Source organism: Heterodontus francisci, chromosome 5, assembly GCF_036365525.1.
Source record: "Heterodontus francisci isolate sHetFra1 chromosome 5, sHetFra1.hap1, whole genome shotgun sequence".
Classification (NCBI taxonomy): domain Eukaryota; kingdom Metazoa; phylum Chordata; class Chondrichthyes; order Heterodontiformes; family Heterodontidae; genus Heterodontus; species Heterodontus francisci.
The window spans coordinates 208,253,117-208,325,205 of NC_090375.1; positions in this window are offsets into that span (position 1 = coordinate 208,253,117).

The following is a 72,089-nucleotide window of genomic DNA, read 5'->3' on the forward strand; positions in this document are numbered from 1 at the left end:
TGAGACTGATCATCCACACCAACATCAGGACTATTGTTCCTTATATTCTTCATCCACATCAACACCAGGACTATTGGCCCTGATAGTCTTCATCCACACCAACACCAGGGCTATTGTTCCTGAGACTGTTCATCCACATCAACACCAGGGCTATTGTTCCTGAGAAAGTTCATCCTCATCAACACCAGGACTATTGTTCCTGAGAATGTTCATCCACATCAACACCAGTACTGTTGTTCCTGGGAGTGTTCATCCATGCCAACATCAGGACTATTGTTCCTGATATTCTTCATCCACATCAACACCAGGACTATTGCCCCTGAGAGTCTTCATCCAAACCAACACCAGGGCTATTGTTCCTGAGACTGTTCATCCACATCAACACGAGGGCTATTGTTCCGGAGAGTGTTCATCGACACCAGCATCAGGACAATTGTTCCTGAGACTGTTCATCCACTCCAACTCCAGGGCTGTTGTCCCTCAGAGTGTTCATCCACACCAACACCAGGTCCATTGTTCCTGAGATTGTTCATCCACACCAACACCAGGTCCATTGTTCCTGAGATTGTTCATCCACACCAACACCTGGGCTATTGTTCCTGAGAATTTTCAACCACACCAACACCAGGAGTATGTTCCTGGGAGTGTTCATCCACATCAACACCAGGACTATTGTTCCTGAGAGTGTTCATCCGCATCAACACCAGGACTATTGTTCCTGAGACTGTTCATCGACACCAAAACCAGGGCTATTGTTCCTGAGACTGTTCATCCAAATCAACACCAGGGCTATTGTTCCTGTGACTGTTCATCCACATCAACACCAGGACTGTTGTTCCTGAGAGCGTTCATCCACACCAACACCAATACTATTGTTCCTGAGAGTGTTCATCCACATGAACGTCAGGGCTATCGTTCCTGAGAATGTTCATCCACACGAACTCCAGGGCTATTGTTCCGGAGACTGTTCATCCACACCAACACCAGGACTATTGTTCCTGAGACTGATCATCCACTCCAACTCCAGGGCTGTTGTCCCTCAGAGTGTTCATCCACACCAACACCAGGTCCATTGTTCCTGAGATTGTTCATCCACCCCAAAACCTGCGCTATTGTTCCTGAGCCTTTCCATCCACACCAACAGCAGGAGTATTGTTCCTGAGAGTGTTCATCCACATCAACACCTGGGCTATTGTTCCTGAGACTGTTCATCCACACCAACACAAGGGCTATTGTTCCTAATACTGTTCATCCACACCAACACCTGGGCTTTTGATCCTGAGTCTTTTCAACCACAACAACACCAGGAGTATTGTTCCTGAGAGTGTTCAACCACACCAACACCTGGGATATTATTCCTGAGAGTGTTCATCCACATGAACGCCAGGGCTATTGTTCCTGTGAATGTTCATCCACACCTGCACCAGGGCTTTTGTTCCTGAGACTGTTCATCCACATCAACACCAGGGCTATTGTTCTTTAGACTGTTCAACCTCATGAACACAAGAGCTATTTTTCCTGAGACTCTTCATGCACATCAACACCAGGACTATTGTCCCTGAGATGCTTCATCCACATCAACACCAGGACTATTGTCCCTGAGATGCTTGATCCACACCAACACCAGGACTATTGTTCCTGAGACTGATCATCCGCATCAACACCAGGACTATTGTTCCTGAGACTGTTCATCGACACCAAAACCAGGGCTATTGTTCCTGAGACTGTTCATCCACATCAACACCAGGACTATTGTTCCTGTGAGTGTTCATCCACATCAACACCAGGACTATTGTTCCTGAGAGTGTTCATCCAAATCAACACCAGGGCTATTGTTCCTGTGACTGTTCATCCACATCAACACCAGGACTATTGTTCCTGAGATTGTTCATCCTCATCAACATCTGGGCAATTGTTCCTGAGATTGTTCATCCACAACAACACCAGGACATTTGTTCCTGAGATTGTTCATCCACACCAACACGTGGGCTATTGTTCCTGAGACTTTTCATTCACATCAACACCAGGAGTATTTTTCCTGAGAGTGTTCATCCACATCAACACCTGGGCTATTGTTCCTGAGACTGTTCATCCACATCAACACCAGGACTATAGTTCCTGAGAGTGTTCTTCCACATCAACACCAGGGCTATTTTTCTTGAGAGTGTTCATCAACATGAACGCCAGGGCTATTGTTCCTGAGACTGTTCATCCACATCAACACCAGGGCTATTGTCCCTGAGACTGTTCATCCACATCTACACCTGGGCTATTGTTCCTGAGACTGTTCATACACATCAATACCAGGGCTATTATTCCTGAGAGTTTTCATCCAAATCAACACCAGGGACATTTTTCCTGAGATTGTTCATTCACACCAACACGTGGGCTATTGTTCCTGAGACTTTTCATTCACACCAACACCTGGGCTATTGTTCCTGAGACTGTTCATCCACATCAACACCAGGACTATTGTTCCTGAAACTTTTCATCCACATCAACACAAGGGCCTTTGTTCCTGAGATTGTTCATCCATATGAACGCCAGGGCTATTGTTCCTGAGACTGTTCATCCACACCAACAACAGGGCTATTGTTCCTGAGAATGTTCATCCACATCAACACCTGGGCTATTGTTCCTGAGACTGTTCATCCACATCAAAACCAGGGCTATTATTCCTGGGAGTGTTCATCCACACCATCACCACGACTATTGTTCCTGAGACTGTTCATCCACATCAACACTAGGGCTATTGTTCCTGAGACTGTTCATCCACACCAACACCAGGGCTCTTGTTGCTGAGAGTGTACATCCACATCAACACCTGGGCTATTGTTCCTGAGACTGTTCATCCACATCAACACCAGGGTTATTATTCCTGGGAGTATTCATCCACACCAACACCACGACTATTGTTCCTGAGACTGTTCATCCACATCAACACCAGGGCTTTTGTTCCTGAGACTGTTCATCCACACCAACACCAGGGCTCTTGTTCCTGCGTGTGTTCATCCACACCAAAACCAGGGCTATTGTTCCTGATATCCTTCATCCACATCAACACCAGGACTATTGCCCCTGATAGTCTTCATCCACACCAACACCAGGGCTATTGTTCCTGAGACTGTTCATCCACATCAACACCAGGGCTATTGTTCCTGAGAAAGTTCATCCTCATCAACACCAGGACTATTGTTCCTGAGAATGTTCATCCACATCAACACCAGTACTGTTGTTCCTGGGAGTGTTCATCCATGCCAACATCAGGACTATTGTTCCTGATATTCTTCATCCACATCAACACCAGGACTATTGCCCCTGAGAGTCTTCATCCAAACCAACACCAGGGCTATTGTTCCTGAGACTGTTCATCCACATCAACACGAGGGCTATTGTTCCGGAGAGTGTTCATCGACACCAGCATCAGGACAATTGTTCCTGAGACTGTTCATCCACTCCAACTCCAGGGCTGTTGTCCCTCAGAGTGTTCATCCACACCAACACCAGGTCCATTGTTCCTGAGATTGTTCATCCACACCAACACCAGGTCCATTGTTCCTGAGATTGTTCATCCACACCAACACCTGGGCTATTGTTCCTGAGAATTTTCAACCACACCAACACCAGGAGTATTGTTCCTGGGAGTGTTCATCCACATCAACACCAGGACTATTGTTCCTGAGAGTGTTCATCCGCATCAACACCAGGACTATTGTTCCTGAGACTGTTCATCGACACCAAAACCAGGGCTATTGTTCCTGAGACTGTTCATCCAAATCAACACCAGGGCTATTGTTCCTGTGACTGTTCATCCACATCAACACCAGGACTATTGTTCCTGAGATTGTTCATCCTCATCAACACCTGGGCAATTGTTCCTGAGATTTTTCATCCACAACAACACCAGGACATTTGTTCCTGAGATTGTTCATCCACACCAACACGTGGGCTATTGTTCCTGCGACTTTTCATTCACATCAACACCAGGAGTATTTTTCCTGAGAGTGTTCATCCACATCAACACCTGGGCTATTATTCCTGAGACTGTTCATCCACATCAACACCAGGACTATTGTTCCTGTGACTTTTCATCCACATCAACACAAGGGCTTTTGTTCCTGAGATTGTTCATCCACACCAACACCAGGACTATTGCCCCTGATAGTCTTCATCCACTCCAACTCCAGGGCTGTTGTCACTGAGAGTTTTCATCCACATCAACACCAGGGCCATTTTTCCTGAGATTGTTCATCCACACCAACACGTGGGCTATTGTTCCTGCGACTTTTCATTCACATCAACACCAGGAGTATTGTTCCTGAGAGTGTTCATCCACATCAACACCTGGGCTTTGTTCCTGAGACTGTTCGTCCACATCAACACCAGGACTATAGTTCCTGAGAATTTTCTTCCACATCAACACCAGGGCTATTTTTCTTGAGAGTGTTCATCAACATGAACGCCAGGGCTATTGTTCCTGAGACTGTTCATCCACACCAACACCAGGGCTATTGTCCCTGAGACTGTTCATCCACATCTACACCTGGGCTATTGTTCCTGAGACTGTTCATACACATCAATACCAGGGCTATTATTCCTGGGTGTGTTCATTCACACCAACACCACGACTATTGTTCCTGAGTCTGTTCATCCACATCAACACCAGGGCTCTTGTTCCTGAGTATGTTCATCCACATCAACACGAGGGCTATTGTTCCTGAGAATGTTCATCCACATCAACACCAGGACTGTTGTTCCTGGGATTGTTTATCCACACCAAAGCCAGGGCGATTGTTCCTGATATTCTTCATCCACATCAACACCAGGACTATTGCCCCTGAGAGTCTTCATCGACACCAACACCAGGGCTATTGTTCCTGAGACTGTTCATCCACATCAACACAAGGGCTATTGTTCCTGAGAATGTTCATCCACATCAACACCAGGGCTATTGTTCCTGAGACTGATCATCCACATCAACACCAGGACTGTTGTTCCTGGGAGTCTTCTTCCACACCAACACCAGGGCTATAGTTCCTGATAGTGTTCATCCACATCAACACCAGGGCTATTGTTCCTGAGACTGATCATCCACTGCAACTCCAGGGCTGTTGTCCCTCAGAGTGTTCATCCACACCAACACCAGGTCCATTGTTCCTGAGATTGTTCATCCACACCAACACCTGCGCTATTGTTCCTGAGCCTTTCCATCCACACCAACAGCAGGAGTATTGTTCCTGAGAATGTTCATCCACATCAACACCTGGGCTATTGTTCCTGAGACTGTTCATCCACACCAACACCAGGGCTATTGTTCCTGATACTGTTCATCCACACCAACACCTGGACTATTGTTCCTGAGTCTTTTCAACCACACCAACACCAGGAGTATTGTTCCTGAGAGTGTTCAACCACATCAACACCTGGGATATTATTCCTGAGAGTGTTCATCCACATGAACGCCAGGGCTATTGTTCCTGTGAATGTTCATCCACACCTACACCAGGGCTTTTGTTCCTGAGACTTTTCATCCACATCAACACCAGGGCTATTGTTCCTGAGACTGTTCAACCTCATGAACACAAGGGCTATTTTTCCTGAGACTCTTCATCCACATCAACACCAGGACTATTGTGCCTGAGATGCTTCATCCACATCAACACCAGGACTATTGTTCCTGAGACTGTTCATCCACATGAACACTAGGGCTATTTTTCCTGAGAGCGTTCATCCACACCAACACCAATACTATTGTTCCTGAGAGTGTTCATCCACATGAACGTCAGGGCTATCGTTCCTGAGAATGTTCATCCACACGAACTCCAGGGCTATTGTTCCGGAGACTGTTCATCCACACCAACACCAGGACTATTGTTCCTGAGAGTGTTCTTCCACATCAACACAAGGGCTATTGTTCCTGAGAATGTTCATCCACATCAACACCAGGGCTATTGTTCCTGAGACTGTTCATCCACATCAACACCAGGACTGTTGTTCCTGGGAGTCTTCATCCACACCAACACCAGGGCTATAGTTCCTGATAGTGTTCATCCACATCAACACCAGGGCTATTGTTCCTGAGACTGATCATCCACTCCAACTCCAGGGCTGTTGTCCCTCAGAGTGTTCATCCACACCAACACCAGGTCCATTGTTCCTGAGATTGTTCATCCACCCCAAAACCTGCGCTATTGTTCCTGAGCCTTTCCATCCACACCAACAGCAGGAGTATTGTTCCTGAGAGTGTTCATCCACATCAACACCTGGGCTATTGTTCCTGAGACTGTTCATCCACACCAACACAAGGGCTATTGTTCCTAATACTGTTCATCCACACCAACACCTGGGCTTTTGATCCTGAGTCTTTTCAACCACAACAACACCAGGAGTATTGTTCCTGAGAGTGTTCAACCACACCAACACCTGGGATATTATTCCTGAGAGTGTTCATCCACATGAACGCCAGGGCTATTGTTCCTGTGAATGTTCATCCACACCTGCACCAGGGCTTTTGTTCCTGAGACTGTTCATCCACATCAACACCAGGGCTATTGTTCTTTAGACTGTTCAACCTCATGAACACAAGAGCTATTTTTCCTGAGACTCTTCATGCACATCAACACCAGGACTATTGTCCCTGAGATGCTTCATCCACATCAACACCAGGACTATTGTCCCTGAGATGCTTGATCCACACCAACACCAATACTATTGTTCCTGAGAGTGTTCATCCACATGAACGTCAGGGCTATCGTTCCTGAGAATGTTCATCCACACGAACTCCAGGGCTATTGTTCCGGAGACTGTTCATCCACACCAACACCAGGACTATTGTTCCTGAGAGTGTTCTTCCACATCAACACCAGGACTATTGTTCCTGAGAGTGTTCATCCACACCAACACCAGGGCTATTGTTCCTGAGATTCTTCATCCACATCAACACCGGGACTATTGTCCCTGAGAGTGTTCATCCACATCAACACCAGGTCTATTGTTCCTGAGACTGTTCACCCACATCAACACCTGGACTATTGCTCCTGAAACAGTTCATCCACATCAACACCAGGACTATTGTTCCTGCGACTTTCCATCCACCTCAACACAAGGGCTATTTTTGCTGAGACTGTCCATCCACACAAACACCAGGACTATTGTTCTTGAGAGTGTTCATCCACATGAACGCCAGGGCTTTTGTTCCTGAGACTGTTCATCAACACCAACATCAGGGCTATTGCTCCTGAGTCTGTTCATCCACATCAACACCTGGGCTATTGTTCCTGAGAGTGTTCATCCACACCAACACCAAGGCAATTGTTCCTGAGTTTCTTCATCCACATCAACACCAGGACTATTATTCCTGAGATTGTTCATCCTCATCAACACCAGAACAATTGTTCCTGAGACTGTTCATCCACACCAAATCCAGGGAAGTTGTCCCTGAGAGTTTTCATCCAAATCAACACCAGGGACATTTTTCATGAGATTGTTCATCCACACCAACACGTGGGCTATTGTTCCTGAGACTTTTCATTCACACCAACACCTGGGCTATTGTTCCTGAGACTGTTCATCCACATCAACACCAGGACTATTGTTCCTGAGACTTTTCATCCACATCAACACAAGGGCCTTTGTTCCTGAGATTGTTCATCCATATGAACGCCAGGGCTATTGTTCCTGAGACTGATCATCCACACCAACAACAGGGCTATTGTTCCTGAGAATGTTCATCCACATCAACACCAGGACTATTGTTCCTGAGACTTTTCATCCACATCAACACAAGGGCCTTTGTTCCTGAGATTGTTCATCCATATGAACGCCAGGGCTATTGTTCCTGAGACTGATCATCCACACCAACATCAGGACTATTGTTCCTTATATTCTTCATCCACATCAACACCAGGACTATTGCCCCTGATAGTCTTCATCCACACCAACACCAGGGCTATTGTTCCTGTGACTGTTCATCCACATCAACACCAGGGCTATTGTTCCTGAGAATGTTCATCTACATCAACACCAGGGCTATTGTTCCTGAGAATGTTCATCCACATCAACACCAGTACTGTTGTTCCTGGGAGTGTTCATCCATGCCAACATCAGGACTATTGTTCCTGATATTCTTCATCCACATCAACACCAGGACTATTGCCCCTGAGAGTCTTCATCCAAACCAACACCAGGGCTATTGTTCCTGAAACTGTTCATCCACATCAAAACGAGGGCTATTGTTCCGGAGAGTGTTCATCCACACCAGCATCAGGACAATTGTTCCTGTGACTGTTCATCCACTCCAACTCCAGGGCTGTTGTCCCTCAGAGTGTTCATCCACACCAACACCAGTTCCATTGTTCCTGAGATTGTTCATCCAGACCAACACCAGGTCCATTGTTCCTGAGATTGTTCATCCACACCAACACCTGGGCTATTGTTCCTGAGACTTTTCAACCACACCAACACCAGGAGTATATTTCCTGGGAGTGTTCATCCGCATCAACACCAGGACTATTGTTCCTGAGACTGTTCATCCGCATCAACACCAGGACTATTGTTCCTGAGACTGTTCATCGACACCAAAACCAGGGCTATTGTTCCTGAGACTGTTCATCCACATCAACACCAGGACTATTGTTCCTGTGACTGTTCATCCACATCAACACCAGGACTATTGTTCCTGAGAGTGTTCATCCAAATCAACACCAGGGCTATTGTTCCTGTGACTGTTCATCCACATCAACACCAGGACATTTGTTCCTGAGATTGTTCATCCACACCAACACGTGGGCTATTGTTCCTGAGACTTTTCATTCACATCAACACCAGGAGTATTTTTCCTGAGAGTGTTCATCCACATCAACACCTGGGCTATTGTTCCTGAGAATTTTCTTCCACATCAACACCAGGGCTATTTTTCTTGAGAGTGTTCATCAACATGAACGCCAGGGCTATTGTTCCTGAGACTGTTCATCCACATCAACACCAGGGCTATTGTCCCTGAGACTGTTCATCCACATCTACACCTGGGCTATTGTTCCTGAGACTGTTCATACACATCAATACCAGGGCTATTATTCCTGAGAGTTTTCATCCAAATCAACACCAGGGACATTTTTCCTGAGATTGTTCATTCACACCAACACGTGGGCTATTGTTCCTGAGACTTTTCATTCACACCAACACCTGGGCTATTGTTCCTGAGACTGTTCATCCACATCAACACCAGGACTATTGTTCCTGAGACTTTTCATCCACATCAACACAAGGGCCTTTGTTCCTGAGATTGTTCATCCATATGAACGCCAGGGCTATTGTTCCTGAAACTGTTCATCCACACCAACAACAGGGCTATTGTTCCTGAGAATGTTCATCCACATCAACACCTGGGCTATTGTTCCTGAGACTGTTCATCCACATCAAAACCAGGGCTATTATTCCTGGGAGTGTTCATCCACACCATCACCACGACTATTGTTCCTGAGACTGTTCATCCACATCAACACTAGGGCTATTGTTCCTGAGACTGTTCATCCACACCAACACCAGGGCTCTTGTTGCTGAGAGTGTACATCCACATCAACACCTGGGCTATTGTTCCTGAGACTGTTCATCCACATCAACACCAGGGTTATTATTCCTGGGAGTGTTCATCCACACCAACACCACGACTATTGTTCCTGAGACTGTTCATCCACATCAACACCAGGGCTTTTGTTCCTGAGACTGTTCATCCACACCAACACCAGGGCTCTTGTTCCTGCGTGTGTTCATCCACACCAAAACCAGGGCTATTGTTCCTGATATTCTTCATCCACATCAACACCAGGACTATTGCCCCTGATAGTCTTCATCCACACCAACACCAGGGCTATTGTTCCTGAGACTGTTCATCCACATCAACACCAGGGCTATTGTTACTGAGAAAGTTCATCCTCATCAACACCAGGGCTATTGTTCCTGAGAATGTTCATCCACATCAACACCAGTACTGTTGTTCCTGGGAGTGTTCATCCATGCCAACATCAGGACTATTGTTCCTGAGACTGTTCATCCACTCCAACTCCAGGGCTGTTGTCCCTCAGAGTGTTCATCCACACCAACACCAGGTCCATTGTTCCTGAGATTGTTCATCCACACCAACACCAGGTCCATTGTTCCTGAGATTGTTCATCCACACCAACACCTGGGCTATTGTTCCTGAGAATTTTCAACCACATTTACGAATGAGAAGGGGTGTATTACTGAAGAGGACGGTGGGAAGCAGACTGGTAAGCTCGAGGAAGTGCTCGTTAGGAGGGAAGATGTGTTGGGGTTTTTGAATAACTTGAAGATAGACAAGTCTCCCGGGCCTGACGGGGTATATCCAAGGATGTTATGGGAAGCAAGGGATGAAATTGCAGAGCCGCTGGCAATGATCTTTTCATCTTCTCTGCTGACGGGGGTGGTACCAGGTGATTGGAGGGTGGCAAATGTTGTGCCCCTGTTCAAGAAAGGGAATAGGAACAACCCTGGGAATTACAGGCCAGTTAGTCTTACTTCGGTGGTAGGCAAGTTGATGGAAAAGGTGCTGAGGGATAGGATTTCTGAGCATCTGGAAAGACACTGCTTGATTCGGGACAGTCAGCACGGTTTTGTGAGGGGTAGGTCTTGCCTCACAAGCCTGATTGAATTCTTTGAGCAGGTGACCAAGCAAGTGGATGAGGGTAAACCAGTGGATGTGGTGTACATGGATTTTAGTAAGGCATTTGATAAGGTCCCCCATGGTAGACTTATGGAGAAAGTCAGGAGGCATGGGATAGTGGGGAATGTGGCCAGTTGGATTAAGAATTGGCTAACTGATAGAAGGCAGAGAGTGGTCTTAGATGGTAAATACTCAGCCTGGAGCCCAGTTACCAGTGGCGTGCCGCAGGGATCAGTTCTGGGTCCTCTCCTGTTTGTGATTTTTATTAACGACTTGGATGAGGAAGTCGAAGGGTGGGTCAGTAAATTTGCAGATGATACAAAGGTTGGTGGAGTTGTGGATACCGAGGAGGGCTATTGTCGTCTGCAAAGGGACTTGGATAGGTTGCAGTGCTGGGCTGAAAAGTGGCAGATGGAGTTTAACCCTGAAAAGTGTGAGGTCGTCCATTTTGGAAGGACAAACATGAATGCAAAATACTGGGTTAACGGTAGGGTTCTTGGGCATGTGGAGGAGCAGAGAGACCTTGGGGTCTATGTGCATAGATCATTGAAAGTTGCAACTCAAGTGGATAGGGCTGTGAAGAAGGCATATGGGGTGTTAGCGTTCATTAGCAGAGGGATTGAATTTAAGAGCCGTGAGGTGATGATGCAGCTGTACAGGACCTTGGTAAGGCCTCATTTGGAGTACTGTGTGCAGTTCTGGTCGCCTCATTTTAGGAAGGATGTGGAAGCCTTGGAGAGGGTGCAGAGGAGATTTACCAGGATGTTGCCTGGAATGGAGAATAAGTCTTACGAGGAAAGGCTGAACATTCTAGGCCTCTTCTCATTAGAAAGGAGAAGGATGAGGGGTGACATGATAGAGGTTTATAAGATGATCAGGGGAATAGATAGGGTAGACAGTCAGAAACTTTTTCCCCGGGTGGAGCAAAGCGTTACAAGGGGTCATAAATTTAAGGTGAAGGGTGGGAGATATAAGGGGGATGTCAGGGGAAGGTTCTTTACCCAGAGAGTGGTCGAGGCATGGAATGCCTTGCCCGGGGAAGTTGTTGAGTCAGAAACTTTAGGGACTTTCAAAAGGCTTTTGGATAGGTATATGGATAAAGGAGAATGATGGGGTATAGATTAAATTGTCCTTGACAGAGGACAAAGGATCGGCACAACATTGTGGGCCGAAGGGCCTGTTCTGTGCTGTATGTTCTATGATCTATGATCTATGATCTATGATCTATGATCTATGATCTATGATCAACACCAGGACTATTGTTCCTGAGAGTGTTCATCCGCATCAACACCAGGACTATTGTTCCTGAGACTGTTCATCGACACCAAAACCAGGGCTATTGTTCCTGAGACTGTTCATCCAAATCAACACCAGGGCTATTGTTCCTGTGACTGTTCATCCACATCAACACCAGGACTATTGTTCCTGAGATTGTTCATCCTCATCAACACCTGGGCAATTGTTCCTGAGATTGTTCATCCACAACAACACCAGGACATTTGTTCCTGAGATTGTTCATCCACACCAACACGTGGGCTATTGTTCCTGCGACTTTTCATTCACATCAACACCAGGAGTATTTTTCCTGAGAGTGTTCATCCACATCAACACCTGGGCTATTATTCCTGAGACTGTTCATCCACATCAACACCAGGACTATTGTTCCTGTGACTTTTCATCCACATCAACACAAGGGCTTTTGTTCCTGAGATTGTTCATCCACACCAACACCAGGACTATTGCCCCTGATAGTCTTCATCCACTCCAACTCCAGGGCTGTTGTCACTGAGAGTTTTCATCCACATCAACACCAGGGCCATTTTTCCTGAGATTGTTCATCCACACCAACACGTGGGCTATTGTTCCTGCGACTTTTCATTCACATCAACACCAGGAGTATTGTTCCTGAGAGTGTTCATCCACATCAACACCTGGGCTATTGTTCCTGAGACTGTTCGTCCACATCAACACCAGGACTATAGTTCCTGAGAATTTTCTTCCACATCAACAACAGGGCTATTTTTCTTGAGAGTGTTCATCAACATGAACGCCAGGGCTATTGTTCCTGAGACTGTTCATCCACACCAACACCAGGGCTATTGTCCCTGAGACTGTTCATCCACATCTACACCTGGGCTATTGTTCCTGAGACTGTTCATACACATCAATACCAGGGCTATTATTCCTGGGAGTGTTCATTCACACCAACACCACGACTATTGTTCCTGAGTCTGTTCATCCACATCAACACCAGGGCTCTTGTTCCTGAGTATGTTCATCCACATCAACACGAGGGCTATTGTTCCTGAGAATGTTCATCCACATCAACACCAGGACTGTTGTTCCTGGGATTGTTTATCCACACCAAAGCCAGGGCGATTGTTCCTGATATTCTTCATCCACATCAACACCAGGACTATTGCCCCTGTGAGTCTTCATCGACACCAACACCAGGGCTATTGTTCCTGAGACTGTTCATCCACATCAACACAAGGGCTATTGTTCCTGAGAATGTTCATCCACATCAACACCAGGGCTATTGTTCCTGAGACTGATCATCCACATCAACACCAGGACTGTTGTTCCTGGGAGTCTTCATCCACACCAACACCAGGGCTATAGTTCCTGATAGTGTTCATCCACATCAACACCAGGGCTATTGTTCCTGAGACTGATCATCCACTGCAACTCCAGGGCTGTTGTCCCTCAGAGTGTTCATCCACACCAACACCAGGTCCATTGTTCCTGAGATTGTTCATCCACACCAACACCTGCGCTATTGTTCCTGAGCCTTTCCATCCACACCAACAGCAGGAGTATTGTTCCTGAGAGTGTTCATCCACATCAACACCTGGGCTATTGTTCCTGAGAATGTTCATCTACATCAACACCAGGGCTATTGTTCCTGAGAATGTTCATCCACATCAACACCAGTACTGTTGTTCCTGGGAGTGTTCATCCATGCCAACATCAGGACTATTGTTCCTGATATTCTTCATCCACATCAACACCAGGACTATTGCCCCTGAGAGTCTTCATCCAAACCAACACCAGGGCTATTGTTCCTGAAACTGTTCATCCACATCAAAACGAGGGCTATTGTTCCGGAGAGTGTTCATCCACACCAGCATCAGGACAATTGTTCCTGAGACTGTTCATCCACTCCAACTCCAGGGCTGTTGTCCCTCAGAGTGTTCATCCACACCAACACCAGGTCCATTGTTCCTGAGATTGTTCATCCACCCCAAAACCTGCGCTATTGTTCCTGAGCCTTTCCATCCACACCAACAGCAGGAGTATTGTTCCTGAGAGTGTTCATCCACATCAACACCTGGGCTATTGTTCCTGAGACTGTTCATCCACACCAACACAAGGGCTATTGTTCCTAATACTGTTCATCCACACCAACACCTGGGCTTTTGATCCTGAGTCTTTTCAACCACAACAACACCAGGAGTATTGTTCCTGAGAGTGTTCAACCACACCAACACCTGGGATATTATTCCTGAGAGTGTTCATCCACATGAACGCCACGGCTATTGTTCCTGTGAATGTTCATCCACACCTGCACCAGGGCTTTTGTTCCTGAGACTGTTCATCCACATCAACACCAGGGCTATTGTTCTTTAGACTGTTCAACCTCATGAACACAAGAGCTATTTTTCCTGAGACTCTTCATGCACATCAACACCAGGACTATTGTCCCTGAGATGCTTCATCCACATCAACACCAGGACTATTGTCCCTGAGATGCTTGATCCACACCAACACCAATACTATTGTTCCTGAGAGTGTTCATCCACATGAACGTCAGGGCTATCGTTCCTGAGAATGTTCATCCACACGAACTCCAGGGCTATTGTTCCGGAGACTGTTCATCCACACCAACACCAGGACTATTGTTCCTGAGAGTGTTCTTCCACATCAACACCAGGACTATTGTTCCTGAGAGTGTTCATCCACACCAACACCAGGGCTATTGTTCCTGAGATTCTTCATCCACATCAACACCGGGACTATTGTCCCTGAGAGTGTTCATCCACATCAACACCAGGGCTATTGTTCCTGAGACTGTTCACCCACATCAACACCTGGACTATTGCTCCTGAAACAGTTCATCCACATCAACACCAGGACTATTGTTCCTGCGACTTTCCATCCACCTCAACACAAGGCTATTTTTGCTGAGACTGTTCATCAACACCAACATCAGGGCTATTGCTCCTGAGTCTGTTCATCCACATCAACACCTGGGCTATTGTTCCTGAGAGTGTTCATCCACACCAACACCAAGGCAATTGTTCCTGAGTTTCTTCATCCACATCAACACCAGGACTATTATTCCTGAGATTGTTCATCCTCATCAACACCAGAACAATTGTTCCTGAGACTGTTCATCCACACCAAATCCAGGGAAGTTGTCCCTGAGAGTTTTCATCCAAATCAACACCAGGGACATTTTTCATGAGATTGTTCATCCACACCAACACGTGGGCTATTGTTCCTGAGACTTTTCATTCACACCAACACCTGAGCTATTGTTCCTGAGACTGTTCATCCACATCAACACCAGGACTATTGTTCCTGAGACTTTTCATCCACATCAACACAAGGGCCTTTGTTCCTGAGATTGTTCATCCATATGAACGCCAGGGCTATTGTTCCTGAGACTGATCATCCACACCAACAACAGGGCTATTGTTCCTGAGAATGTTCATCCACATCAACACCAGGACTATTGTTCCTGAGACTTTTCATCCACATCAACACAAGGGCCTTTGTTCCTGAGATTGTTCATCCATATGAACGCCAGGGCTATTGTTCCTGAGACTGATCATCCACACCAACATCAGGACTATTGTTCCTTATATTCTTCATCCACATCAACACCAGGACTATTGCCCCTGATAGTCTTCATCCACACCAACACCAGGGCTATTGTTCCTGTGACTGTTCATCCACATCAACACCAGGGCTATTGTTCCTGAGAATGTTCATCTACATCAACACCAGGGCTATTGTTCCTGAGAATGTTCATCCACATCAACACCAGTACTGTTGTTCCTGGGAGTGTTCATCCATGCCAACATCAGGACTATTGTTCCTGATATTTTTCATCCACATCAACACCAGGACTATTGCCCCTGAGAGTCTTCATCCAAACCAACACCAGGGCTATTGTTCCTGAAACTGTTCATCCACATCAAAACGAGGGCTGTTGTTCCGGAGAGTGTTCATCCACACCAGCATCAGGACAATTGTTCCTGAGACTGTTCATCCACTCCAACTCCAGGGCTGTTGTCCCTCAGAGTGTTCATCCACACCAACACCAGTTCCATTGTTCCTGAGATTGTTCATCCACACCAACACCAGGTCCATTGTTCCTGAGATTGTTCATCCACACCAACACCTGGGCTATTGTTCCTGAGACTTTTCAACCACACCAACACCAGGAGTATTGTTCCTGGGAGTGTTCATCCGCATCAACACCAGGACTATTGTTCCTGAGACTGTTCATCCGCATCAACACCAGGACTATTGTTCCTGAGACTGTTCATCGACACCAAAACCAGGGCTATTGTTCCTGAGACTGTTCATCCACATCAACACCAGGACTATTGTTCCTGTGAGTGTTCATCCACATCAACACCAGGACTATTGTTCCTGAGAGTGTTCATCCAAATCAACACCAGGGCTATTGTTCCTGTGACTGTTCATCCACATCAACACCAGGACATTTGTTCCTGAGATTGTTCATCCACACCAACACGTGGGCTATTGTTCCTGAGACTTTTCATTCACATCAACACCAGGAGTATTTTTCCTGAGAGTGTTCATCCACATCAACACCTGGGCTATTGTTCCTGAGACTGTTCATCCACATCAACACCAGGACTATAGTTCCTGAGAATTTTCTTCCACATCAACACCAGGGCTATTTTTCTTGAGAGTGTTCATCAACATGAACGCCAGGGCTATTGTTCCTGAGACTGTTCATCCACATCAACACCAGGGCTATTGTCCCTGAGACTGTTCATCCACATCTACACCTGGGCTATTGTTCCTGAGACTGTTCATACACATCAATACCAGGGCTATTATTCCTGAGAGTTTTCATCCAAATCAACACCAGGGACATTTTTCCTGAGATTGTTCATTCACACCAACACGTGGGCTATTGTTCCTGAGACTTTTCATTCACACCAACACCTGGGCTATTGTTCCTGAGACTGTTCATCCACATCAACACCAGGACTATTGTTCCTGAGACTTTTCATCCACATCAACACAAGGGCCTTTGTTCCTGAGATTGTTCATCCATATGAACGCCAGGGCTATTGTTCCTGAAACTGTTCATCCACACCAACAACAGGGCTATTGTTCCTGAGAATGTTCATCCACATCAACACCTGGGCTATTGTTCCTGAGACTGTTCATCCACATCAAAACCAGGGCTATTATTCCTGGGAGTGTTCATCCACACCATCACCACGACTATTGTTCCTGAGACTGTTCATCCACATCAACACTAGGGCTATTGTTCCTGAGACTGTTCATCCACACCAACACCAGGGCTCTTGTTGCTGAGAGTGTACATCCACATCAACACCTGGGCTATTGTTCCTGAGACTGTTCATCCACATCAACACCAGGGTTATTATTCCTGGGAGTGTTCATCCACACCAACACGACGACTATTGTTCCTGAGACTGTTCATCCACATCAACACCAGGGCTTTTGTTCCTGAGACTGTTCATCCACACCAACACCAGGGCTCTTGTTCCTGCGTGTGTTCATCCACACCAAAACCAGGGCTATTGTTCCTGATATTCTTCATCCACATCAACACCAGGACTATTGCCCCTGATAGTCTTCATCCACACCACCACCAGGGCTATTGTTCCTGAGACTGTTCATCCACATCAACACCAGGGCTATTGTTACTGAGAAAGTTCATCCTCATCAACACCAGGGCTATTGTTCCTGAGAATGTTCATCCACATCAACACCAGTACTGTTGTTCCTGGGAGCGTTCATCCATGCCAACATCAGGACTATTGTTCCTGAGACTGTTCATCCACTCCAACTCCAGGGCTGTTGTCCCTCAGAGTGTTCATCCACACCAACACCAGGTCCATTGTTCCTGAGATTGTTCATCCACACCAACACCAGGTCCATTGTTCCTGAGATTGTTCATCCACACCAACACCTGGGCTATTGTTCCTGAGAATTTTCAACCACACCAACACCAGGAGTATTGTTCCTGGGAGTGTTCATCCACATCAACACCAGGACTATTGTTCCTGAGAGTGTTCATCCGCATCAACACCAGGACTATTGTTCCTGAGACTGTTCATCGACACCAAAACCAGGGCTATTGTTCCTGAGACTGTTCATCCAAATCAACACCAGGGCTATTGTTCCTGTGACTGTTCATCCACATCAACACCAGGACTATTGTTCCTGAGATTGTTCATCCTCATCAACACCTGGGCAATTGTTCCTGAGATTGTTCATCCACAACAACACCAGGACATTTGTTCCTGAGATTGTTCATCCACACCAACACGTGGGCTATTGTTCCTGCGACTTTTCATTCACATCAACACCAGGAGTATTTTTCCTGAGAGTGTTCATCCACATCAACACCTGGGCTATTATTCCTGAGACTGTTCATCCACATCAACACCAGGACTATTGTTCCTGTGACTTTTCATCCACATCAACACAAGGGCTTTTGTTCCTGAGATTGTTCATCCACACCAACACCAGGACTATTGCCCCTGATAGTCTTCATCCACTCCAACTCCAGGGCTGTTGTCACTGAGAGTTTTCATCCACATCAACACCAGGGCCATTTTTCCTGAGATTGTTCATCCACACCAACACGTGGGCTATTGTTCCTGCGACTTTTCATTCACATCAACACCAGGAGTATTGTTCCTGAGAGTGTTCATCCACATCAACACCTGGGCTATTGTTCCTGAGACTGTTCGTCCACATCAACACCAGGACTATAGTTCCTGAGAATTTTCTTCCACATCAACAACAGGGCTATTTTTCTTGAGAGTGTTCATCAACATGAACGCCAGGGCTATTGTTCCTGAGACTGTTCATCCACACCAACACCAGGGCTATTGTCCCTGAGACTGTTCATCCACATCTACACCTGGGCTATTGTTCCTGAGACTGTTCATACACATCAATACCAGGGCTATTATTCCTGGGAGTGTTCATTCACACCAACACCACGACTATTGTTCCTGAGTCTGTTCATCCACATCAACACCAGGGCTCTTGTTCCTGAGTATGTTCATCCACATCAACACGAGGGCTATTGTTCCTGAGAATGTTCATCCACATCAACACCAGGACTGTTGTTCCTGGGATTGTTTATCCACACCAAAGCCAGGTCGATTGTTCCTGATATTCTTCATCCACATCAACACCAGGACTATTGCCCCTGTGAGTCTTCATCGACACCAACACCAGGGCTATTGTTCCTGAGACTGTTCATCCACATCAACACAAGGGCTATTGTTCCTGAGATGCTTCATCCACATCAAAACCAGGACTATTGTTCCTGAGACTGTTCATCCTCATCAACACCAGGGCTATTGTTCCTGAGAATGTTCATCCACATCAACACCAGTACTGTTGTTCCTGGGAGCGTTCATCCATGCCAACATCAGGACTATTGTTCCTGAGACTGTTCATCCACTCCAACTCCAGGGCTGTTGTCCCTCAGAGTGTTCATCCACACCAACACCAGGTCCATTGTTCCTGAGATTGTTCATCCACACCAACACCAGGTCCATTGTTCCTGAGATTGTTCATCCACACCAACACCTGGGCTATTGTTCCTGAGAATTTTCAACCACACCAACACCAGGAGTATTGTTCCTGGGAGTGTTCATCCACATCAACACCAGGACTATTGTTCCTGAGAGTGTTCATCCGCATCAACACCAGGACTATTGTTCCTGAGACTGTTCATCGACACCAAAACCAGGGCTATTGTTCCTGAGACTGTTCATCCAAATCAACACCAGGGCTATTGTTCCTGTGACTGTTCATCCACATCAACACCAGGACTATTGTTCCTGAGATTGTTCATCCTCATCAACACCTGGGCAATTGTTCCTGAGATTGTTCATCCACAACAACACCAGGACATTTGTTCCTGAGATTGTTCATCCACACCAACACGTGGGCTATTGTTCCTGCGACTTTTCATTCACATCAACACCAGGAGTATTTTTCCTGAGAGTGTTCATCCACATCAACACCTGGGCTATTATTCCTGAGACTGTTCATCCACATCAACACCAGGACTATTGTTCCTGTGACTTTTCATCCACATCAACACAAGGGCTTTTGTTCCTGAGATTGTTCATCCACACCAACACCAGGACTATTGCCCCTGATAGTCTTCATCCACTCCAACTCCAGGGCTGTTGTCACTGAGAGTTTTCATCCACATCAACACCAGGGCCATTTTTCCTGAGATTGTTCATCCACACCAACACGTGGGCTATTGTTCCTGCGACTTTTCATTCACATCAACACCAGGAGTATTGTTCCTGAGAGTGTTCATCCACATCAACACCTGGGCTATTGTTCCTGAGACTGTTCGTCCACATCAACACCAGGACTATAGTTCCTGAGAATTTTCTTCCACATCAACAACAGGGCTATTTTTCTTGAGAGTGTTCATCAACATGAACGCCAGGGCTATTGTTCCTGAGACTGTTCATCCACACCAACACCAGGGCTATTGTCCCTGAGACTGTTCATCCACATCTACACCTGGGCTATTGTTCCTGAGACTGTTCATACACATCAATACCAGGGCTATTATTCCTGGGAGTGTTCATTCACACCAACACCACGACTATTGTTCCTGAGTCTGTTCATCCACATCAACACCAGGGCTCTTGTTCCTGAGTATGTTCATCCACATCAACACGAGGGCTATTGTTCCTGAGAATGTTCATCCACATCAACACCAGGACTGTTGTTCCTGGGATTGTTTATCCACACCAAAGCCAGGTCGATTGTTCCTGATATTCTTCATCCACATCAACACCAGGACTATTGCCCCTGTGAGTCTTCATCGACACCAACACCAGGGCTATTGTTCCTGAGACTGTTCATCCACATCAACACAAGGGCTATTGTTCCTGAGATGCTTCATCCACATCAAAACCAGGACTATTGTTCCTGAGACTGTTCATCCACATGAACACTAGGGCTATTTTTCCTGAGAGCGTTCATCCACACCAACACCAATACTATTGTTCCTGAGAGTGTTCATCCACATGAACGTCAGGGCTATCGTTCCTGAGAATGTTCATCCACACGAACTCCAGGGCTATTGTTCCGGAGACTGTTCATCCACACCAACACCAGGACTATTGTTCCTGAGAGTGTTCTTCCACATCAACACAAGGGCTATTGTTCCTGAGAATGTTCATCCACATCAACACCAGGGCTATTGTTCCTGAGACTGTTCATCCACATCAACACCAGGACTGTTGTTCCTGGGAGTCTTCATCCACACCAACACCAGGGCTATAGTTCCTGATAGTGTTCATCCACATCAACACCAGGGCTATTGTTCCTGAGACTGATCATCCACTCCAACTCCAGGGCTGTTGTCCCTCAGAGTGTTCATCCACACCAACACCAGGTCCATTGTTCCTGAGATTGTTCATCCACCCCAAAACCTGCGCTATTGTTCCTGAGCCTTTCCATCCACACCAACAGCAGGAGTATTGTTCCTGAGAGTGTTCATCCACATCAACACCTGGGCTATTGTTCCTGAGACTGTTCATCCACACCAACACAAGGGCTATTGTTCCTAATACTGTTCATCCACACCAACACCTGGGCTTTTGTTCCTGAGTCTTTTCAACCACACCAACACCAGGAGTATTGTTCCTGAGAGTGTTCAACCACACCAACACCTCTGATATTATTCCTGAGAGTGTTCATCCACATGAACGCCAGGGCTATTGTTCCTGTGAATGTTCATCCACACCTGCACCAGGGCTTTTGTTCCTGAGACTGTTCATCCACATCAACACCAGGGCTATTGTTCCTTAGACTGTTCAACCTCATGAACACAAGAGCTATTTTTCCTGAGACTCTTCATGCACATCAACACCAGGACTATTGTCCCTGAGATGCTTCATCCACATCAACACCAGGACTATTGTCCCTGAGATGCTTCATCCACACCAACACCAATACTATTGTTCCTGAGAGTGTTCATCCACATGAACGTCAGGGCTATCGTTCCTGAGAATGTTCATCCACACGAACTCCAGGGCTATTGTTCCGGAGACTGTTCATCCACACCAACACCAGGACTATTGTTCCTGAGAGTGTTCTTCCACATCAACACCAGGACTATTGTTCCTGAGAGTGTTCATCCACACCAACACCAGGGCTATTGTTCCTGAGATTCTTCATCCACATCAACACCAGGACTATTGTCCCTGAGAGTGTTCATCCACATCAACACCAGGGCTATTGTTCCTGAGACTGTTCATCCACATCAACACCTGGGCTATTGTTCCTGAAACAGTTCATCCACATCAACACCAGGACTATTGTTCCTGCGACTTTCCATCCACCTCAACACAAGGGCTATTTTTGCTGAGACTGTCCATCCACACAAACACCAGGACTATTGTTCTTGAGAGTGTTCATCCACATGAACGCCAGGGCTTTTGTTCCTGAGACTGTTCATCAACACCAACATCAGGGCTATTGCTCCTGAGTCTGTTCATCCACATCAACACCTGGGCTATTGTTCCTGAGAGTGTTCATCCACACCAACACCAAGGCAATTGTTCCTGAGTTTCTTCATCCACATCAACACCAGGACTATTATTCCTGAGATTGTTCATCCTCATCAACACCAGAACAATTGTTCCTGAGACTGTTCATCCACACCAAATCCAGGGAAGTTGTCCCTGAGAGTTTTCATCCAAATCAACACCAGGGACATTTTTCATGAGATTGTTCATCCACACCAACACGTGGGCTATTGTTCCTGAGACTTTTCATTCACACCAACACCTGGGCTATTGTTCCTGAGAATGTTCATCCATATCAACACCAGGACTATTGTTCCTGAGACTTTTCATCCACATCAACACAAGGGCCTTTGTTCCTGAGATTGATCATCCACATCAACAACAGGGCTATTGTTCCTGAGAATGTTCATCCACATCAACACCAGGACTATTGTTCCTGAGACTTTTCATCCACATCAACACAAGGGCTATTGTTCCTGAGATTGTTCATCCACATCAACACCAGGACTATTGCCCCTGATAGTCTTCATCCACACCAACACCAGGGCTATTGTTACTGTGACTGTTCATCCACATCAACACCAGGGCTATTGTTCCTGAGAATGTTCATCCACATCAACACCAGGGTTATTGTTCCTGAGACTGTTCATCCACATCAACACCAGGACTATTGTTCCTGAGACTGTTCATCCACATCAACACCAGGGTTATTGTTCCTGAGACTGTTCATCCACATCAACACCAGGGCTATTGTTCCTGAGAATGTTCATCCACATCAACAACAGGGTTATTGTTCCTGAGACTGTTCATCCACATCAACACCAGGGCTATTGTTCCTGAGAATGTTCATCCACATCAACACCAGGACTATTGTTCCTGCGACTTTCCATCCACCTCAACACAAGGGCTATTTTTGCTGAGACTGTCCATCCACACAAACACCAGGACTATTGTTCTTGAGAGTGTTCATCCACATGAACGCCAGGGCTTTTGTTCCTGAGACTGTTCATCAACACCAACATCAGGGCTATTGCTCCTGAGTCTGTTCATCCACATCAACACCTGGGCTATTGTTCCTGAGAGTGTTCATCCACACCAACACCAAGGCAATTGTTCCTGAGTTTCTTCATCCACATCAACACCAGGACTATTATTCCTGAGATTGTTCATCCTCATCAACACCAGAACAATTGTTCCTGAGACTGTTCATCCACACCAAATCCAGGGAAGTTGTCCCTGAGAGTTTTCATCCAAATCAACACCAGGGACATTTTTCATGAGATTGTTCATCCACACCAACACGTGGGCTATTGTTCCTGAGACTTTTCATTCACACCAACACCTGGGCTATTGTTCCTGAGAATGTTCATCCATATCAACACCAGGACTATTGTTCCTGAGACTTTTCATCCACATCAACACAAGGGCCTTTGTTCCTGAGACTGTTCATCCACATCAACACCAGGACTATTGTTCCTGAGACTTTTCATCCACATCAACACAAGGGCTATTGTTCCTGAGATTGTTCATCCATATGAACGCCAGGGCTATTGTTCCTGAGACTGATCATCCACACCAACATCAGGACTATTGTTCCTGATATTCTTCATCCACATCAACACCAGGACTATTGCCCCTGATAGTCTTCATCCACACCAACACCAGGGCTATTGTTCCTGTGACTGTTCATCCACATCAACACCAGGGCTATTGTTCCTGAGAATGTTCATCCACATCAACACCAGGGCTATTGTTCCTGAGAATGTTCATCCACATCAACACCAGTACTGTTGTTCCTGGGAGTGTTCATCCATGCCAACATCAGGACTATTGTTCCTGATATTCTTCATCCACATCAACACCAGGACTATTGCCCCTGAGAGTCTTCATCCAAACCAACACCAGGGCTATTGTTCCTGAGACTGTTCATCCACATCAACACGAGGGCTATTGTTCCGGAGAGTGTTCATCCACACCAGCATCAGGACAATTGTTCCTGAGACTGTTCATCCACTCCAACTCCAGGGCTGTTGTCCCTCAGAGTGTTCATCCACACCAACACCAGGTCCATTGTTCCTGAGATTGTTCATCCACACCAACACCAGGTCCATTGTTCCTGAGATTGTTCATCCACACCAACACCTGGGCTATTGTTCCTGAGACTTTTCCACCACACCAACACCAGGAGTATTGTTCCTGGGAGTGTTCATCCACATCAGCACCAGGACTATTGTTACTGAAACTCTTCATCCGCAGCAACACCAGGACTATTGTTCCTGAGACTGTTCATCCACATCAACACCAGGACTATTGTTCCTGAGACTGTTCATCCACATCAACACCAGGACTATTATTACTGAGATTGTTCATCCATATCAACACCAGGCCTATTGTTCCTGAAAGTGTTCATCCACATCAACACCCGGATATTGTTCCTGAGACTGTTCATCCACATCAACACCAGGGCTATTGTTCCTGAGACTGTTCATCCACATCAACAACAGGGCTATTGTTCCTGAGACTGTTCATCCACATCAACAACAGGGATATTGTTCCTGAGACTGTTCATCCACAACAACACCAGGACTATATTTCCTGAGATTGTTCATCCACACCAACCACAGGACTATTGTTCCTGAGACTGTTCATCCACATCAACAACAGGGCTATTGTTCCTGAGACTGTTCATCCACATCAACACCAGAGATATTGTTCCTGAGATTGTTCATCCACAACAACACCAGGACTATATTTCCTGAGATTGTTCATCCACACCAACCACAGGACTATTGTTCCTGAGACTGTTCATCCACATCAACATCAGGGCTATTGTTCCTGAGACTGTTCATCCACGTCAACACAAGGGCGATTGTTCCTGAGACTGTTTATCCACATCAACACCAAGGCGATTGTTCCTGAGACTGTTCATCCACATCAACACCCGGATATTGTTCCTGAGACTGTTCATCCACATCAACACCAGGGCTATTGTTCCTGAGACTGTTCATCCACATCAACAACAGGGCTATTGTTCCTGAGACTGTTCATCCACATCAACAACAGGGATATTGTTCCTGAGACTGTTCATCCACAACAACACCAGGACTATATTTCCTGAGATTGTTCATCCACACCAACCACAGGACTATTGTTCCTGAGACTGTTCATCCACATCAACAACAGGGCTATTGTTCCTGAGACTGTTCATCCACATCAACACCAGAGATATTGTTCCTGAGATTGTTCATCCACAACAACACCAGGACTATATTTCCTGAGATTGTTCATCCACACCAACCACAGGACTATTGTTCCTGAGACTGTTCATCCACATCAACATCAGGGCTATTGTTCCTGAGACTGTTCATCCACATCAACAACAGGGCTATTGTTCCTGAGACTGTTCATCCACATCAACACCAGAGATATTGTTCCTGAGATTGTTCATCCACAACAACACCAGGACTATATTTCCTGAGATTGTTCATCCACACCAACCACAGGACTATTGTTCCTGAGACTGTTCATCCACATCAACATCAGGGCTATTGTTCCTGAGACTGTTCATCCACGTCAACAGAAGGGCGATTGTTCCTGAGACTTTTTATCCACATCAACACCAAGGCGATTGTTCCTGAGACTGTTCATTCACATCAACACCCGGATATTGTTCCTGAGACTGTTCATCCACATCAACACCAGGGCTATTGTTCCTGAGACTGTTCATCCGCATCAACAACAGGGCTATTGTTCCTGAGACTGTTCATCCACATCAACAACAGGGATATTGTTCCTGAAACTGTTCATCCACATCAACACCAGGGCTATTGTTCCTGAGAATGTTCATCCACATCAACACCAGGGATATTGTTCCTGAGACAGTTCATCCACATCAAAACTAGGGATATTGTTCCTGAGACTGTTCATCCACATCACCACCAGGGCTATTGTTCCTGAGACTGTTCATCCACATCTACACCAGGGATATTTTTCCTGAGACTGTTCATCCACATCAACACCAGGACTATTGTTCCTGAGACTGTACATCCAAATCAACACCAGGGCTATTTTTCCAGGGATTGTTTATCCACATCAACACCAGGACTATTGTTCCGGAGATTGTTCATCCACACCAACACCAGGACTATTGTTCCTGAGATTATTCATCCACGCCAACACCAGGACTATTGTTCCTGAGACTGCTCATCCACATCAACACCAGGGATATTGTTCCTGAGATTGTTCATCCACATCAACATCAGGACTATGTTCCAGAGATTGTTCATCCACAACAACACCAGGACTATTGTTACTGAAACTCTTCATCCACAGCAACACCAGGACTATTGTTCCGGAGATTGTTCATCCACATCTACACCAGGGCTATTGTTCCTGAGACTGAACATCCACATCAACACCAGGGATATTTTTCCTGAGACTGTTCATCCACATCAACACCAGGGCTATTGTTCCTGAGATTGTTCATGCACATCAACACCAGGGCTATTGTTCCTGAGACTTTTCATCCACATCAACACCAGGGCTATTGTTCCTGATACTTTTCATCCACATCAACAACAGGGCGAATGTTCCCGCGACTGTTCATCCACATCAACAACAGGGCTATTGTTCCTGAGACTGTTCATCCACATCAACAACAGGGCTATTGTTCCGTAGGCTGTTCATCCACATCAACACCAGGCTATTGTTCCTGAGGCTGTTCATCCACACCAACACCATGTCTATTGTTCCTGACACTGTTCATCCACATCAACACCAGGGCTATTGTTCCTGAGACTTTTCATCCACATCAACACGAGGGCTATTGTTCCTGTGCCTGTTCATCCACATCAAAAACAGGGCCATTGTTCCTGAAATTTTTCATCCACATCAACAATAGGGCTATTTTTCCTGAGATTGTTCAACCACACCAACACCAGGGCTATTGTTCCTGAGACTGTTCATCCACATCAACAACAGGGCTATTGTTCCTGAGATTGTTCATCCACATCAACAACAGGGCTATTTTCCTGAGATTGTTCAACCACACCAACACCAGGGCTATTGTTCCTGAGACTGTTCATCCACATCAACACCAGGGCTATTGTTCCGGAGGCTGTTCATCCACATCAACACCAGGGCTATTGTTCCTGAGGCTGTTCATCCACACCAGCACCAGGGCTATTGTTCCTGACACTGTTCATCCACATCAACACCAGGGCTATTGTTCCAGAGACGTTTCATCCACATCAACACCAGGACTATATTTCCTGAGATTGTTCATCCACACCAACCACAGGACTATTTTTCCTGAGACTGTTCATCCACATCAACACCAGGGCTATTGTTCCTGAGGCTGTTCATCCACACCAACACCAGGGCTATTGTTCCTGACACTGTTCATCCACATCAACACCAGGGCTATTGTTCCTCAGATTGTTCATCCACATCAACACCAGGACTATATTTCCTGAGATTGTTCATCCACACCAACCACAGGACTATATTTCCTGAGACAGTTCCTCCACATCAACACCAGGGCTATTGTTCCTGAGACTGTCCATCCACATCAACAACAGGGCTATTGTTCCTGAGATTGTTCATCCACATCAACAACAGGGCTATTTTTCCTGAGATTGTTCAACCACACCAACACCAGGGCTATTGTTCCTGAGACTGTTCATCCACATCAACACCAGGGCTATTGTTCCGTAGGCTGTTCATCCACATCAACACCAGGGATATTGTTCCTGAGACTGTTCATCCACATCAACACCAGGGCTATTGTTCCTGAGACTGTTCATCCACATCAACACCAGGGCTATTGTTCCTGAGCCTGTTCATCCACATCAACACCAGGGATATTGTTCCTGAGATTGTTCATCCACATCAACAACAGGGCTATTTTTCCTGAGATTGTTCATCCACACCAACACCAGGGCTATTGTTCCTGACACTGTTCATCCACATAAACACCAGGGATATTGTTCCTGAGACTGTTCATCCACATCAAAACCAGGGATATTGTTCCTGAGACTGTTCATCCACATCACCACCAGGGCTATTGTTCCTGAGACTGTTCATCCACATCAACACCAGGACTATTGTTCTGGAGATTGTTCATCCACACCAACACCAGGACTATTGTTCCTGAGACTGTTCATCCACATCAACACCAGGGATATTGTTCCTGAGATTGTTCATCCACATCAACATCAGGACTATTGTTCCAGAGATTGTTCATCCACATCAACACCATGACTTTTGTTCTGGAGTTTATTCATCCACACCAACACCAGGACTATTTTTCCTGAGATTTTTTATCCAAACCAACACCAGGACTATTGTTCCTGAGACTGTTCCTCCACACCAACACCAGGACTATTGTTCCTGAGATTGTTCATCCACACCAACACCAGGGCTATAGCTCCTGAGACTGTTCATCCACACCAACAACAGGACTATTGTTCCTGAGACTGTTCTTCCGCATCAACACCAGGGCTATTGTTCCAGAGACTGTTTATCCACATCAACACCCGGATATTGTTCCTGAGACCTTTCATCCACATCAACACCAGGGCTATTGTTCCTGAGACTGTTCATCCACATCAACAACAGGGCTATTGTTCCTGAGACTGTTCATCCACATCAACACCAGGTATATTGTTCCTGAGACTGTTCATCCACATCAACACCAGGGCTATTGTTCCTGAGAATGTTCATCCACATCAACACCAGGGATATTGTTCCTGAGACTGTTCATCCACATCAAAACCAGGGATATTGTTCCTGAGACTGTTCATCCACATCACCACCAGGGCTATTGTTCCTGAGACTGTTCATCCTCATCAACACCAGGGATTTTGTTCCTGAGTCTGTTCATCCACATCAACACCAGGACTATTGTTCCTGAGACTGTTCATCCACATCAACACCAGTGCTATTGTTCCTGAGACTGTTCATCGACATCAACACCAGGGATATTGTTCCTGAGATTCTTCATCCACATCAACACCAGGACTATTGTTCCAGAGACTGTTCATCCACATTAACACCAGGGATATTTTTCCTGAGATTTTTCATCCACAGCAACACCAGGACTATTATTCCGGAGATTGTTCATCCACACCAACACCAGGACTATTGTTCCTGAGATTGTTCATCCACACCAACACCAGGACTATTGTTCCTGAGACTGTTCAACCAGATCAACACCAGGGATATTTTTCCTGAGATTGTTCATCCACATTAACATCAGGACTATTGTTCCAGAGATTGTTCATCCACATCAATACCATGGCTTTTGTTCTGGAGATTGCTCATCCACACCAACACCAGGACTACTGTTCCTGAGATTGTTCATCCACACCAACCACAGGACTATTGTTCCTGAGACTGTTCATCCACATCAACACCAGGGCTATTGTTCCTGAGACTGTTCATCCACATCCACAACAGGGCTATTGTTCCTGAGATTGTTCATCCACATCAACAACAGGGCTATTTTTCCTGAGATTGTTCAACCACACCAACACCAGGGCTATTGTTCCTGAGACTGTTCATCCACATCAACACCAGGGCTATTGTTCTGTTGGCTGTTCATCCACATCAACACCAGGGCTATTGTTCCTGAGGCTGTTCATCCACACCAACACCAGGGCTATTGTTCCTGACACTGTTCATCCACATCAACACCAGGGCTATTGTTCCTGAGACTGTTCATCCACATCAACACCAGGGATATTGTTCCTGAGATTGTTCATCCACATCAACAACAGGGCTATTTTTCCTGAGATTGTTCAACCACACCAACACCAGAGATATTGTTCCTGAGATTGTTCATCCACATCAACACCAGGAGTATTGTTCCGGAGATTGCTCATCCACACCAACACCAGGACTATTGTTCCTGAGCCTGTTCATCCACATCAACATCAGGGATATTGCTCCTGAGACTTTTCATCCGCATCAACACCAGGGCTATTGTTACTGAGACTGTTCATCCACATCAACAACAGGGCTATTGTTCCTGAGACTGTTTATCCACATCAACACCAGGGCTATTGTTCCTCAGACTGTTCATCCACATCAACGCCCGGATATTGTTCCTGAGACTGTTCATCCACATCAACACCAGGGCTATTGTTCCTGAGACTGTTCATCCACATCAACAACAGGGCTATTGTTCCTGAGACTGTTCATCCACATCAACACAAGGACTATTGTTCCTGAGACTGTTCATCCAAATCAAGACCGGGCCTTTTGTTCCTGAGACTGTTCATCCACATCAACACCAGGGATATTGTTCCGGAGGCTGTTCATCCACATCAACAGCAGGGCTATTGTTCCTGAGGCAGTTCATCCACACCAACACCAGGGCTATTGTTCCTGACACTGTTCATCCACATCAACACCAGGGCTATTGTTCCTGGGACTGTTCATCCACATCAACACCAGGGCTATTGTTCCTGAGATTGTTCATCCACATCAACAGCAGGGCTATTGTTCCTGAGACTGTTCATCCACATCAAAACCAGCGATATTGTTCCTGAGATTGTTCATCCACAACAACACCAGGACTATATTTCCTGAGATTGTTCATCCATACCAACCACAGGACTATTGTTCCTGAGACTGTGCATCCACATCAACACCAGGGCTATTGTTCCTGAGACTGTTCATCCATGTCAACACCAAGGCTATTGTTCCTGAGACTGTTCATCCACATCAACACCCGGATATTGTTCCTGAGACTGTTCATCCACATCAACACCAGGGCTATTGTTCCTGAGACTGTTCATCCACATCAACAACAGGGCTACTGTTCCTGAGACTGTTCATCCACATCAACACCAGGGATATTGTTCCTGAGACTGTTCATCCACATCAACACCAGGGCTATTGTTCCTGAGACTGTTCATCCACATCAACACCAGGGATATTGTTCCTGAGACTGTTCATCCACATCAACACCAGGGCTATTGTTCCTGAGACTGTTCATCCACATCAACACCAGGGATATTGTTCTTGAGACTGTTCATCCACATCAAAACGAGGGATATTGTTCCTGAGACTGTTCATCCACATCACCACCAGGGCTATTGTTCCTGAGACTGTTCATCCACATCTACACCAGGACTATTGTTCCAGAGATTGTTCATCCACATCAACACCAGGACTATTGTTCCGGAGATTGTTCATCCACACCAACACCAGGACTATTGTTCCTGAGATTGTTCATCCACACCAACACCAGGACTATTGTTCCTGAGCCTGTTCATCCACATCAACACCAGGGATATTGTTCCTGAGATTATTCATCCACATCAACATCAGGACTATTGTTCCAGAGATTGTTCATCCACATCAATACCATGACTTTTGTTCTGGAGATTATTCATCCACACCAACACCAGGACTATTTTTCCTGAGAGTGTTCATCCAAACCAACACCAGGACTATTGTTCCTGAGACTGTTCATCCACACCAACACCAGGACTATTGTTCCTGAGATTGTTCATCCACACCAACACCAGGACTATTGTTCCTGAGACTGTTCTTCCGCAACAACACCAGGACTATTTTTCCTGAGAGTGTTTATCCACATCAACAGCAGGACTGTTGTTTTTGAGACTGTTCATCCACATCAAAAGCTGGACTCTTGTTCCGGAGATTGTTCATCCACACCATCACCAGGGCTATTGTTCCTGAGACTGTTCATCCACAACAACGCCAGGGCTATTTTTCCTGAGGCTGTTCATGCACATCAACACCAGGACTATTTTTCCTGAGACTCTTCATCCACATCAACACCAGGACTATTGTTCCGGAGATTGTTCATCCACATCAACACCAGGACTATTGTTCCTGAGACTGTTCATCCACATCAACACCAGGGCTATTGTTCCTGAGACTGTTCATCCACATAAACACCAGGGATATTGTTCCTGAGACTGTTCATCCACATCAAAACCAGGGATATTGTTCCTGAGACTGTTCATCCACATCACCACCAGGGCTATTGTTCCTGAGACTGTTCATCCACATCAACACCAGGACTATTGTTCTGGAGATTGTTCATCCACACCAACACCAGGACTATTGTTCCTGAGACTGTTCATCCACATCAACACCAGGGATATTGTTCCTGAGATTGTTCATCCACATCAACATCAGGACTATTGTTCCAGAGATTGTTCATCCACATCAACACCATGACTTTTGTTCTGGAGTTTATTCATCCACACCAACACCAGGACTATTTTTCCTGAGATTTTTTATCCAAACCAACACCAGGACTATTGTTCCTGAGACTGTTCCTCCACACCAACACCAGGACTATTGTTCCTGAGATTGTTCATCCACACCAACACCAGGGCTATAGCTCCTGAGACTGTTCATCCACACCAACAACAGGACTATTGTTCCTGAGACTGTTCTTCCGCATCAACACCAGGGCTATTGTTCCAGAGACTGTTTATCCACATCAACACCCGGATATTGTTCCTGAGACCTTTCATCCACATCAACACCAGGGCTATTGTTCCTGAGACTGTTCATCCACATCAACAACAGGGCTATTGTTCCTGAGACTGTTCATCCACATCAACACCAGGTATATTGTTCCTGAGACTGTTCATCCACATCAACACCAGGGCTATTGTTCCTGAGAATGTTCATCCACATCAACACCAGGGATATTGTTCCTGAGACTGTTCATCCACATCAAAACCAGGGATATTGTTCCTGAGACTGTTCATCCACATCACCACCAGGGCTATTGTTCCTGAGACTGTTCATCCTCATCAACACCAGGGATTTTGTTCCTGAGTCTGTTCATCCACATCAACACCAGGACTATTGTTCCTGAGACTGTTCATCCACATCAACACCAGTGCTATTGTTCCTGAGACTGTTCATCGACATCAACACCAGGGATATTGTTCCTGAGATTCTTCATCCACATCAACACCAGGACTATTGTTCCAGAGACTGTTCATCCACATTAACACCAGGGATATTTTTCCTGAGATTTTTCATCCACAGCAACACCAGGACTATTATTCCGGAGATTGTTCATCCACACCAACACCAGGACTATTGTTCCTGAGATTGTTCATCCACACCAACACCAGGACTATTGTTCCTGAGACTGTTCAACCAGATCAACACCAGGGATATTTTTCCTGAGATTGTTCATCCACATCAACATCAGGACTATTGTTCCAGAGATTGTTCATCCACATCAATACCATGGCTTTTGTTCTGGAGATTGCTCATCCACACCAACACCAGGACTACTGTTCCTGAGATTTTTCATCCAAACCAACACCAGGACTATTGTTCCTGAGACTGTTCATCCACACCAGCACCAGGACTATTGTTCCTGAGATTGTTCATCCACACCAACACCAGGACTATAGCTCCTGAGACTGTTCATCCACACCAACAACAGGACTATTGTTCCTGAGACTGTTCTTCCACATCAACACCAGGACTATTGTTCCTGAGACTGTTCATCCACATCAACACCTGGGCTATTGTTCCTGAGACTGTTCATCAACATCAACACTCGGGCTATTGTTCCTGGGAGTGTTCATGCACACCAACACCAGGGCTATTGTCCCTGAGACTGTTCAGCCACATCAACACCTGTGCAATTTTCCTGAGACTGTTCATCCACATCAACACCAGGGCTATTGTTCCTGAGACTGTACATCCACATCAACACAAGTGCTATTGTTTCTGAGACTGTTCATCCACATCAACAACAGGGCTATTGTTCCTGAGAATGTTCATCCACATCAACACGGGGGCTCTTGTTCCTGAGAATGTTCAGCCACATCAACACCACGACTGTTGTTCCTGGCAGTGTTCATCCACACCAACACCAGGGCTATTGTTCCTGATATTCTTCATCAACATCAACACCAGGACTATGGCCCCTGAGAGTCTTCATCCACACCAAAAACAGGGCTATTGCTCCTGAGTCCGTTCATCCATATCAACACAAGGGCTATTGTTCCTGAGAATGTTCATCCACATCAACACCAGGGCTGTTGTTCCTGAGACTGTACATCCACATCAACACAAGTGCTATTGTTTCTGAGACTGTTCATCCACATCAACAACAGGGCTATTGTTCCTGAGAATGTTCATCCACATCAACACGAGGGCTCTTGTTCCTGAGAATGTTCATCCACATCAACAACACGACTGTTGTTCCTGGCAGTGTTCATCCACATCAACACCAGGGCTATTGTTCCTGATATTCTTCATCAACATCAACACCAGGACTATGGCCCCTGAGAGTCTTCATCCACACCAAAAACAGGGCTATTGCTCCTGAGTCCGTTCATCCATATCAACACAAGGGCTATTGTTCCTGAGAATGTTCATCCACATCAACACCTGGGGTATTGTTCCTGAGACTGTTCATCCACATCAACACCAGCGATATTATTGCTGAGACTGTTCATCCATATCAACACCAGGGCTATCGTTCCTGACACTGTTCAACCACATGAACAGAAGCGCTATTTTTCTGAGACTCTTCATCCACATCAACACCAGGACTATTGTGCCTGAGATGCTTCATCCACATCAACACCAGGACTATTGTCCCTGAGATTGTTCATCCACATCAACACCTGGGCTATTGTTCCTGAGACTGCTCATCCACATCAAAACCAGGACTATTGTTCCTGAGACTTTCCATCCACATCAACACAAGGGCTATTGTTCCTGAGATTGTTCATCCACACCAACACCAGGACTATTGTTCTTGAGAGTGTTCATCCACATGAACGACAGGGCTTTTGTTCCTGAGACTGTTCATCAACAGCAACACCAGGGCTATTGTTCCTGAGTCTGTTCATCCACATCAACACCTGGGCAATTGTTCCTGAAATTTTTCTTCCACATCAACACCAGGGCTATTTTTCCTGAGACTTTTCATCCACATCAACATCATGACTATTGTTCCTGAGAGTGTTCATCCACATCAACACCTGGGCTATTGTTCCTGAGACTGTTCATCCACATCAAGACTCGGGCTATTGTTCCTGGGAGTGTTCATGCACATCAACACCAGGGCTATTGTTCCTGAGACTGTTCATTCTCATCAACACTAGGGATATTGTTCCTGGGAGTGTTCATGCACACCAACACCAGGACTATTGTACCTGAGACTGTTCATCAACATCAAAACCAGGACTATTGTTCCTGAGAGTGTTCGTCCACATCAACACCAGGACTTTTGTCCCTGAGATTGTTTTTCAACATCAACACCAGGTCTGTTGTTCCTGGCACTGTTCATCCACACCAACAACAGGGCTATTGTTGCTGAGACTGTTCATCCACATCAACACCATGACTTTTGTTCTGGAGTTTATTCATCCACACCAACACCAGGACTATTTTTCCTGAGATTTTTTATCCAAACCAACACCAGGACTATTGTTCCTGAGACTGTTCCTCCACACCAACACCAGGACTATTGTTCCTGAGATTGTTCATCCACACCAACACCAGGGCTATAGCTCCTGAGACTGTTCATCCACACCAACAACAGGACTATTGTTCCTGAGACTGTTCTTCCGCATCAACACCAGGGCTATTGTTCCAGAGACTGTTTATCCACATCAACACCCGGATATTGTTCCTGAGACCTTTCATCCACATCAACACCAGGGCTATTGTTCCTGAGACTGTTCATCCACATCAACAACAGGGCTATTGTTCCTGAGACTGTTCATCCACATCAACACCAGGTATATTGTTCCTGAGACTGTTCATCCACATCAACACCAGGGCTATTGTTCCTGAGAATGTTCATCCACATCAACACCAGGGATATTGTTCCTGAGACTGTTCATCCACATCAAAACCAGGGATATTGTTCCTGAGACTGTTCATCCACATCACCACCAGGGCTATTGTTCCTGAGACTGTTCATCCTCATCAACACCAGGGATTTTGTTCCTGAGTCTGTTCATCCACATCAACACCAGGACTATTGTTCCTGAGACTGTTCATCCACATCAACACCAGTGCTATTGTTCCTGAGACTGTTCATCGACATCAACACCAGGGATATTGTTCCTGAGATTCTTCATCCACATCAACACCAGGACTATTGTTCCAGAGACTGTTCATCCACATTAACACCAGGGATATTTTTCCTGAGATTTTTCATCCACAGCAACACCAGGACTATTATTCCGGAGATTGTTCATCCACACCAACACCAGGACTATTGTTCCTGAGATTGTTCATCCACACCAACACCAGGACTATTGTTCCTGAGACTGTTCAACCAGATCAACACCAGGGATATTTTTCCTGAGATTGTTCATCCACATCAACATCAGGACTATTGTTCCAGAGATTGTTCATCCACATCAATACCATGGCTTTTGTTCTGGAGATTGCTCATCCACACCAACACCAGGACTACTGTTCCTGAGATTTTTCATCCAAACCAACACCAGGACTATTGTTCCTGAGACTGTTCATCCACACCAGCACCAGGACTATTGTTCCTGAGATTGTTCATCCACACCAACACCAGGACTATAGCTCCTGAGACTGTTCATCCACACCAACAACAGGACTATTGTTCCTGAGACTGTTCTTCCACATCAACACCAGGACTATTGTTCCTGAGACTGTTCATCCACATCAACACCTGGGCTATTGTTCCTGAGACTGTTCATCAACATCAACACTCGGGCTATTGTTCCTGGGAGTGTTCATGCACACCAACACCAGGGCTATTGTCCCTGAGACTGTTCAGCCACATCAACACCTGTGCAATTTTCCTGAGACTGTTCATCCACATCAACACCAGGGCTATTGTTCCTGAGACTGTACATCCACATCAACACAAGTGCTATTGTTTCTGAGACTGTTCATCCACATCAACAACAGGGCTATTGTTCCTGAGAATGTTCATCCACATCAACACGGGGGCTCTTGTTCCTGAGAATGTTCATCCACATCAACACCACGACTGTTGTTCCTGGCAGTGTTCATCCACACCAACACCAGGGCTATTGTTCCTGATATTCTTCATCAACATCAACACCAGGACTATGGCCCCTGAGAGTCTTCATCCACACCAAAAACAGGGCTATTGCTCCTGAGTCCGTTCATCCATATCAACACAAGGGCTATTGTTCCTGAGAATGTTCATCCACATCAACACCAGGGCTGTTGTTCCTGAGACTGTACATCCACATCAACACAAGTGCTATTGTTTCTGAGACTGTTCATCCACATCAACAACAGGGCTATTGTTCCTGAGAATGTTCATCCACATCAACACGAGGGCTCTTGTTCCTGAGAATGTTCATCCACATCAACAACACGACTGTTGTTCCTGGCAGTGTTCATCCACACCAACACCAGGGCTATTGTTCCTGATATTCTTCATCAACATCAACACCAGGACTATGGCCCCTGAGAGTCTTCATCCACACCAAAAACAGGGCTATTGCTCCTGAGTCCGTTCATCCATATCAACACAAGGGCTATTGTTCCTGAGAATGTTCATCCACATCAACACCTGGGGTATTGTTCCTGAGACTGTTCATCCACACCAACACCAGAGCTATTGTTCCTGAGAATGTTCATCCACACCAACACCTGGGCTATTGTTCCTGAGACTTTTCAAACACACCAACACCAGGAGCATTGTTCCAGAGAGTGTTCATCCACATCAACACCAGGGATATTATTGCTGAGACTGTTCATCCATATCAACACCAGGGCTATCGTTCCTGACACTGTTCAACCACATGAACAGAAGCGCTATTTTTCTGAGACTCTTCATCCACATCAACACCAGGACTATTGTGCCTGAGATGCTTCATCCACATCAACACCAGGACTATTGTCCCTGAGATTGTTCATCCACATCAACACCTGGGCTATTGTTCCTGAGACTGCTCATCCACATCAAAACCAGGACTATTGTTCCTGAGACTTTCCATCCACATCAACACAAGGGCTATTGTTCCTGAGACTGTTCATCCACATCAAGACTCGGGCTATTGTTCCTGGGAGTGTTCATGCACATCAACACCAGGGCTATTGTTCCTGAGACTGTTCATTCTCATCAACACTAGGGATATTGTTCCTGGGAGTGTTCATGCACACCAACACCAGGACTATTGTACCTGAGACTGTTCATCAACATCAAAACCAGGACTATTGTTCCTGAGAGTGTTCGTCCACATCAACACCAGGACTGTTGTCCCTGAGATTGTTTTTCAACATCAACACCAGGTCTGTTGTTCCTGGCACTGTTCATCCACACCAACAACAGGGCTATTGTTGCTGAGACTGTTCATCCACATCAACACCATGACTTTTGTTCTGGAGTTTATTCATCCACACCAACACCAGGACTATTTTTCCTGAGATTTTTTATCCAAACCAACACCAGGACTATTGTTCCTGAGACTGTTCCTCCACACCAACACCAGGACTATTGTTCCTGAGATTGTTCATCCACACCAACACCAGGGCTATAGCTCCTGAGACTGTTCATCCACACCAACAACAGGACTATTGTTCCTGAGACTGTTCTTCCGCATCAACACCAGGGCTATTGTTCCAGAGACTGTTTATCCACATCAACACCCGGATATTGTTCCTGAGACCTTTCATCCACATCAACACCAGGGCTATTGTTCCTGAGACTGTTCATCCACATCAACAACAGGGCTATTGTTCCTGAGACTGTTCATCCACATCAACACCAGGTATATTGTTCCTGAGACTGTTCATCCACATCAACACCAGGGCTATTGTTCCTGAGAATGTTCATCCACATCAACACCAGGGATATTGTTCCTGAGACTGTTCATCCACATCAAAACCAGGGATATTGTTCCTGAGACTGTTCATCCACATCACCACCAGGGCTATTGTTCCTGAGACTGTTCATCCTCATCAACACCAGGGATTTTGTTCCTGAGTCTGTTCATCCACATCAACACCAGGACTATTGTTCCTGAGACTGTTCATCCACATCAACACCAGTGCTATTGTTGCTGAGACTGTTCATCGACATCAACACCAGGGATATTGTTCCTGAGATTCTTCATCCACATCAACACCAGGACTATTGTTCCAGAGACTGTTCATCCACATTAACACCAGGGATATTTTTCCTGAGATTTTTCATCCACAGCAACACCAGGACTATTATTCCGGAGATTGTTCATCCACACCAACACCAGGACTATTGTTCCTGAGATTGTTCATCCACACCAACACCAGGACTATTGTTCCTGAGACTGTTCAACCAGATCAACACCAGGGATATTTTTCCTGAGATTGTTCATCCACATCAACATCAGGACTATTGTTCCAGAGATTGTTCATCCACATCAATACCATGGCTTTTGTTCTGGAGATTGCTCATCCACACCAACACCAGGACTATAGCTCCTGAGACTGTTCATCCACACCAACAACAGGACTATTGTTCCTGAGACTGTTCTTCCACATCAACACCAGGACTATTGTTCCTGAGACTGTTCATCCACATCAACACCTGGGCTATTGTTCCTGAGACTGTTCATCAACATCAACACTCGGGCTATTGTTCCTGGGAGTGCTCATGCACACCAACACCAGGGCTATTGTCCCTGAGACTGTTCAGCCACATCAACACCTGTGCAATTTTCCTGAGACTGTTCATCCACATCAACACCAGGGCTATTGTTCCTGAGACTGTACATCCACATCAACACAAGTGCTATTGTTTCTGAGACTGTTCATCCACATCAACAACAGGGCTATTGTTCCTGAGAATGTTCATCCACATCAACACGGGGGCTCTTGTTCCTGAGAATGTTCATCCACATCAACACCACGACTGTTGTTCCTGGCAGTGTTCATCCACACCAACACCAGGGCTATTGTTCCTGATATTCTTCATCAACATCAACACCAGGACTATGGCCCCTGAGAGTCTTCATCCACACCAAAAACAGGGCTATTGCTCCTGAGTCCGTTCATCCATATCAACACAAGTGCTATTGTTCCTGAGAATGTTCATCCACATCAACACCTGGGGTATTGTTCCTGAGACTGTTCATCCACACCAACACCAGAGCTATTGTTCCTGAGAATGTTCATCCACACCAACACCTGGGCTATTGTTCCTGAGACTTTTCAAACACACCAACACCAGGAGCATTGTTCCAGAGAGTGTTCATCCACATCAACACCAGGGATATTATTGCTGAGACTGTTCATCCATATCAACACCAGGGCTATCGTTCCTGACACTGTTCAACCACATGAACAGAAGCGCTATTTTTCTGAGACTCTTCATCCACATCAACACCAGGACTATTGTTCCTGAGATGCTTCATCCACATCAACACCAGGACTATTGTCCCTGAGATTGTTCATCCACATCAACACCTGGGCTATTGTTCCTGAGACTGCTCATCCACATCAAAACCAGGACTATTGTTCCTGAGACTTTCCATCCACATCAACACAAGGGCTATTGTTCCTGAGATTGTTCATCCACACCAACACCAGGACTATTGTTCTTGAGAGTGTTCATCCACATGAACGACAGGGCTTTTGTTCCTGAGACTGTTCATCAACAGCAACACCAGGGCTATTGTTCCTGAGTCTGTTCATCCACATCAACACCTGGGCAATTGTTGCTGAAATTTTTCTTCCACATCAACACCAGGGCTATTTTTCCTGAGACTTTTCATCCACATCAACATCATGACTATTGTTCCTGAGAGTGTTCATCCACATCAACACCTGGGCTATTGTTCCTGAGACTGTTCATCCACATCAAGACTCGGGCTATTGTTCCTGGGAGTGTTCATGCACATCAACACCAGGGCTATTGTTCCTGAGACTGTTCATTCTCATCAACACTAGGGATATTGTTCCTGGGAGTGTTCATGCACACCAACACCAGGACTATTGTACCTGAGACTGTTCATCAACATCAAAACCAGGACTATTGTTCCTGAGAGTGTTCGTCCACATCAACACCAGGACTGTTGTCCCTGAGATTGTTTTTCAACATCAACACCAGGTCTGTTGTTCCTGGCACTGTTCATCCACACCAACAACAGGACTATTGTTCCTGAGACTGTTCAACCAGATCAACACCAGGGATATTTTTCCTGAGATTGTTCATCCACATCAACATCAGGACTATTGTTCCAGAGATTGTTCATCCACATCAATACCATGGCTTTTGTTCTGGAGATTGCTCATCCACACCAACACCAGGACTACTGTTCCTGAGATTTTTCATCCAAACCAACACCAGGACTATTGTTCCTGAGACTGTTCATCCACACCAGCACCAGGACTATTGTTCCTGAGATTGTTCATCCACACCAACACCAGGACTATAGCTCCTGAGACTGTTCATCCACACCAACAACAGGACTATTGTTCCTGAGACTGTTCTTCCACATCAACACCAGGACTATTGTTCCTGAGACTGTTCATCCACATCAACACCTGGGCTATTGTTCCTGAGACTGTTCATCAACATCAACACTCGGGCTATTGTTCCTGGGAGTGTTCATGCACACCAACACCAGGGCTATTGTCCCTGAGACTGTTCAGCCACATCAACACCTGTGCAATTTTCCTGAGACTGTTCATCCACATCAACACCAGGGCTATTGTTCCTGAGACTGTACATCCACATCAACACAAGTGCTATTGTTTCTGAGACTGTTCATCCACATCAACAACAGGGCTATTGTTCCTGAGAATGTTCATCCACATCAACACGGGGGCTCTTGTTCCTGAGAATGTTCATCCACATCAACACCACGACTGTTGTTCCTGGCAGTGTTCATCCACACCAACACCAGGGCTATTGTTCCTGATATTCTTCATCAACATCAACACCAGGACTATGGCCCCTGAGAGTCTTCATCCACACCAAAAACAGGGCTATTGCTCCTGAGTCCGTTCATCCATATCAACACAAGTGCTATTGTTCCTGAGAATGTTCATCCACATCAACACCTGGGGTATTGTTCCTGAGACTGTTCATCCACACCAACACCAGAGCTATTGTTCCTGAGAATGTTCATCCACACCAACACCTGGGCTATTGTTCCTGAGACTTTTCAAACACACCAACACCAGGAGCATTGTTCCAGAGAGTGTTCATCCACATCAACACCAGGGATATTATTGCTGAGACTGTTCATCCATATCAACACCAGGGCTATCGTTCCTGACACTGTTCAACCACATGAACAGAAGCGCTATTTTTCTGAGACTCTTCATCCACATCAACACCAGGACTATTGTGCCTGAGATGCTTCATCCACATCAACACCAGGACTATTGTCCCTGAGATTGTTCATCCACATCAACACCTGGGCTATTGTTCCTGAGACTGCTCATCCACATCAAAACCAGGACTATTGTTCCTGAGACTTTCCATCCACATCAACACAAGGACTATTGTTCCTGAGATTGCTCATCCACACCAACACCAGGACTATTGTTCTTGAGAGTGTTCATCCACATGAACGACAGGGCTTTTGTTCCTGAGACTGTTCATCAACAGCAACACCAGGGCTATTGTTCCTGAGTCTGTTCATCCACATCAACACCTGGGCAATTGTTGCTGAAATTTTTCTTCCACATCAACACCAGGGCTATTTTTCCTGAGACTTTTCATCCACATCAACATCATGACTATTGTTCCTGAGAGTGTTCATCCACATCAACACCTGGGCTATTGTTCCTGAGACTGTTCATCCACATCAAGACTCGGGCTATTGTTCCTGGGAGTGTTCATGCACATCAACACCAGGGCTATTGTTCCTGAGACTGTTCATTCTCATCAACACTAGGGATATTGTTCCTGGGAGTGTTCATGCACACCAACACCAGGACTATTGTACCTGAGACTGTTCATCAACATCAAAACCAGGACTATTGTTCCTGAGAGTGTTCGTCCACATCAACACCAGGACTGTTGTCCCTGAGATTGTTTTTCAACATCAACACCAGGTCTGTTGTTCCTGGCACTGTTCATCCACACCAACAACAGGGCTATTGTTGCTGAGACTGTTCATCCACATCAACAACAGGGCTATTGTTCCTGAGACTGTTCATCCACATCAACACAAGGGCTGTTGTTCCTGAGACTGTTCATCCACATCAACACCAGCGCTATTGCTCCTGAGAGTGTTCATCCACATCAACTCCAGGGCTATTGTTCCGGAGAGTGTTCATCCACACCAACAACAGGACTATTGTTGCTGAGAGTGCTCATCCACACCAACACCAGGGCTATTGTCTCTGAGAGTGTTCATCCACACCAACACCAGGGCTATTGTTCCTGAGATTGTTCATCCACACCAACACCTGAGCTATTGTTCCTGAGACTGTTCATCCACACGAACACCAGATGTATTGTTCCTGAGAGTGTTCATCCACATCAACACCTGGGCTATTGTTCCTGAGACTGTTCATCGACACCAAAACCAGGGCTATTGTTCCTGAGACTGTTCATCGACACCAAAACCAGGGCTATTGTTCGTGAGACTGTTCATCCAAATCAACACCAGGGCTATTGATCCTGTGACTGTTCATCCACACCAACATCACGGCAATTGTTCCTGAGTGTCTTCATCCACATCAACACCAGGACTGTTATTCCTGAGATTGTTCATCCTCATCAACACCAGGGCAATTGTTCCTGAGATTGTTCATCCACAACAACACTAGGACATTTGTTCCTGAGACTGTTCATCCACTCCAACTCCAGGGCTATTGTTCCTGAGACTGTTCATCCACATCAACACCAGGGCTATTGTTCCGGAGAGTGTTCATCCACACCAACACCAGGACAATTGTTCCTGTGTCTTTTCATCCACTCCAACTCCAGGGCTGTTGTCCCTCAGAGTGTTCATCCACACCAACACCAGGTCCATTGTTCCTGAGATTGTTCATCCACACCAACACCTGGGCTATTGTTCCTGAGAGTGTTCATCCACATCAACACCAGGGCTATTGTTCCAGAGAGTGTTCATCCACACCAACATCACGGCAATTGTTCCTGAGTTTCTTCATCCACGTCAACACCAGGACTGTTATTCCTGAGATTGTTCATCCATATCAACACCAGGGCTATCATTCCTGACACTGCTCAACCACATGAACAGAAGGGCTATTTTTCTGAGACTCTTCATCCACATCAACACCAGGACTATTGTGCCTGAGATGCTTCATCCACATCAACACCAGGACTATTGTTCCTGAGACTGTTCATCCACATCAACACCAGGGCTATTTTTCCTGAGAGTGTTCATCCACACCAACACCAATACTATTGTTCCTGAGAGTGTTCATCCACATGAACGTCAGGGCTATTGTTCCTGAGAGTGTTCATCCACATCAACACCGGTACTATTGTCCCTGAGACTGTTCATCCACATCAACACCAGGACAATTGTTCCTGAGACTTTCCATCCACATCAACACAAGGGCTATTGTTCCTGAGACTGTTCATCCACATGAACGTCAGGGCTATTGTTCCTGAGAGTGTTCATCCACATCAACACCGGTACTATTGTCCCTGAGACTGTTCATCCACATCAACACCAGGACAATTGTTCCTGAGACTTTCCATCCACATCAACACAAGGGCTATTGTTCCTGAGATTGTTCATCCACACCAACACCAGGACTATTGTTTTTGAGAGTGTTCATCCACATCAACACCAGGGCTATTGTTCCAGAGAGTGTTCATCCACATCAACACCAGGGCTATTTTTCCTGAGAGTGTTCATCCACACCAACACCAATACTATTGTTCCTGAGAGTGTTCATCCACATGAACGTCAGGGCTATTGTTCCTGAGAGTGTTCATCCACACCAACACCAGGGCTATTGTTCCTGAGATTCTTCATCCCCATCAACACCGGTACTATTGTCCCTGAGACTGTTCATCCACATCAACACCTGGGCTATTGTTCCTGTGACTGTTCATCCACATCAACACCAGGACTATTGTTCCTGAGACTTTCCATCCACATCAACACAAGGGCTATTGTTCCTGAGATTGTTCATCCACACCAACACCAGGACTATTGTTCTTGAGAGTGTTCATGCAGATGAACGCCAGGGGTTTTGTTCCTGAGACTGTTCATCAACAGCAACACCAGGGCTATTGTTCCTGAGTCTGTTCATCCACATCAACACCTGGGCAATTGTTCCTGAAAGTTTACTTCCACATCAACACCAGGGCTATTGTTCCTGAGAGTGTTCATCCACATCTACACCAGGGCCATTGTTCCTGAGACTGTTCATCCACATCAACACTCGGGCTATTGTTCCTGGGAGTGTTCATGCACATCAACACCAGGGCTATTGTTCCTGAGACTGTTCATCAACATCAAAACCAGGACTATTGTTCCTGAGAGTGTTCGTCCACATCAACAGCAGGGCTATTTTTCCTGAGATTCCTTCATCCACATCAACACCAGGACTGTTGTCCCTGAGATTGTTTTTCAACATCAACACCAGGTCTGTTGTTCCTGGCACTGTTCATCCACACCAACAACAGGGCTATTGTTGCTGAGACTGTTCATCCACATCAACAACAGGGCTATTGTTCCTGAGACTGTTCATCCGCATCAACACAAGGGCTGTTGTTCCTGAGACTGTTCATCCACATCAACCCGGGCGCTATTGCTCCTGAGAGTATTCTTCCACATCAACTCCAGGGCTATTGTTCCGGAGAGTGTTCATCCACACCAACACCAGGGCTCTTGTCTCTGAGAGTGTTCATCCACACCAACACCAGGGCTATTGTTCCTGAGATTGTTCATCCACACCAACACCTGGGCTATTGTTCCTGAGACTGTTCATCCACACGAACACCAGATGTATTGTTCCTGAGAGTGTTCATCCACATCAGCATCTGGGCTATTGTTCCTGAGACTGTTCATCAACACCAACACGAGGACTATTGTTCCTGAGAGTGTTCATCCACATCAACACCTGGGCTATTGTTCCTGAGACTGTTCATCGACACAAAAACCAGGGCTATTGTTCCTGAGACTGTTCATCGACACCAAAGCCAGGGCTATTGTTCGTGAGACTGTTCATCCAAATCAACACCAGGGCTATTGATCCTGTGACTGTTCATCCACATCAACACCAGGACTATTGTTCCTGAGAGTGTTCATCCACACCAACATCACGGCAATTGTTCCTGAGTGTCTTCATCCACATCAACACCAGGACTGTTATTCCTGAGATTGTTCATCCTCATCAACACCAGGGCAATTGTTCCTGAGATTGTTCATCCACAACAACACTAGGACATTTGTTCCTGAGACTGTTCATCCACTCCAACTCCAGGGCTATTGTTCCTGAGACTGTTCATCCACATCAACACCATGGCTATTGTTCCGGAGAGTGTTCATCCACACCAACACCTGGACAATTGTTCCTGAGTCTTTTCATCCACTCCAAATCCAGGGCTGTTGTCCCTCAGAGTGTTCATCCACACCAACACCAGGTCCAATGTTCCTGAGATAGTTCATCCACACCAACACCTGGGCTATTGTTCCTGAGAGTGTTCATCCACATCAACACCAGGGCTATTGTTCCAGAGAGTGTTCATCCACACCAACATCACGGCAATTGTTCCTGAGTGTCTTCATCCACATCAACACCAGGACTGTTATTCCTGAGATTGTTCATCCTCATCAACACCAGGGCAATTGTTCCTGAGATTGTTCATCCAAAAAAACACTAGGACATTTGTTCCTGAGACTGTTGATACACTCCAACTCCAGGGCTATTGTTCCTGAGACTGTTCATCCACATCAACACCAGGGCTATTGTTCCGGAGAGTGTTCATCCACACCAACACCAGGACAATTGTTCCTGAGACTTTTCATCCACTCCAACTCCAGGGCTGTTGTCCCTCAGAGTGTTCATCCACACCAACACCAGGTCCATTGTTCCTGAGATAGTTCATCCACACCAACACCAGGTCCATTGTTCCTGAGATAGTTCATCCACACCAACACCTGGGCTATTGTTCCTGATTCTTTCCATCCACTCCAACTCCAGGACTATTGTTCCTGAGAGTGTTCATCCACATCAACACCAGGTCCATTGTTCCTGAGATAGTTCATCCACACCAACACCTGGGATATTGTTCCTGAGTCTTTCCATCCACACCAACACCAGGACAATTATTCCTGAGATTGTTCATCCTCATCAACACCAGGACAATTGTTCCTGAGACTGTTCATCCACACCAACTCCAGGGCTGTTGTCCCTGCGAGTTTTCATCCAAATCAACACCATGGAGATTTTTCCTGAGATTGTTCATCCACACCAACACGTGGGCTATTGTTCCTGAGACTTTTCATTCACATCAACACCAGGAGTATTTTTCCTGAGAGTGTTCATCCACATCAACACCTGGGCTATTGTTCCTGAGGCTGTTCATCCACATCAACACCAGGACTATTCTTCCTGAAACCTTTCATCCACATCAACACAAGGGCTTTTGTTCCTGAGATTGTTCATCCACACCAACACCGGGACTATTGTTCCTGAGACTGTTCATCCACATCAACACCAGGTCTATTGTTCCTGAGAATGTTCATCCACATCAATACCAGGGCTCTTGTTCCTGAGAATGTTCATCCACATCAACACCAGGACTGTTGTTCCTGGGAGTGTTCATCCACACCAACACCAGGGCCATTGTTCCTGAGACTGTTCATCCACATCAACACTCGGGCTATTGTTCCTGGGAGTGTTCATGCACATCAACACCAGGGCTATTGTTCCTGAGACTGTTCATCAACATCAAAACCAGGACTATTGTTCCTGAGAGTGTTCGTCCACATCAACAGCAGGGCTATTTTTCCTGAGATTCCTTCATCCACATCAACACCAGGACTGTTGTCCCTGAGATTGTTTTTCAACATCAACACCAGGTCTGTTGTTCCTGGCACTGTTCATCCACACCAACAACAGGGCTATTGTTGCTGAGACTGTTCATCCACATCATCAACAGGGCTATTGTTCCTGAGACTGTTCATCCACATCAACACAAGGGCTGTTGTTCCTGAGACTGTTCATCCACATCAACCCGGGCGCTATTGCTCCTGAGAGTATTCTTCCACATCAACTCCAGGGCTATTGTTCCGGAGAGTGTTCATCCACACCAACACCAGGGCTATTGTTCCTGAGATTGTTCATCCACACCAACACCTGGGCTATTGTTCCTGAGACTGTTCATCCACACGAACACCAGATGTATTGTTCCTGAGAGTGTTCATCCACATCAGCATCTGGGCTATTGTTCCTGAGACTGTTCATCAACACCAACACGAGGACTATTGTTCCTGAGAGTGTTCATCCACATCAACACCTGGGCTATTGTTCCTGAGACTGTTCATCGACACAAAAACCAGGGCTATTGTTCCTGAGACTGTTCATCGACACCAAAACCAGGGCTATTGTTCGTGAGACTGTTCATCCAAATCAACACCAGGGCTATTGATCCTGTGACTGTTCATCCACATCAACACCAGGACTATTGTTCCTGAGAGTGTTCATCCACACCAACATCACGGCAATTGTTCCTGAGTGTCTTCATCCACATCAACACCAGGACTGTTATTCCTGAGATTGTTCATCCTCATCAACACCAGGGCAATTGTTCCTGAGATTGTTCATCCACAACAACACTAGGACATTTGGCCTGAGACTGTTCATCCACTCCAACTCCAGGGCTATTGTTCCTGAGACTGTTCATCCACATCAACACCAGGGCTATTGTTCCGGAGAGTGTTCATCCACACCAACACCAGGACAATTGTTCCTGAGTCTTTTCATCCACTCCAACTCCAGGGCTGTTGTCCCTCAGAGTGTTCATCCACACCAACACCAGGTCCATTGTTCCTGAGATAGTTCATCCACACCAACACCAGGGCTATTGTTCCAGAGAGTGTTCATCCACACCAACATCACGGCAATTGTTCCTGAGTTTCTTCATCCACATCAACACCAGGACTGTTATTCCTGAGATTGTTCATCCTCATCAACACCAGGGCAATTGTTCCTGAGATTGTTCATCCACACCAACACCAGGGCTATTGTTCCAGAGAGTGTTCATCCACACCAACATCACGGCAATTGTTCCTGAGTTTCTTCATCCACATCAACACCAGGACTGTTATTCCTGAGATTGTTCATCCTCATCAACACCAGGGCAATTGTTCCTGAGATTGTTCATCCACAAAAACACTAGGACATTTGTTCCTGAGACTGTTGATCCACTCCAACTCCAGGGCTATTGTTCCTGAGACTGTTCATCCACATCAACACCAGGGCTATTGTTCCGGAGAGTGTTCATCCACACCAACACCAGGACAATTGTTCCTGAGACTTTTCATCCACTCCAACTCCAGGGCTGTTGTCCCTCAGAGTGTTCATCCACACCAACACCAGGTCCATTGTTCCTGAGATAGTTCATCCACACCAACACCTGGGCTATTGTTCCTGATTCTTTCCATCCACACCAACACCAGGAGAATTGTTCCTGAGAGTGTTCATCCACATCAACACCAGGTCCATTGTTCCTGAGATAGTTCATCCACACCAACACCTGGGATATTGTTCCTGAGTCTTTCCATCCACACCAACACCAGGACAATTATTCCTGAGATTGTTCATCCTCATCAACACCAGGACAATTGTTCCTGAGACTGTTCATCCACACCAACTCCAGGGCTGTTGGCCCTGCGAGTTTTCATCCAAATCAACACCATGGAGATTTTTCCTGAGATTGTTCATCCACACCAACACGTGGGCTATTGTTCCTGAGACTTTTCATTCACATCAACACCAGGAGTTATTTTCCTGAGAGTGTTCATCCACATCAACACCTGGGCTATTGTTCCTGAGACTGTTCATCCACATCAACACCAGGACTATTCTTCCTGAGACCTTTCATCCACATCAACACAAGGGCTTTTGTTCCTGAGATTGTTCATCCACACCAACACCAGGACTATTGTTCCTGAGACTGTTCATCCACATCAACACCAGGTCTATTGTTCCTGAGAATGTTCATCCACATCAATACCAGGGCTCTTGTTCCTGAGAATGTTCATCCACATCAACACCAGGACTGTTGTTCCTGGGAGTGTTCATCCACACCAACACCAGGGCTATTGTTCCTGAGACTGTTCATCCACATCAACACCAGGTCTATTGTTCCTGAGAATGTTCATCCACTCCAACTCCAGGGCTGTTGTCCATCAGAGTGTTCATCCACATCAACACCAGGGCTATTGTTCCGGAGAGTGTTCATCCACACCAACACCAGGACAATTGTTCCTGAGTCTTTTCATCCACTCCAACTCCAGGGCTGTTGTCCCTCAGAGTGTTCATCCACATCAACACCAGGGCTATTGTTCCTGAAACTGTTCATCCACACCAACACCTGGGCTATTGTTCCTGAGAGTGTTCATCCACATCAACACCAGGGCTATTGTTCCAGAGAGTGTTCATCCACACCAACATCACGGCAATTGTTCCTGAGTTTCTTCATCCACATCAACACCAGGACTGTTATTCCTGAGATTGTTCATCCTCATCAACACCAGGGCAATTGTTCCTGAGATTGTTCATCCAAAAAAACACTAGGACATTTGTTCCTGAGACTGTTGATACACTCCAACTCCAGGGCTATTGTTCCTGAGACTGTTCATCCACATCAACACCAGGGCTATTGTTCCGGAGAGTGTTCATCCACACCAACACCAGGACAATTGTTCCTGAGACTTTTCATCCACTCCAACTCCAGGGCTGTTGTCCCTCAGAGTGTTCATCCACACCAACACCAGGTCCATTGTTCCTGAGATAGTTCATCCACACCAACACCAGGTCCATTGTTCCTGAGATAGTTCATCCACACCAACACCTGGGCTATTGTTCCTGATTCTTTCCATCCACTCCAACTCCAGGACTATTGTTCCTGAGAGTGTTCATCCACATCAACACCAGGTCCATTGTTCCTGAGATAGTTCATCCACACCAACACCTGGGATATTGTTCCTGAGTCTTTCCATCCACACCAACACCAGGACAATTATTCCTGAGATTGTTCATCCTCATCAACACCAGGACAATTGTTCCTGAGACTGTTCATCCACACCAACTCCAGGGCTGTTGTCCCTGCGAGTTTTCATCCAAATCAACACCATGGAGATTTTTCCTGAGATTGTTCATCCACACCAACACGTGGGCTATTGTTCCTGAGACTTTTCATTCACATCAACACCAGGAGTATTTTTCCTGAGAGTGTTCATCCACATCAACACCTGGGCTATTGTTCCTGAGGCTGTTCATCCACATCAACACCAGGACTATTCTTCCTGAGACCTTTCATCCACATCAACACAAGGGCTTTTGTTCCTGAGATTGTTCATCCACACCAACACCGGGACTATTGTTCCTGAGACTGTTCATCCACATCAACACCAGGTCTATTGTTCCTGAGAATGTTCATCCACATCAATACCAGGGCTCTTGTTCCTGAGAATGTTCATCCACATCAACACCAGGACTGTTGTTCCTGGGAGTGTTCATCCACACCAACACCAGGGCCATTGTTCCTGAGACTGTTCATCCACATCAACACTCGGGCTATTGTTCCTGGGAGTGTTCATGCACATCAACACCAGGGCTATTGTTCCTGAGACTGTTCATCAACATCAAAACCAGGACTATTGTTCCTGAGAGTGTTCGTCCACATCAACAGCAGGGCTATTTTTCCTGAGATTCCTTCATCCACATCAACACCAGGACTGTTGTCCCTGAGATTGTTTTTCAACATCAACACCAGGTCTGTTGTTCCTGGCACTGTTCATCCACACCAACAACAGGGCTATTGTTGCTGAGACTGTTCATCCACATCAACACCTGGGCTATTGTTCCTGAGACTGTTCATCGACACAAAAACCAGGGCTATTGTTCCTGAGACTGTTCATCGACACCAAAACCAGGGCTATTGTTCGTGAGACTGTTCATCCAAATCAACACCAGGGCTATTGATCCTGTGACTGTTCATCCACATCAACACCAGGACTATTGTTCCTGAGAGTGTTCATCCACACCAACATCACGGCAATTGTTCCTGAGTGTCTTCATCCACATCAACACCAGGACTGTTATTCCTGAGATTGTTCATCCTCATCAACACCAGGGCAATTGTTCCTGAGATTGTTCATCCACAACAACACTAGGACATTTGGCCTGAGACTGTTCATCCACTCCAACTCCAGGGCTATTGTTCCTGAGACTGTTCATCCACATCAACACCAGGGCTATTGTTCCGGAGAGTGTTCATCCACACCAACACCAGGACAATTGTTCCTGAGTCTTTTCATCCACTCCAACTCCAGGGCTGTTGTCCCTCAGAGTGTTCATCCACACCAACACCAGGTCCATTGTTCCTGAGATAGTTCATCCACACCAACACCAGGGCTATTGTTCCAGAGAGTGTTCATCCACACCAACATCACGGCAATTGTTCCTGAGTTTCTTCATCCACATCAACACCAGGACTGTTATTCCTGAGATTGTTCATCCTCATCAACACCAGGGCAATTGTTCCTGAGATTGTTCATCCACACCAACACCAGGGCTATTGTTCCAGAGAGTGTTCATCCACACCAACATCACGGCAATTGTTCCTGAGTTTCTTCATCCACATCAACACCAGGACTGTTATTCCTGAGATTGTTCATCCTCATCAACACCAGGGCAATTGTTCCTGAGATTGTTCATCCACAAAAACACTAGGACATTTGTTCCTGAGACTGTTGATCCACTCCAACTCCAGGGCTATTGTTCCTGAGACTGTTCATCCACATCAACACCAGGGCTATTGTTCCGGAGAGTGTTCATCCACACCAACACCAGGACAATTGTTCCTGAGACTTTTCATCCACTCCAACTCCAGGGCTGTTGTCCCTCAGAGTGTTCATCCACACCAACACCAGGTCCATTGTTCCTGAGATAGTTCATCCACACCAACACCTGGGCTATTGTTCCTGATTCTTTCCATCCACACCAACACCAGGAGAATTGTTCCTGAGAGTGTTCATCCACATCAACACCAGGTCCATTGTTCCTGAGATAGTTCATCCACACCAACACCTGGGATATTGTTCCTGAGTCTTTCCATCCACACCAACACCAGGACAATTATTCCTGAGATTGTTCATCCTCATCAACACCAGGACAATTGTTCCTGAGACTGTTCATCCACACCAACTCCAGGGCTGTTGGCCCTGCGAGTTTTCATCCAAATCAACACCATGGAGATTTTTCCTGAGATTGTTCATCCACACCAACACGTGGGCTATTGTTCCTGAGACTTTTCATTCACATCAACACCAGGAGTTATTTTCCTGAGAGTGTTCATCCACATCAACACCTGGGCTATTGTTCCTGAGACTGTTCATCCACATCAACACCAGGACTATTCTTCCTGAGACCTTTCATCCACATCAACACAAGGGCTTTTGTTCCTGAGATTGTTCATCCACACCAACACCAGGACTATTGTTCCTGAGACTGTTCATCCACATCAACACCAGGTCTATTGTTCCTGAGAATGTTCATCCACATCAATACCAGGGCTCTTGTTCCTGAGAATGTTCATCCACATCAACACCAGGACTGTTGTTCCTGGGAGTGTTCATCCACACCAACACCAGGGCTATTGTTCCTGAGACTGTTCATCCACATCAACACCAGGTCTATTGTTCCTGAGAATGTTCATCCACTCCAACTCCAGGGCTGTTGTCCATCAGAGTGTTCATCCACATCAACACCAGGGCTATTGTTCCGGAGAGTGTTCATCCACACCAACACCAGGACAATTGTTCCTGAGTCTTTTCATCCACTCCAACTCCAGGGCTGTTGTCCATCAGAGTGTTCATCCACATCAACACCAGGGCTATTGTTCCTGAAACTGTTCATCCACACCAACACCTGGGCTATTGTTCCTGAGAGTGTTCATCCACATCAACACCAGGGCTATTGTTCCAGAGAGTGTTCATCCACACCAACATCACGGCAATTGTTCCTGAATTTCTTCATCCACATCAACACCAGGACTGTTATTCCTGAGATTGTTCATCCTCATCAACACCAGGGCAATAGTTCCTGAGATTGTTCATCCACAAAAACACGAGGACATTTGTTCCTGAGACTGTTCATCCACTCCAACTCCAGGGCTATTGTTCCTGAGACTGTTCATCCACATCAACACCAGGGCTATTGTTCCAGAGATTGTTCATCCACACCAACACCAGGACAATTGTTCCTGAGACTTTTCATCCACTCCAACTCCAGGGCTGTTGTCCCTCAGAGTGTTCATCCACACCAACACCAGGTCCATTGTTCCTGAGATAGTTCATCCACACCAACACCTGGGCTATTGTTCCTGATTCTTTCCATCCACACCAACACCAGGAGAATTGTTCCTGAGAGTGTTCATCCACATCAACACCAGGTCGATTGTTCCTGAGATAGTTCATCCACACCAACACCTGGGATATTGTTCCTGAGTCTTTCCATCCACACCAGCACCAGGACAATTATTCCTGAGATTGTTCATCCTCATCAACACCAGGACAATTGTTCCTGAGACTGTTCATCCACACCAACTCCAGGGCTGTTGTCCCTGCGAGTTTTCATCCAAATCAACACCATGGAGATTTTTCCTGAGATTGTTCATCCACACCAACACGTGGGCTATTGTTCCTGAGACTTTTCATCCACATCAACACCAGGACTATTCTTCCTGCGAATATTCATCCACATCAACACAAGGGCTTTTGTTCCTGAGATTGTTCATCCACACCAACACCAGGACTATTGCCCCTGATAGTCTTCATCCACATCAACACCAGGTCTATTGTTCCTGAGAATGTTCATCCACATCAATACCAGGGCTCTTGTTCCTGAGAATGTTCATCCACATCAACACCAGGATTGTTGTTCCTGGGAGTGTTCATCCAGACCAACACAAGGACTATTGTTCCTGATATTCTTCATCCACATCAACACAAGGACTATTGTCCCTGAGAGTCTTCATCCACACCAACACCAGGGCTATTGTTCCTGAGACTGTTCATCGACATCAACACCAGGGCTATTGTTCCGGAGAGTGTTCATCCACACCAACACAAGGACAATTGTTCCTGAGACTTTTCATCCACTCCAACTCCAGGGCTGTTGTCCCTCAGAGTGTTCATCCACACCAACACCAGGTCCATTGTTCCTGAGATAGTTCATCCGCACCAACACCTGGGCTATTGTTCCTGAGTCTTTCCATCCACACGAACACCAGGAGAATTGTTCCTGAGAGTGTTCATCCACATCAACACCTGGGCTATTGCTCCTGAGACTGTTCATCCACACCAACACCTGGGCAATTGTTCCTGAGACTTTTCAACCACACCAACACCAGGAGTATTGTTCCTGAGAGTGTTCATCCACACCAACACCAGGAGTATTTTTCCTGAGAGTGTTCATCCACACCAACACCAATACTATTGTTCCTGAGAGTGTTCAACCACATGAACACAATGGCTATTTTTCCTGAGACTCTTCATCCACATCAACAACAGGACTATTGTGCCTGAGATGCTTCATCCACATCAACACGAGGGCTATTGTTCCTGAGACTGCTCATCCGCATCAACACCAGGGCTATTTTTCCTGAGAGTGTTCATCCACACCAACACCAATACTGTTGTTCCTGAGAGTGTTCATCCGCATGAACGTCAGGGCTATTGTTCCTGAGAATGTTCATCCACACGAACTCCAGGGCTATTGTTCCTGAGACTGTTCATCCACACCAACACCAGGAGTATTGTTCCTGAGAGTGTTCATCCACATCAACACCTGGGCTATTGCTCCTGAGACTGTTCATCCACACCAACACCTGGGTTATTGTTCCTGAGACTTTTCAACCACACCTACACCAGGAGTATTGTTGCTGAGAGTGTTCATCCACACCAACACCAATACTATTGTTCCTTAGAGTGTTCAACCACATGAACACAATGGCTATTTTTCCTGAGACTCTTCATCCACATCAACACCAGGACTATTGTGCCTGAGATGCTTCATCCACATCAACACCAGGGCTATTGTTCCTGAGACTGTTCATCCACACCAACACCAGGGCTATTTTTCCTGAGATTGTTCATCCACACCAACACCAATACTATTGTTCCTGAGAGTGTTCATCCACATGAACGTCAGGGCTATTGTTCCTGAGAATGTCCATCCACACGAACTCCAGGGCTATTGTTCCTCAGACTGTTCATCCACACCAACACCAGGACTATTGTTCCTGAGAGTGTTCATCCACATCAACAACAGGACTATTGTTCCTGAGAGTGTTCATCCACACCAACACCAGGACAATTGTTCCTGAGACCTGTTCATCCACTCCAACTCCAGGGCTGTTGTCCCTCAGATTGTTCATCCACATCAACACCTGGGCTATTGCTCCTGAGACTGTTCATCCACACCAACACCTGGGCTATTGTTCCTGAGACTTTTCAAGCACACCAGCACCAGGAGTATTGTTCCTTTGAGTGTTCATCCACACCAACACCAGGAGTATTTTTCCTGAGAGAGTTCACCCACACCAACAACAATACTATTGTTCCTGAGAACGTTCTTCCACACGAACTCCAGGGCTATTATTCCTGAGACTGTTCATCCACACCAACAACAGGACCATTGTTCCTGAGACTGTTCATCCACATCAACACCAGGACTATTGTTCCTGAGAGTGTTCATCCACACCAACACCAGGGCTATTGTTCCTGAGATTCTTCATCCACATCAACACTGGTACTATTGTCCCTGAGATTCTTCATCCCCATCAACACCGGTACTATTGTCCCTGAGACTGTTCATCCACATCAACACCTGGGCTATTGTTCCTGAGACTGTTCATCCACATCAACACCAGGACTATTGTTCCTGAGACTTTCCATCCACATCAACACAAGGGCTATTGTTCCTGAGATTGTTCATCCACACCAACACCAGGACTACTGTTCTTGAGAGTGTTCATCCACATGAAAGCCAGGGCTTTTGTTCCTGAGACTGTTCATCAACAGCAACACCAAGGCTATTGTTCCTGAGTCTGTTCATCCACATCAACACCTGGGCAATTGTTCCTGAAAGTTTTCTTCCACATCAACATCATGACTATTGTTCCTGAGACTGTTCATCCACATCAACACTCGGGCTATTGTTCCTGGGAGTGTTCATGCACATCAACACCAGGGCTATTGTTCCTGAGACTGTTCATTCTCATCAACACTAGGGCTATTGTTCCTGGGAGTGTTCATGCACACCAACACCAGGACTATTGTACCTGAGACTGTTCATCAACATCAAAACCAGGACTGTTGTTCCTGAGAGTGTTCGTCCACATCAACAGCAGGGCTATTGTTCCTGAGAATGTTCATCCACACGAACTCCAGGGCTATTGTTCCTCAGACTGTTCATCCACACCAACACCAGGACTATTGTTCCTGAGAGTGTTCATCCACATCAACAACAGGACTATTGTTCCTGAGAGTGTTCATCCACACCAACACCAGGACAATTGTTCCTGAGACTGTTCATCCACTCCAACTCCAGGGCTGTTGTCCCTCAGATTGTTCATCCACATCAACACCTGGGCTATTGCTCCTGAGACTGTTCATCCACACCAACACCTGGGCTATTGTTCCTGAGGCTTTTCAAGCACACCAGCACCAGGAGTATTGTTCCTGAGAGTGTTCATCCACACCAACACCAGGAGTATTTTTCCTGAGAGAGTTCACCCACACCAACAACAATACTATTGTTCCTGAGAGTGTTCAACCACATGAGCACAATGGCTATTTTTCCTGAGACTCTTCATACACATCAACAACAGGACTATTGTGCCTGAGATGCTTCATCCACATCAACACCAGGGCTATTTTTCATGAGAGTGTTCATCCACAACAACACCAGATGTATTGTTCCTGAGAGTGTTCATCCACACCAACACGAGGACTATTGTTCCTGAGAATGTTCATCCACATCAACACCTGGGCTATTGTTCCTGAGACTGTTCATCGACACCAAAACCAGGGCTATTGTTCCTGAGACAGTTCATCGACACCAAAACCAGGGCTATTGTTCGTGAGACTGTTCATCCAAATCAACACCAGGGCTATTGATCCTGTGACTGTTCATCCACATCAACACCAGGACTATTGTTCCTGAGAGTGTTCATCCACACCAACATCACGGCAATTGTTCCTGAGTGTCTTCATCCACATCATCACCAGGACTGTTATTCCTGAGATTGTTCATCCTCATCAACACCAGGGCAATTGTTCCTGAGATTGTTCATCCACAACAACACTAGGACATTTGTTCCTGAGACTGTTCATCCACTCCAACTCCAGGGCTATTGTTGCTGAGACTGTTCATCCACATCAACACCAGGGCTATTGTTTCTGAGAGTGTTCATCCACACCAACACGAGGACTATTGTTCCTGAGAGTGTTCATCCACATCAACACCTGGGCTATTGTTCCTGAGATTGTTCATCGACACCAAAACCAGGGCTATTGCTCCTGAGCCTGTTCATCGACACCAAAACCAGGGCTATTGTTCGTGAGACTGTTCATCCAAATCAACACCAGGGCTATTGATCCTGTGACTGTTCATCCTCATCAACACCAGGGCAATTGTTCCTGAGATTGTTCATCCACAACAACACTAGGACATTTGTTCCAGAGACTGATCATCCACTCCAACTCCAGGGCTGTTGTCCCTCAGAGTGTTCATCCACACCAACACCAGGTACATTGTTCCTGAGATAGTTCATCCACACCAACACCTGGGCTATTGTTCCTGAGAGTGTTCATCCACATCAACACCAGGACAATTGTTCCTGAGACTGTTCATCCACACCAACTCCAGGGCTGTTGTCCCTGCGAGTTTTCATCCAAATCAACACCATGGAGATTTTTCCTGAGATTTTTCATCCACACCAACACGTGGGCTATTGTTCCTGAGACTTTTCATTCACATCAACACCAGGAGTATTTTTCCTGAGAGTGTTCATCCACATCAACACCTGGGCTATTGTTCCTGAGACTGTTCATCCACATCAACACCAGGACTATTCTTCCTGAGACTTTTCATCCACATCAACACAAGGGCTTTTGTTCCTGAGATTGTTCATCCACACCAACACCAGGACTATTGCCCCTGATAGTCTTCACCCACACCAACACCAGGGCTATTGTTCCTGAGACTGTTCATCCACATCAACACCAGGTCTATTGTTCCTGAGAATGTTCATCCACATCAATACCAGGGCTCTTGTTCCTGAGAATGTTCATCCACATCAACACCAGGACTGTTGTTCCTGGGAGTGTTCATCCACACCAACACAAGGACTATTGTTCCTGATATTCTTCATCCACATCAACACAAGGACTATTGTCCCTGAGAGTCTTCATCCACGCCAACACCAGGGCTATTTTTCCTGAGACTTTTCATCCACATCAACACCAGGGCTATTGTTCCGGAGAGTGTTCATCCACACCAACGCCAGGACAATTGTTCCTGAGACTTTTCATCCACTCCAACTCCAGGGCTGTTGTCCCTCAGAGTGTTCATCCACACCAACACCAGGTCCATTGTTCCTGAGATAGTTCATCCACACCAACACCTGGGCTATTGTTCCTGAGTCTTTCCATCCACACGAACACCAGGAGTATTTTTCCTGAGAGTGTTCATCCACACCAACACCAATACTATTGTTCCTGAGAGTGTTCAACCACATGAACACAATGGCTATTTTTCCTGTGACTCTTCATCCACATCAACAACAGGACTATTGTGCCTGAGATGCTTCATCCACATCAACACGAGGGCTATTGTTCCTGAGACTGCTCATCCACATCAACACCAGGGCTATTTTTCCTGAGAGTGTTCATCCACACCAACACGAATACTGTTGTTCCTGAGAGTGTTCATCCGCATGAAACGTCAGGGCTATTGTTCCTGAGAATGTTCATCCACACGAACTCCAGGGCTATTGTTCCTGAGACTGTTCATCCACACCAGCACCAGGAGTATTGTTCCTGAGAGTGTTCATCCACATCAACACCTGGGCTATTGCTCCTGAGACTGTTCATCCACACCAACACCTGGGCTATTGTTCCTGAGACTTTTCAACCACACCTACACCAGGAGTATTGTTCCTGAGAGTGTTCATCCACACCAACACCAATACCATTGTTCCTGAGAGTGTTCAACCACATGAACACAATGGCTATTTTTCCTGAGACTCTTCATCCACATCAACACCAGGGCTATTGTTCCTGAGACTGTTCATCCACACCAACACCAGGGCTATTTTTCCTGAGAGTGTTCATCCACACCAACACCAATACTATTGTTCCTGAGAGTGTTCATCCACATGAACGTCAGGAGTATTGTTCCTGAGAGTGTTCATCCACACCAACAACAATACTATTGTTCCTGAGAGTGTTCAACAACATGAGCACAATGGCTATTTTTCCTGAGACTCTTCATCCACATCAACAACAGGACTATTCTGCCTGAGATGCTTCATCCACATCAACACCAGGCCTATTGTTCCTGAGAATGTTCATCCACACGAACTCCTGGGCTATTGTTCCTGAGACTGTTCATCCACACCAACAACAGGACCATTGTTCCTGAGAGTGTTCATCCACATCAACACCAGGACTATTGTTCCTGAGACTGTTCATCCACACCAACAACAGGACCATTGTTCCTGAGAGTGTTCATCCACACCAACAACAGGGCTATTGTGCCTGAGATGCTTCATCCACATCAACACCAGGGCTATTTTTCATGAGAGTGTTCATCCACATCAACACCAGGGCTATTGTTCCTGAGAATGTTCATCCACATCAACAGCAGGGCTATTTTTCCTGAGACTGTTCATCCACATCAACACCTGGGCTATTGTTCCTGAGACTGTTCATCCACATCAACACCTGGGCTATTGTTCCTGAGACTGTTCATCCACATCAACACCAGGACTATTGTTCCTGAGAGTGTTCATCCACACCAACACCAGGGCTATTGTTCCTGAGATTCTTCATCCACATCAACACCAGGGCTATTGACCCTGAGACTGTTCATCCACACCAACACCAGGACTATTGTTCTTGAGAGTGTTCATCCACATGAACGCCAGGGCTTTTGTTCCTGAGACTGTTCATCAACAGCAACACCAGGGCTATTGTTCCTGAGTCTGTTCATCCACATCAACACCTGGGCTATTGTTCCTGAGAAAGTTCATACACACCAACACATCGACTATTGTTCCTGAGACTGTTCATCCACATCAACACTTGGGCTATTGCTCCTGAGACTGTTCATCCACATCAACACCATGACTATTGTTCCTGGAAGTGTTCATCCACACCAACAACAGGGCTATTGTTCCTGAGAATGTTCATCCACATCAACACCAGGACTATTGTTCCTGGAAGTGCTCATCCACACCAACAACAGGGCTATTGTTCCTGATATTCTTCATCCACATCAACACCAGGACTGTTGCCCCTGAGAGTGTACATCCACAGCAACACCAGGGCTATTGTTCGTGAGACTGTTCATCCAAATCAACACCAGGGCTATTGATCCTGTGACTGTTCATCCACATCAACACCAGGACTATTGTTCCTGAGAGTGTTCATCCACACCAACATCACGGCAATTGTTCCTGAGTGTCTTCATCCACATCAACACCAGGACTGTTATTCCTGAGATTGTTCATCCTCATCAACACCAGGGCAATTGTTCCTGAGATTGTTCATCCACAACAACACTGGGACATTTGTTCCTGAGACTGATCATCCACTCCAACTCCAGGGCTGATGTCCCTCAGAGTGTTCATCCACACCAACACCAGGTACATTGTTCCTGAGATAGTTCATCCACACCAACACCTGGGCTATTGTTCCTGAGAGTGTTCATCCACACCAACACCTGGGCTATTGTTCCTGAGAGTGTTCATCCACATCAACACCAGGACAATTGTTCCTGAGACTGTTCATCCACACCAACTCCAGGGCTGTTGTCCCTGCGAGTTTTCATCCAAATCAACACCATGGAGATTTTTCCTGAGATTTTTCATCCACACCAACACGTGGGCTATTGTTCCTGAGACTTTTCATTCACATCAACACCAGGAGTATTTTTCCTGAGAGTGTTCATCCACATCAACACCTGGGCTATTGTTCCTGAGACTGTTCATCCACATCAACACCAGGACTATTCTTCCTGAGACTTTTCATCCACATCAACACAAGGGCTTTTGTTCCTGAGATTGTTCATCCACACCAACACCAGGACTATTGCCCCTGATAGTCTTCACCCACACCAACACCAGGGCTATTGTTCCTGAGACTGTTCATCCACATCAACACCAGGTCTATTGTTCCTGAGAATGTTCATCCACATCAATACCAGGGCTCTTGTTCCTGAGAATGTTCATCCACATCAACACCAGGACTGTTGTTCCTGGGAGTGTTCATCCACACCAACACAAGGACTATTGTTCCTGATATTCTTCATCCACATCAACACAAGGACTATTGTCCCTGAGAGTCGTCATCCACGCCAACACCAGGGCTATTGTTCCTGAGACTTTTCATCCACAACAACACCAGGGCTATTGTTCCGGAGAGTGTTCATCCACACCAACGCCAGGACAATTGTTCCTGAGACTTTTCATCCACTCCAACTCCAGGGCTGTTGTCCCTCAGAGTGTTCATCCACACCAACACCAGGTCCATTGTTCCTGAGATAGTTCATCCACACCAACACCTGGGCTATTGTTCCTGAGTCTTTCCATCCACACGAACACCAGGAGAATTGTTCCTGAGAGTGTTCATCCACACCAACACCTGGGCTATTGCTCCTGAGACTTTTCAACCACACCAACACCAGGAGTATTGTTCCTGAGAGTGTTCATCCACACCAACACCAGGAGTATTTTTCCTGAGAGTGTTCATCCACACCAACACCAATACTATTGTTCCTGAGAGTGTTCAACCACATGAACACAATGGCTATTTTTCCTGAGACTCTTCATCCACATCAACAACAGGACTATTGTGCCTGAGATGCTTCATCCACATCAACACGAGGGCTATTGTTCCTGAGACTGCTCATCCACATCAACACCAGGGCTATTTTTCCTGAGAGTGTTCATCCACACCAACACGAATACTGTTGTTCCTGAGAGTGTTCATCCGCATGAAACGTCAGGGCTATTGTTCCTGAGAATGTTCATCCACACGAACTCCAGGGCTATTGTTCCTGAGACTGTTCATCCACACCAGCACCAGGAGTATTGTTCCTGAGAGTGTTCATCCACATCAACACCTGGGCTATTGCTCCTGAGACTGTTCATCCACACCAACACCTGGGCTATTGTTCCTGAGACTTTTCAACCACACCTACACCAGGAGTATTGTTCCTGAGAGTGTTCATCCACACCAACACCAATACCATTGTTCCTGAGAGTGTTCAACCACATGAACACAATGGCTATTTTTCCTGAGACTCTTCATCCACATCAACACCAGGGCTATTGTTCCTGAGACTGTTCATCCACACCAACACCAGGGCTATTTTTCCTGAGAGTGTTCATCCACACCAACACCAATACTATTGTTCCTGAGAGTGTTCATCCACATGAACGTCAGGAGTATTGTTCCTGAGAGTGTTCATCCACACCAACAACAATACTATTGTTCCTGAGAGTGTTCAACAACATGAGCACAATGGCTATTTTTCCTGAGACTCTTCATCCACATCAGCAACAGGACTATTCTGCCTGAGATGCTTCATCCACATCAACACCAGGCCTATTGTTCCTGAGAATGTTCATCCACACGAACTCCTGGGCTATTGTTCCTGAGACTGTTCATCCACACCAACAATAGGACCATTGTTCCTGAGAGTGTTCATCCACATCAACACCAGGACTATTGTTCCTGAGACTGTTCATCCACACCAACAACAGGACCATTGTTCCTGAGAGTGTTCATCCACACCAACAACAGGGCTATTCTGCCTGAGATGCTTCATCCACATCAACACCAGGCCTATTTTTCATGAGAGTGTTCATCCACATCAACACCAGGGCTATTGTTCCTGAGAATGTTCATCCACATCAACAGCAGGGCTATTTTTCCTGAGACTGTTCATCCACATCAACACCTGGGCTATTGTTCCTGAGACTGTTCATCCACATCAACACCTGGGCTATTGTTCCTGAGACTGTTCATTCACATCAACACCAGGACTATTGTTCCTGAGAGTGTTCATCCACACCAACACCAGGGCTATTGTTCCTGAGATTCTTCATCCACATCAACACCAGGGCTATTGACCCTGAGACTGTTCATCCACACCAACACCAGGACTATTGTTCTTGAGAGTGTTCATCCACATGAACGCCAGGGCTTTTGTTCCTGAGACTGTTCATCAACAGCAACACCAGGGCTATTGTTCCTGAGTCTGTTCATCCACATCAACACCTGGGCTATTGTTCCTGAGAAAGTTCATACACACCAACACATCGACTATTGTTCCTGAGACTGTTCATCCACATCAACACTTGGGCTATTGCTCCTGAGACTGTTCATCCACATCAACACCATGACTATTGTTCCTGGAAGTGTTCATCCACACCAACAACAGGGCTATTGTTCCTGAGAATGTTCATCCACATCAACACCAGGACTATTGTTCCTGGAAGTGCTCATCCACACCAACAACAGGGCTATTGTTCCTGATATTCTTCATCCACATCAACACCAGGACTGTTGCCCCTGAGAGTGTACATCCACAGCAACACCAGGGCTATTGTTCCTGAGACTGTTCATCCACATCAACACGTGGGCTATTGTTCCTGATGCTGTTCATCCACATCAAAACCAAGGCTATTGCACCTGAGAGTATTCATCCACATCAACACCAGGGTTATTGTTCCGGAGAGTGTTCATCCAAACCAACACCAGGACAATTGTTCCTAAGAGTGTTCATCCACATCAACACCAGGGCGACTGTTCCGGAGAGTGTTCATACACACCAACAACAATGCTATTTTTCCTGAGAGTGTTCATCCACACCAACAAAAATTCGATTGTTCCTGAGAGTGTTCATCCACATGAACGTCAGGGCCATTGTTCCTGAGAAAGTTCATCCACATCACAACCTGGGCTATTGTTCCTGAGACTGTTCATCCACATCAACACCTGGGCTATTGTTCCTGAGACTGTTCATCCACATCAACACCTGGGCTACTGCTGCTGAGACTGTTCATCCACACTAACACCAGGACTATTGTTCTTGAGGTTGTTCATCCACATGAACGCCAGGGCTATTGTTCCTCAGACTGTTCATCAACACCAACACCAGGGCTATTGTTCCTGAGACGGTTCATCACATCAACACCAGGGCTCTTGTTCCTGAGAATGTTCATCCACACCAACACCACGACTATTGTTCCTGAGACTGTTCATCCACACCAACACCAGGTCCATTGTTCCTGAGATGGTTCATCCACACCAACACCTGGGCTATTGTTCCTGAGAATTTCCATCCACACCAACACCAGGAGTATTTTTCCTGAGAGTGTTCATCCACATCAACACCTGGGCTGTTGCTGCTGAGACTGTTCATCCACACCAACACCTGGGATATTGTTCCTGAGACTTTTCAACCACACCAACACCAGGAGTATTGTTCCTGACAGTGTTCATCCACACCAACACCAGGAGTATTGTTCCCAAGAGTGGTCATCCACATCAACACCAGGACTATTGTTCCTGAGACTGTTCAGCCACATCAACACCAGGGCTATTTTTCCTGAGAGTGTTCATCCACACGAACTCCAGTGCTATTGTTCCTGAGACTGTTCATCCACACCAACACCAGGACTATTGTTCCTGAGAGTGTTCATCCACATCAACACCAGGACTATTGTTCCTGAGAGTGTTCATCCGCATCAACACCAGGACTATTGTTCCTGAGACTGTTCATCGACACCAAAACCAGGGCTATTGTTCCTGAGATTGTTCATCCAAATCAACACCAGGGCTATTGTTCGTGAGATTGTTCATCCTCATCAACACCTGGTCAATTGTTCCTGAGATTGTTCAACCACTCCAACACCAGGGCTATTGTTCCTGAGACTTTTCATTCACATCAACACCAGGAGTATTTTTCCTGAGACTGTTCATTAACATGAACGCCAGGGCTATTGTTCCTGAGACTGTTCATCCACACCAACGCCAGGGCTATTGTCCCTGAGACTGTTCATCCACATCTACACCAGGGCTATTGTTCCTGAGACTGTTCATCCACATCAACACCAGGGCTCTTGTTCCTGAGTATGTTCATCCACATCAACACGAGGGCTATTGTTCCAGAGAATGTTCATCCACATCAACACCAGGACTGTTGTTCCTGGGATTGTTTATCCACACCAAAGCCAGGGCGATTGTTCCTGATATTCTTCATCCACATCAACACCAGGACTATTGCCCCTGAGAGTCTTCATCGACACCAACACCAGGGCTATTGTTCCTGAGACTGTTCATCCACAACAACACAAGGGCTATTGTTCCTGAGAATGTTCATCCACATCAACACCAGGACTGTTGTTCCTGGGAGTCTTCATCCACACCAACACCAGGGCTATAGTTCCTGATAGTGTTCATCCACATCAACAGCAGGGCTATTGTTCCTGAGACTGATCAGCCACTGCAACTCCAGGGCTGTTGTCCCTCAGAGTGTTCATCCACACCAACACCAGGTCCATTGTTCCTGAGATTGTTCATCCACACCAGCACCTGCGCTATTGTTCCTCAGCCTTTCCATCCACACCAACACCAGGAGTATTGTTCCTGAGAGTGTTCATCAACATGAACGCCAGGGCTATTGTTCCTGAGACTGTTCATCCACACCAACGCCAGGGCTATTGTCCCTGAGACTGTTCATCCACATCTACACCTGGGCTATTGTTCCTGAGACTGTTCATACACATCAATACCAGGGCTATTATTCCTGGGAGTGTTCATTCACACCAACACTACGACTATTGTTCCTGAGACTGTTCATCCACATCAACACCAGGGCTCTTGTTCCTGAGTATGTTCATACACATCAACACGAGGGCTATTGTTCCAGAGAATGTTCATCCACATCAACTCCAGGGCTGTTGTCCCTCAGAGTGTTCATCCACACCAGCACCAGGTCCATTGTTCCTGAGATTGTTCATCCACAACCAACACCTGCGCTATTGTTCCTGAGCCTTTCCATCCACACCAACACCAGGAGTATTGTTCCTGAGAGTGTTCATCCACATCAACACCTGGGCTATTGTTCCTGAGACTGTTCATCCACACCAACACCAGGGCTATTGTTCCTGATACTGTTCATCCACACCAACACCTGGGCTATTGTTCCTGAGTCTTTTCAACCACACCAACACCAGGAGTATTGTTCCTGAGAGTGTTCAACCACATCAACACCTGGGATATTATTCCTGAGAGTGTTCATCCACATGAACGCCAGGGCTATTGTTCCTGTGAATGTTCATCCACACCTACACCAGGGCTATTGTTCCTGAGACTATTCAACCTCATGAACACAAGGGCTATTTTTCCTGAGACTCTTCATCCACATCAACACCAGGACTATTGTGCCTGAGATGCTTCATCCACATCAACACCAGGACTATTGTTCCTGAGACTGTTCATCCACATGAACACTAGGGCTATTTTTCCTGAGAGCGTTCATCCACACCAACACCAATACTATTGTTCCTGAAAGTGTTCATCCACATGAACGTCGGGGCTATCGTTCCTGAGAATGTTCATCCACACGAACTCCAGGGCTATTGTTCCGGAGACTGTTCATCCACACCAACACCAGGACTATTGTTCCTGAGAGTGTTCTTACACATCAACACAAGGGCTATTGTTCCTGAGAATGTTCATCCACATCAACACCAGGGCTATTGTTCCTGAGAATGTTCATCCACATCAACACCAGGACTGTTGTTCCTGGGAGTCTTCATCCTCACCAACAGCAGGGCTATAGTTCCTGATAGTGTTCATCCACATCAACACCAGGGCTATTGTTCCTGAGACTGATCATCCACTCCAACTCCAGGCCTGTTGTCCCTCAGAGTGTTCATCCACACCAACACCAGGTCCATTGTTCCTGAGATTGTTCATCCACCCCAACACCTGCGCTATTGTTCCTGAGACTATTCATCCACACCAACACCAGGGCTATTGTTCCTGATACTGTTCATCCACACCAACACCTGGGCTTTTGTTCCTGAGTCTTTTCAACCACACCAACACCAGGAGTATTGTTCCTGAGAGTGTTCAACCACACCAACACCTGGGATATTATTCCTGAGAGTGTTCATCCACATGAACGCCAGGGCTATTGTTCCTGTGAATGTTCATCCACACCTACACCAGGGCTTTTGTTCCTGAGACTGTTCATCCACATCAACACCAGGGCTATTGTTCCTTAGACTGTTCAACCTCATGAACACAAGAGCTATTTTTCCTGAGACTCTTCATGCACATCAACACCAGGACTATTGTGCCTGAGATGCTTCATCCACATCAACACCAGGACTATTGTTCCTGAGACTGTTCATCCACATGAACACTAGGGCTATTTATCCTGAGAGCGTTCATCCACACCAACACCAATACTATTGTTCCTGAGAGCGTTCATCCACATGAACGTCAGGGCTATCGTTCCTGAGAATGTTCATCCACACGAACTCCAGGGCTATTGTTCCGGAGACTGTTCATCCACACCAACACCAGGACTATTGTTCCTGAGAGTGTTCTTCCACATCAACACCAGGACTATTGTTCCTGAGAGTGTTCATCCACACCAACACCAGGGCTATTGTTCCTGAGATTCTTCATCCACATCAGCACCGGTACTATTATCCCTGAGAGTCTTCATCCACATCAACACCAGGGCTATTGTTCCTGAGACTGTTCATCCACATCAACACCTGGGCTATTGTTCCTGAAACAGTTCATCCACATCAACACCAGGACTATTGTTCCTGCGACTTTCCATCCACCTCAACACAAGGGCTATTTTTCCTGAGATTGTAAATCCACACAAACACCAGGACTATTGTTCTTGAGAGTGTTCATCCACATGAACGCCAGGGCTTTTGTTCCTGAGACTGTTCATCAACACCAACATCAGGGCTATTGCTCCTGTGTCTGTTCATCCACATCAACACCTGGGCTATTGTTCCTGAGATTGTTCATCCTCATCAACACCAGAACAATTGTTCCTGAGACTGTTCATCCACACCAACTCCAGGGATGTTGTCCCTGAGAGTTTTCATCCAAATCAACACCAGGGACATTTTTCCTGAGATTGTTCATTCACACCAACACGTGGGCTATTGTTCCTGAGACTTTTCATTCACACCAACACCAGGACTATTGTTCCTGAGACTTTTCATCCACATCAACACAAGGGCCTTTGTTCCTGAGATTGTTCATCCATATGAACGCCAGGGCTATTGTTCCTGAAACTGTTCATCCACACCAACAACATGGCTATTGTTCCTGAGAATGTTCATCCACATCAACACCTGGGCTACTGTTCCTGAGACTGTTCATCCACATCAAAACCAGGGCTATTATTCCTGGGAGTGTTCATCCACACCATCACCACGACTATTGTTCCTGAGACTGTTCATCCACATCAACACCAGGGCTATTGTTCCTGAGACTGTTCATCCACACCAACACCAGGGCTCTTGTTGCTGAGAGTGTACATCCACATCAACACCTGGGCTATTGTTCCTGAGACTGTTCATCCACATCAACACCAGGGTTATTATTCCTGGGAGTGTTCATCCACACCAACACCACGACTTTTGTTCCTGAGACTGTTCATCCACATCAACACCAGGGCTTTTGTTCCTGAGACTGTTCATCCACACCAACACCAGGGCTCTTTTTCCTGCGTGTGTTCATCCACACCAAAACCAGGGCTATTGTTCCTGATATTCTTCATCCACACCAACACCAGGACTATTGCCCCTGATAGTCTTCATCCACACCAACACCAGTGCTATTGTTCCTGAGACTGTTCATCCAGAATGAACACGAGGGCTATTGTTCCTGAGAAAGTTCATCCACATCAACACCAGGGCTATTGTTCCTGAGAATGTTCATCCACATCAACACCAGTACTGTTGTTCCTGGGAGTGTTCATCCATGCCAACATCAGGACTATTGTTCCTGATATTCTTCATCCACATCAACACCAGGACTATTGCCCCTGAGAGTCTTCATCCAAACCAACACCAGGGCTATTGTTCCTGAGACTGTTCATCCACATCAACACGTGGGCTGTTGTTCCGGAGAGTGTTCATCCACACCAGCATCAGGACAATTGTTCCTGAGACTGTTCATCCACTCCAACTCCAGGGCTGTTGTCCCTCAGCGTGTTCATCCACACCAACACCAGGGCTATTGTCCCTGAGACTGTTCATCCACATCTACACCTGGGCTATTGTTCCTGAGACTGTTCATACACATCAATACCAGGGCTATTATTCTGGGAGTGTTCATTCACACCAACACCACGACTATTGTTCCTGAGTCTGTTCATCCACATCAACACCAGGGCTCTTGTTCCTGAGTATGTTCATCCACATCAACACGAGGGCTGTTGTTCCTGAGAATGTTCATCCACATCAACACCAGGACTGTTGTTCCTGGGATTGTTTATCCACACCAAAGCCAGGGCGATTGTTCCTGATATTCTTCATCCACATCAACACCAGGACTATTGCCCCTGAGAGTCTTCATCGACACCAACACCAGGGCTATTGTTCCTGAGACTGTTCATCCACATCAACACAAGGGCTATTGTTCCTGAGAATGTTCATCCACATCAACACCAGGGCTATTGTTCCTGAGACTGATCATCCACATCAACACCAGGACTGTTGTTCCTGGGAGTCTTGATCCACACCAACACCAGGGCTATAGTTCCTGATAGTGTTCATCCACATCAACACCAGGGCTATTGTTCCTGAGACTGATCATCCACTGCAACTCCAGGGCTGTTGTCCCTCAGAGTGTTCATCCACACCAACACCAGGGCTATTGTTCCTGATACTGTTCATCCACACCAACACCTGGACTATTGTTCCTGAGTCTTTTGAACCACACCAACACCAGGAGTATTGTTCCTGAGAGTGTTCAACCACATCAACACCTGGGATATTATTCCTGAGATTGTTCATCCACATCAACACCAGGGCTATTGTTCCTGAGACTGTTCAACCTCATGAACACAAGGGCTATTTTTCC